The following is a 66657-nucleotide window of genomic DNA, read 5'->3' on the forward strand; positions in this document are numbered from 1 at the left end:
TGACTTGAACAAATTTGAATCTACACTACCTGAGGATGATTCCACAGGAGTTTCATCTTTCCTGGCCCAGTGGTTCTTGAGAAGAAGATTTTTAATGATTTTTCCTATATATTCCTATGTAAAACTACGATCGGCCATTTTGGCTCCGCCCTACCCCCGGGGGTCATGACTTGAACAAACTTGAATCTACACTACCTCAGGATGATACCACATAAGTTTCATTTTTCCTGGCCCAGTGGTTCTTGAGAAGAAGATTTATAAAGATTTTTCCTATATATTCCTATGTAAAACTTTGATCGGCCATTTTGGCCCCGCCCTACCCCCGGGGGTCATGACTTGAACAAACTTGAATCTACACTACCTGAAGATGATTCCACATGAGTTTCATCTTTCCTGGCCCAGTGGTTCTTGAGAAGAAGATTTTTAAAGATTTGTTCTATATATTCCTATGTAAAACTTTGATCGGCCATTTTGGCCCCGCCCTACCCCCGGGGGTCATGACTTGAACAAACTTGAATCTACACTACCTGAGGATGATTCCACATGAGTTTCATCTTTCCTGGCCCAGTGGTTCTTGAGGAGAAGATTTTTTAAAAATGCCAATAATTTTTCTCTAAATCATGATTATCTCCCCTTGGAAAAGGGCGTGGCCCTTCATTTGAACAAACTTGAATCCCCTTCACCCAAGGATACTTTGTGCCAAGTTTAATTGAAATTGGCCCAGTGGTTCTTGAGAAGAAGATGAAAATGTGAAAAGTTTACGACAACGACAACGCCGACAACGACGACGACGACGACAACGCCGACAACGACAACGACAGACAACGGACAAATTGTGATCAGAAAAGCTCACTTGAGCCTTTGGCTCAGGTGAGCTAAAAAAGGGAAATTCAAATAAAAAAAAAATCTTCAGAACTATGATTTTAAAAATTTCATCCTAACATTCAATGACAATAAAACAAGAACAAAAAAGACAATAAAATTTACACTTAATGCACAAAGCAATAACAAAGAAGAAATTTGGACAAGTAACGATAGAATCACTTCTATTTCATTATAACATCTAATACCGCCATAATCTACACAACAATCTGTTAAAGCCTCCTACAGTACTTAGTGGATATTTTGAATTCTGAATTCTGTTGTGGACATATTGCACACAATTCACACAATGCAGAATCAAGAGAAGGACAGATCAGTGCTTAAACTTCATTATTTTAGGTTGATTGCTGTCAGAATTTTCCTGTAGAAAGTGATGGGTTGCCACGGAGCTGCCTTAACTGCAATGTTGGCTACATGAAATAATCACAAAAATGAGCACTATGGCTGGTTCTGTACACAACTGGTTCCCTTGAGATCTCAAGGAGGAACCCAAACCATCTCCATTCCACAGCAAGTTTATGTGTTAGGGTAAATCACTTGAATTTCAAGTGCTGAAACTGAATAATATTATATACACCCACACAAAGAAAGTCATCAACTGTGCCAGTTTATCTTTTCTGTTATTTCATTCTTTAGGATTTCAAACATGTCAATGTCATAATTTTAAAATCCGTTCTAAAATGACAAATTTATAGGTAAACAAAACCTAACAGGTGTTACTAGATCTGATAAAATTCTCCGCTTTATTCTGCTGCTTCCTCTTTGACCTCTAGCTTTATCTGTTTGGTTTCCGTGTGCTCTGAAGCATGACCGTTATTTTCCACATATTCCTCTGCCGGACGTTTGGAGGTCAAGGTCACAGGAACTCCAGATATTGTAGTCACCTGTAAAAGAAGAAATCATATCATAACAACAAATCATATAGTTCCTTACCCTATCATAGATTCAAATGAAAAAAAATCATGCCACACATGCTGCACATTTTAACATTCATTAAGCAAGAAATACCATTATGAATGGTCAACAAACAATTGCATTTGTTAGAGTCTGAACCGCTTAATACAAAACAGACAATTTTTTTAATTGCAAGAATAGATTCAGGAGCTGCTTAATCCTATAGCCTCTGGATATCTTTCCATTTGCTTACATCTAAATTATTGGGATTGCATGAAGTAGACAAATATGAAAATACTATTTTTTTTAAAGATTTTTGATGGAGAGAAATAGAAACCATAAGGTTGAATAAATACTAACTAGGTGTATTCAAGACACTTATGGTGTACATCTTCTGCCAAAATCATAAGAACTGACACCTCTCATATAAAGAGTAAATAAAAAGTTTACCAGCAACTGTTGCTGTGGGACATGTGAACCAGTTGTGCTGACAAGCTGCACAGCTGACTGGGGAAACAGAGTGATTCCCCCTGCTTGTGACGTGACAGGCTGACTAAGGAGGGTGGCTGCCTGGGCCTGGGCTCCTGATGACATCACAGTGAGGGGCTGCCCAGGTTGCTGTACGATGCCCATGTTCATACCTTGTCCACTGGTGAGATTTCTAACAAGTGTCACTGGCTTCAGACCTCCTGCTGACACTACAGCTTGAATTTTTTCTGTAAAATTTGGCCATATCACTGATTAATCTAAGTTTAATTAAATTTAAGTGTGTGGGGAGCCCATATACAGGATGTTTATTTGCCATTTTTACCTTGTAACTGTGGATTGATTTCCTTTTTGATCTCCATGTGTGACCCATTAGTAAGGGAGGAAACTGCGGATGGTCCGTTTAGCACCACCTGTGTGGGGTTAGATACGATGACTTTTGGCTTGGTGATGACTGTGGGCAGCTGATGGATCGCTGAGGTGGCAGTAGGATTCAAGGAGGAAGTGGCCGTCACAGTGACGGGAGATAACACACGAGATCCTGTAAGACAGATAAATAGGACCTCTATATAATGCATCTCAAAAACTTGGTAGAATTCTTCTCCTTACCTTTAAAGTTAAAACCCTCTATAAGTTGAATGCTGGTAAGTTATTGATATTTAGACTAATTCTCCTTCAAACTAAAGTTTTCAATGTACAGAGACAATACAATCTTATTAAATTTTTTGATCACTAGTACCTTGTTCCCTCAATAAAATAATTTTTAAAAATAAGCATTAGTGATTACGAAAGCCAAATCCTTAAATCACTCAATATTTTACTGAGTCTTGCTTCTGAAAATCTGCGATAATTGATTAGCAGCAATGATCAAATAAAGTTGAATCAATAATAGTAAAGAATTTTCCGGATTTTAAAGAAGCTGGATAATGTACAACAAAGAATGCGAATGTCATAAGACTTCTGAGGCCTGTACCTGCTGGTGACCCCGGGGCTGACTGGCTGATTCTGTATAAGTCGGCCGCCTGCTGAGTTGTTAAAATCTGGGGGTGGGTCATCACTGTGGGCTGACTGTGTACATCACCCTCAAAACCCTCAGGAATTGGACTACTTTCTCTTGACAAGCTGTCAGGTGTAAATGTACCACCTGTGTGACTCGGGGAGGCTGGTGCTGATCTGTAATTTTATAACATGAATAGTCAATACATTATGTGAAAAGTCTTGGTTCACATACTACAACCAAAACCGGCAATTGTTCACATCATTGAGACCAGCAAAATACTTCCAGTCTAAACATATCATGAAAATGAATGTTTTTCTTCATGCTTAACATATCAGCAGTGAAGATTCTAACTGTCCTACCTTGTGGATAATCCTCCAAAAGGAGTTCTGAAGCAGGGCACTCCCCTCTGTCTGCGCTTCCTGAATGCCTGTGATGTTAACTTTGCCTCAGATGCTGGGTCTATCCTCCAAAACGAACCCTTGCCTGGCTCATCCTGAGAGCGGGGAACTTTCACAAAGTAGCGATTCAGTGAGAGATTGTGACGTATTGAATTCTACAAAAATTTCAAAATCGCAATTAGACAAGTCCTGAAATCACCTTTAGAAAACACTTTGAAGCCAAATTGAAGGTTTACTAAAGAAGTTTTATGTTTACCTGCCAGCCTTTATCTGCTGTTCTGTAGTATGGGTAATTCTTTGTGATGTACGCATAAATGCCACTTAGCGTTAACTGTTTGTCGTGAGCAGATGTAATAGCCTGAACAATTAACTGAGCATACGAGAAAGGCGGCTTAGAATCATCCTTTGGACTGTCCCCAATGCTCATGTCTGTACTCTGTGGGGTGGCTACTGGGCTCTCCTCCCTGGGATTGGCAGCAGCATTCATAGCAGCTATCTGGATATTTGGTAACAGTGAAGGACGGTGGCTTGTACCCCCTCGAGGACTAGTTGGACAAGAATTGGCAGCACTGCAAAGCAGAATTTGATCAATATTATGATTTCTAATGTTGACTATCACCATGGATACTTTAATAAACAATTTCATCTTCATATTCTTTTTTTTTTAATAAAAATGAAAATTCAAGCTTACAGATAAGTGTGTTGAATATTCTATTCAAGGGTCAATTTTGAATGAAAATATAGGAATTATTCTTTTAAATCTTTGATCAATAAATACTGCATCCAATTTATCATATTATTATATTGTCAATACACATTTTTTTACCTAATAGTTCCAGTGGGTGAAGGACACGGACTGTCAAATGTACGTTCCACTCTCTCTGGGATATTTATTTTGAGGAGCGGAGAAATCTTTTTCTTGGGTGGGGTTTCAATCAACAGTGGTGGGGGGATTGTGGTAGCCGGTGTCGTATCTTCTACCAGAGACTGGAACACAATCTTAATGCCTGTACTGGGGAACCTCAAGGTACATCTACAAAGAGGGGCAGCAAATTATTAATGATACCATATTTTATACACATTATATTTCTCAAGCTATAAATTCAATCTTTAGCATGTTTAGCTTTGGAATAAGAGAGTAAAAATGAATAAATTTCTTTTAGTTAAATTCTTTTGAACAAGGCCTAGACCAAGAAAGCTTTTGCCTAAAACAAACTTGTCAGTCTAGTTATAACCTTGCTGCTGAATAATGATTGACAATTGATGACATTCTAAAGCCTGTCATCATATTAATGAGTAGGCAGTGTGACTATCTCAGGCTTTAACCTTTGGTACAAATATCAACTTCCTCTGGCCACTTAACACTATCTATGTGCAGTAAAGAATCATTTTTCAACATGTTTAATACAGTGTATATTAGACAAATTAATACAAGCTCTTACCACTGATAATGTTGACCTTTCTTTCTAAAGTGATACTGATTGGCTCAAAGTCAATCAATCAGTTATTTTTTCCTAACAATCATTAGTATGAAAGTGACTGATAATGCCTGTTACACCTCTTCAGTTTGGTTTTGAAAGTACGAAGTCATTGACTTTCAATTTTTTCAAAACCTAATTTATTTGGTTTGTATGTCTAAAGCACCATACATTGTCTCTGTGTAAAGTCTGGGAGTTAATTCCAAGAGAAATTCTTGTTACTCTGTTTACAATATTGTTGCAGAGGACAGCCTCTGAGAAAACATTAAAGCAATACACTTAAAACATTAACATCTAAACAAAAAGTGAACTTGTATATTTATTGTTAAGTCAATGAATATAGTATAATCATAGAGCTTTCAATTCAATACCGTGTGAATTGACCAAGTGTCTTATAATTTATCTATCAAAGGTAAAAAAAAAATCATTTTGTAAACAAATAAGAGATGCAAAATGAATCATCCAATACTGAGAGATTTCAAAATCTTTTTAAAAAAGTAATAAAGCCATCTTTTTTAATTGGAGAAAAAGAAATTCATATGCTGTAACAACATCTCCCTCTTTAACCCTTCAAATCTTAACTAGATTTACCTGCTTTAGTGTTTTCTTCCATAAATTAGATAATAAATAGACATGACAGTGCCAATTACTCATTGCTCTCAATAATTTTATAAAATAACTATTATGTGATCACAACAAGGGACTTGCCACTTATTTTGTGTTTACATATCTACATGTAAACAAAAAAAAAATGCCAAAGGAAAAATTAAAATAGGCCTATCAATTTTATAGACTTGAATCACAAGTTCAATCCTGTGATCCATTTCTTTTCTCCTTGTTCCAAATCACCGCATTTTTCGTGCCCTAAATTCTGAATATCAAAACATAAACAAAGATGAGCAGCCATTTTGTTTACATTGTACATTGCGGAGGCCATGAATTTTCAGACAAGCACATGGTTACTAACTATTCAATCGAAAGCATTTAAATCAATGGCACAGAACCCAAAACATAAAGAGCGAAGCACATAATAACCCATACAACATGACGACTGAAAGTAAACACCTAAAACTGGTAAAACAGAGAAAATTTAGCAATAAACTAATAAGGGGCCTCCTAAGGGAAAATCCGTAACTCTTTACATAGTCAACACACTCACGTCCTTGGCAGCTGTAAAGGTGGTGCCCCTTTCCTTTGAAACACGCCGTCAGTAAATATACCATTTTTTCCTCCACACTTCAGAAAAAAGTTTGGTTCGTCATACATTATCTCTAAGTGAACCCTGGAAATAAAACTCGAGTGGCCCATGTTTACATCTACGTCTCCTTTACTGCTGTTCCGACCGACCGAGATACGCGATTTTCGCATCAAATATTCAAAGTCTCTGCTTTCTAATCTAGCAATTGCAACACCCTTTGGTTCTGGGCTCCATTTTCTTCTCGCAGGACTCACAGGAGCTGATTGGTTTTTGAGGGCCAACAATGCCAAGGCATCGTTGTCCGAGGGCTGTTGCAGTGCAGACATCACGAGGCGGCGTTGGGCACATCAAAATGGCAGCACACGAAAGAAAACAATATACCACGTTCTGCGCTGTTTACATACAAAACATTCCCAGCATGCCTCGCTTACCACATTCGCAAAAGACCCTACAACATTCTTTAGAACTTTCAAGAAATAATATTAGGCCATGAGGCCCTAGCCTTCGTGAAAACATTGGAAAACTGTAAAAAGAAATCTTATGCAAACTACAGAACTATTCAATTTTTTCATTATCTCTGTGATGAAATTTCTTTTTTTTTTATAAGAAAACTTATAAATGATAAATGTCTTGAAAAAGATGTTTTTAAATAAAAAAAAATATTTATAATTAATTATTTCTTCATTTAGTTGAAATATCTGGGCAGCATCGATTTTCAAAGTGGGAATTTAGACGAAGCATCGTTTTCGAAAGGGGGGCAGAGAGATAAAAAAAAAATCAATTTACCCAAAAAGATTGAAATAATGTCCAAACTCGAAAACCCTATTTTGTATCTGTGTCTGGGGTGGGTTTATATAGGTTCCAAATTCTTTCGATACCAAATTATATTCTTCTACTACTACGCGCATTACCCTTATATTAATTTTACCACTATACACCCAAAAGTGATGGGGGTTAGCTCATTCAATAAACACATGACATAATTTTTTCACGTTACTTAAAGTAAATATATATACCTAGAAACATTTTTATTATTCTTTATTTTAACAATTATTTGCATGAAATCTATGAAAAGCGCATTCATTCAAAAGATATTTTTTCTAATAGATATGAATTTATATTAATAACAATTTATAAATAGAAATAAGTAAGAATAACATTATTAATAATGTATTCAATTTTCTCCAAATGCCTGGATACCTTTAATTTTTCTTTTATTGTGAGATATAATATATTTGCTGTTTACGAAAGCCGGGCTCATTTCCGTAGGCTAAAAAAATAAATTTTTCGCTTTATAACGCGTAATTTACGCGATATAAAAAAAATACTATATGCATTGCTTCAATGCATACAGGGACGTAGTATCCGGGGGGGCCAGGGGGGGCCTACTTTTTTCCCCAACATTACCTTTACTATAGTAAATGATCATTGATAGGATGGTTGGCCCCCCCACTTATAACCATAGTATAGTGATAGCAAGGATTGTAAGGAAAAAATTGGAAGTGATAGTAAGTTGGGTTTGAAAAAGTTGCCCCCCCCCTCCCCCCACGAAATAGGATTTTAGGGCTGTATCAATATATCGATATATCGATACGTATCGATATTTAAGAATAATATCGTATCGAAAAATAACTTCCAATACGTATTGGACAGACAGTTTTTCTTCTAATTCTGTTAAAAAGATGGGAATTTTAATCACCAAAGATTATGATTTACCTTTTTTAATTAATACTGTTCAATAATTATATAATTTGACAGGAAATAACACAGTTTTTATAATTATTACAAAGTACAAAGAGATTTTTATTTGAACATGTACTGTCATTAAACTTTTACTCTCATTAAAAGTTTTATTTTGAAGTGTTATTTGTAGTGACAATGACACAAGAACTTTAAAATGGGTAATAAAACACTCAATTGTTATGAAATTCATGCATTAAAATGATTTAGAAGCATTTTCTGATTGACTTGTTTTAGAATCCAATATATCGCATATCGCTTTAAAAAATATTGTATCGTATCGTATCGAAATTTTTGGCCCAATACACAGCCCTATAGGATTTTCGAGTTTGGGCAACTCTAAAGTTTCTTTTTCTTTTTCTTTTTTTTTTTTTTTTTTTTTTTTTTTTTTTTTTTTTTTTTTTTGCTTGTCAACTTTTTTCAGGTAAGTAAAAAAAAATTTTCTCAGGTTGGCCCCCCCACTTTCAAAAACGATGCTACGTGCCTGGCATATAGTATTTTTTTTCAGGAACCTTAATTGATCTTCACTGACAGATAAGAACATGAATGCTGACAGGAACTTTCATGAATTCATTAATAAAATAAAATATTTCCTCGGAAGAAGTCCTGTGGAAACGATGCGAGAATAGGATAGTTTAGTCATCAGAATTTAATAAAATGAATTTTACTTTCTGGTACATGTTTTTCGGTTGTTAAATTCAAGGAATTCTTTAGACTGATTATTTTATTACGGAAAATCTCCATTTGACACTTTCTCAAACTAAAGTACGATGGTCTGATACGCCAAAGTCCGATGGTGCGAAGGAACAATCAACATTTATGACGTCACAATAGTCCGACGTCATGACGTTGTCCTGCATTCAAAATCCATTGATTTAGTAAGCTATTTGTCTCGCATACAATTTTACTGACTTTGCTTATTGTTTTCGCCCACCAGAGCTTTCAGGGTTAGTCCTTGTACACCATTCGACTGACAAGGGTTAGTTCTTGAACACCAATGTGTTTCTTCGAACTCTACAGAGAGATTTTATGGTTAGTCCTCGCACACTATTGGACTGATTCGGGTTAGTCCTGCACCCATCCAAGATATCTAGCTCATATAGTTATTAGGGCTGTGTATTGGGCCAAAAATTTCGATACGATACGATACAATATTTTTTAAAGCGATATGCGATATATTGGATTCTAAAACAAGTCAATCAGAAAATGCTTCTAAATCATTTTAATGCATGAATTTCATAACAATTGAGTGTTTTATTACCCATTTTAAAGTTCTTGTGTCATTGTCACTACAAATAACACTTCAAAATAAAACTTTTAATGAGAGTAAAAGTTTAATGACAGTACATGTTCAAATAAAAATCTCTTTGTACTTTGTAATAATTATAAAAACTGTGTTATTTCCTGTCAAATTATATAATTATTGAACAGTATTAATTAAAAAAGGTAAATCATAATCTTTGGTGATTAAAATTCCCATCTTTTTAACAGAATTAGAAGAAAAACTGTCTGTCCAATACGTATTGGAAGTTATTTTTCGATACGATATTATTCTTAAATATCGATACGTATCGATATATCGATATATTGATACAGCCCTAATAGTTATTATACATTTTTCGACTGATAAGTGTTAGTCTCGCACCTATAACCAAAAGATTAGGGTTAGTCTTTGCATTTAATTTTAATTTGTATATATTTAAAACAATCGGGCCTTGGCATGACATTTTTGCGCAGTAGTACTATGACGTTATAAACGTTAATTGTTTTCAGCACCATTGGACTTTAGCGCAGACCATCGGACTTAAGAGTCCCATCGCACTTTGGAGGCCTACATATATATATATATCTATACCAGGGGCGTAGTATACATTTTTAACCTTACTTACACTATAGGAAATGTTAATTGAAATATATTTCGAAAATGTAGTATAAGAATTGGTACTAAAAGTAGTTGACACCGAGAAGAAGTTTAACTAACCCCCCCCCACCCCCCCCCCCCCCCCACCCCCCCCCCCCCCAAAAAAACTTAAATTTTTTTTTTTTTTTTTTTTTTTTTTTTTTTTTTTGCTTGTCAACTTTTTCAGGTAAGTAAAAAAAAAATTTTCTCTGCCTGGCCCCCCCACTTTCAAAAACGATGCTACGCCACTGCATACATTTTTAAATACTAGTATATATCATCAGAGGCCCGGACCCCCTCCCCCGACTCCCTTTAGATCCGCGCATGAAGGCACAGAAAAAAATATATCGAATAGAATAGGCCATAAGAATCATTATGATCAAATCTGGGCCCGATGGGCATACCGGTAATTCACATAAACATAAAATTAACGTATGCGGGCACGTAGCAATAAAGGGGGTTGGGTAGCCCCCATTCTTTTTACCCAACAATACTTTTAAGTAGTTACTGAAAATGTTCATTGAAAGACTGGTTGGTCCCCTCACTTTTCACCACAGTAAAGGGATATAAGGAAAAATGTAGTATTGTGTGCAAAAAAAAAGGGGGGGGGGTACTGAAAGAGGCTGGCATTGAAAAAAGTTGGCTTCTAAATTCCCACACCCGAAATTTGGGCACTTTTTTCGCTTGTCAATTTTTTCAGGTAATTAAAAGACATTTTTCTTTGGCTGTCCCCTTTCAAAAACGATGCTACGCGCTTTTAAAAGTTTTATATGTAGATATAAGCGGGTTAAATGATTTAAGATATAAATCAAATTTAATACAACATGATGTACAAACAGGTGCATTATTAAACAAGATTAGTTTGTGAAACAGCAATTAACAAAGTTCGAAAAAGCTTTTTTAGCATATAGGTCACAGTCAAGGTCACAAGGTTATTGACTTTGGTGTCATTTGAAAGAACTTAAATTAGTGGAGCATGCATACCAAATATGAAGTTTATATCTCCTATATATATGGTTCCAAAGTTATGGCGAAAATTCGAAAAAGCTATTTTTAGCATTTTAATTTTAGGTCACAGTCAAGGTCACAAGGTCATTGACCTTGGTGTCATTTGAAAGAACTTAATTAGTGGAATATGCAAAGCATGCCAAATATGACGGCTCTCTCTCTCATGGTTCAAAAGTCATGGACTGGCTAAGGTTAAAGTTGACAACAGGCGGACAGACAAACAGATAAACAAATAGGACAAAAACAATAGGCCTATACGCCCCGGATCGATCCGGTGCATACAAAAATAGTTATTTCCCAGGAGCTATATATTTTATGCCTTTTGTACGCGGTTTTCGGATTAAACCTATTAACACCTACAGAGGGCGCTTTTCTTGTCGCCATGTTTGTATCCAATGACAACATTCCAAATTTCAAAGGGTTGATCTGTTTGTGCTGGAAGAGAACGTGTGTCTCAACTAAGAGGTGAATAATGGGAGATTCACCAATTAACGTTCCTCGCTTGGAACTTGATTCTGTTATTGGTTTTAATGGTAAGTAAAAGTGGATACTTTTTCTCTGTTGAAAAAATTAACAGCTAGAAATACTCTGCAAGAAACATTCGTGAACTGCATTTTCTTCATAACAACGCCGGTCTGTCGCGAATCTCCTATAAATATATGAATTCATTGTTACTTAATCGCTCTTGCACTTCAAGTTTGCTTAATATACACGCCTTTTCTTGCAAAAACAAAATGTAATTCGCCTCGATGCTATACACAATAGTGATATGAAGTGTTTATAACATTGTTTAAAGTTAGGGTTTACATCTGATCCATATAACACACTCTGCTTTATTCATAGGGGCAGTTGCAAGTGGACTTAAAGTTCATCCAGGCCGAGAACATCTTATTTACCCTTTGGGATGCACTGTGGTGATTGAAAATATTTCCACACAGAAGCAAGATTTCCTATGGGGACACACAGACAATGTATCATGTGTCACTGTGTCTCCCAGTGGGAAATACCTGGCCTCAGGACAGGTCACACATATGGGATTCAAGGTAGATTTCACAGGAAATACGCTGTCATATGTTTTCCAGTAACATGGGAAAAATATTCTTGACAATATTGGTCATCCCATGTTGGCACTCAAAATTAAATGTGTATACATGTTACAGCTTATAAATTTACTGTGTCAAGAGAAGAATATGTGAAATTTTTACATTGAAATTCTTATACCTCATTTGGGTGATATGCTTTCCTAACATAAACAATGAATTAAGTTTAAATATCTACCATACCATACAACGAAAAATAAAACCGATATATGTAGCATTTGTTTAATTTTTTCATTTTGTTTTGTTTGACTATAGGCCGATGTAATTATCTGGGACTTTGAGAGCAGACAGTTGTACGCCCGGCTTACACTACATAAAGTCAAGGTTGAAGACATTTCATTCTCTCCAAATGAATTGTACCTTGTTTCCCTAGGAGGACAAGACGACAGCTGGTAAAAATCCTATCCAGTTTGTGAAAATCTTACACTTTTGCTATTTGCTTGACAAAGACATCTAAACACCATTTCCAATTTCAGTGTGGTAGTATGGGATATTGCCAAAAAGGAGGCCATCTGTGGACATCAAGCACAAGTAGAGAGTGCTGGAATCACATACTGTGTAGCCTTCTCCAACAAATCAGATGATATCTTTGTCACTGGAGGAGAGTAAGTATTTGGAAAAAAGCATTAAGAATTTAGTGATTATAACTACATATTACTTGCTCTCTCTCTCTATTTTTTTTATCACTAGGTATATAATGTTCTCACGCCTCACCTGCACTAAAGTCGCTTAATTCCAAAAGTCATTACTTTTACATATAAAAATAGGTATACAGTGTATTTCACGTGTGTGTTCATCTTTTAGTGGTACACTGCGTGTCTGGGAATTAGACAGAGGCAACAGAAAAATCCGCCCAACAGATGTCACGATGGGCCAGCTCAAGCGAGTGGTCAAATGTATACAGGTACTTCACAAAGAAACTTTTCATCGTTTACTAAAAGATAAAAAAGGATAAACTGTCAGCTGGAAAGCTCTACCACACAACAGAGCATTTTTTACTGTGATTCATTTTAAATTACTTTTTCAGATGGCTGACAACTTCCAGGAACCCTTCTTTTTCTGTGGAACAACAACTGGAGACATTATTGGGGTTAATATGAATACTAAATTTTTCCAATTTCTGGGACCAGAAAAAGAGAAGTTCAAGAGTGGTGTGACAACACTGTCCCTCATTAAGTCTGGCCAGCTGCTGGTTGGGTCTGGAGATGGAGAGGTGGCCCTAGTTCAGTTCTTCAACAAAGTAGAGAAAGACAGCAAAAATAAGAAAGGGAAAATCTGCTTTGAAAAGAAAAGGTAAAACTTGGTGATCTTCACATGATAAAACAACAATTTTTAGTAAAAAGATTTGTTGAGTTTTTTATTTTCTTATTAAAAAAGATTTTTTACTGACATTTACAGGTAAATGTATTTACCGGGTAAATAATTAAAAAAAAATTAATGATGGCCAACATTTCAATTTTCACAGGTCATGGAGAGACAGCAAAACCAAGAAGCAGTTTGCTGTTACATCCATAGGTCTTAGAGGAGATGGACATCAATTCTATGTCGGAACTGCCAATTCTCAAATCTACCGCTTCAATTTTGCTGAATTCAACTGTGATAAAGGCAAAGATAATGCCAACCAAGGGGCTGAACTCATAAAAACCTGCCATTCACATGAAATAACAGATGTTGTCTTCCCCTAGTAAGTAATGCTTATCAGCTGAAATGAGCTTTCAAGACTGATTTGACACTTTCTCAAAGTAAAAAAAATAAAGTTTCAATTTGTCCAGCTGAAGAGTTTTTTTTTATTTTTATTACAGTGGGACAGGGGAGCTAATTGTCACCTCTCAGTATGAAGAAATCAGAATTTGGCAGCTGAAGCTGAAGAAAGAGATACGCAGACAAGTTGTAAAGAACATGACCTGCAATGCTGTGGACCTAACTAGGGATGGAAAAACCATCATTTCAGGTAATTAAGCTAGCAATCATTTTATTATTATTTAGTGATATAGGAATAACCATTATACATGTAATACTTGTATCACCAGAAGTGATAAATGTTCCAGCAGTGATTCAGAGTGTTGTTTTTTTTTGTTCTCTATAGCTTGGGATGATGGAAAAATCAGAGGCTATGGATTCTCATCTAAGGACAAAAGCACTTCCCTTGTTGAGAAGTTTTTGATTGAGGAGGCTCACAGTAAAGGAGTGACAGCCCTGGCATGTACATCTGATGGCCTGGGAATCGTTAGTGGAGGTGGAGAAGGCCAGGTCAGAATCTGGAAAATCTCCAAAAGCTGGGATCCAAAAGGAAAAGACATTGTCTCACTGGTAGAAACCATGATGGAGCATAAGGGACGTGTATCAGACATCAAAATTACGAGAAACGATAAGGAATGTGCATCTGCCAGCACTGATGGAACATGCATTATTTGGGATTTAGAGTAAGTGCATGTTTATTTACTAAATTTGTCCAATTCTGTTCATTATCTAAATTTACACTCATAATATTTACATTTATCTTATACAGGCGTAGAAAGAGGAGCCAGATTGTGTTTTCTAACACGCTATTCCAGGCCGTGTGTTACGGAGCTAAGGAATGCCAGATCATCACTGGGGGAACAGACAGGAAGATAGGATACTGGGAATGCTGTGATGGCAAGGGAATCCGTGAGCTGGAGGGATCCAAGAGTGGCTCTATCAATGCCATGGATGTCTCTCCTGATCAGAACTACTTCGTCACTGGAGGAGATGACAAACTACTAAAGGTAAGTACACCACTCACTCTTACCACAAGAGTTTTATCGTAAAATTAAAAGTATATTGTCAAGTGACAGAAGATTTTGTTTTCAGTACTTTGGTTAGGCAGCATTATATTTGTGAGTACATTTGCAGGTTTGGACTTATGAGGATGGTGAGGTGATATTTGTTGGAATCGGCCACAGTGCCCCCATTAAGAAGGCCAAGATCTGTCCTAACCAGAGGTACATCGTCAGTGTCAGTGCTGATGGTGCTATCCTTGTTTGGAAATTTCCCCAGGAACCCCACATCAAGTGATCACGCCACCGTGACAATTTTAGACTGACATTTACTACAATACGAGGTGGAATAGTGAGATTGAAGCGTAAAATGTTTATTAGGTGATGACTGGATTTTACAAAATTTGACAAAATATATTTACTATGCCTTAGTGAAATAAACCAAAGGCAGAAAATACATTATTGTGTACAAAACTACAAATGTGCTAAGTATTTATTTGAATATTGTTCTCATTTTGTTTTTAAGTATGTTTATGTAGCAGTATGTTCCACATACATTTATGAGACTGACTTAACATTTCATAACTTGTACAATTTTCACTGTGGAGAAAAATACACTTTTTGCTTACAACTGCATTTCTGGATGACAATGGCTTGATTTTTAAGATATATAAATTTCATTGTAAGCAAATTATATAACTTGTTCTTTTCATATGAAATAAAAAGCTTACACTCTTAATTAATTTCAGAATTTTTGAAAGAAATTAAGAATGGTGGATACAAAATTACTTTAAAATTGATATTGTACAATCATTGTTCATGGGGAACCAATCTCATGGATTTTGTGGGTCAGGACTACATGTAGACTGAAGTCTATTTCTCCAACATTCAAGATCTGTTAAAGAAGGTCTAAACACTAAAGAAAAAAATGTTTTCTAGTCTTTTAGAAAATTTTACCAGAAAGAGACATTAAAGAATTCTCATGTAATACAATAAAGGGCACATCACTATGCATAAAACTATCAAACTACCTTTAGAACTCTTCAGTGAGTATTGTTTAGAGTTTCCTTACAAAAAAAACAAATACCTGTAGTAATTTGTAAATAAGAACTATAGGTACTGTGAGCAAAGAGCTCACTGAATGATACCCCCCACCTCCCATGAGTAAAATGGCAAAGTTGCATGTCTTGCTGTGGTCGAGAAACCCAAACTAGAACTGTCCAATAGGGACAAATACCCCCGCTGGGTTTTTCAGAGTAGGTGCCAATTCAGAAATATTTTATGGATCTAGTAAGGGGTGTTTACTATTGTCTAATAAAGTGCCCCACCACAGCATGATATGCCCATCAAATATTGTTCGATAATCATAAATTGGTTAGGGTGCAAGAAAATCAAGTAACCTTGATTAACAGATTGACACAGATTTCAATGATCTAATTTCCATTTCTTATCATGTTTAAAATATTGTACATACATCTCTAAGAGACTTACAGTGTAGGGATTAATTAAAACAAATAATACATCATATAATTCTAAACTGGCTGTGTTAGAGCTTAACAAATGCCCATCTGCAGCTTTAAATTGTTTATTGCATATTTTATGAAATAATGGAAATGCTACAGTCTAATAAAAAAAAATCAAAAATTAATTATTCTTTAGACTTTAAAATTCTAAGTGAGACATGACTGCAATTTGTTGCAAATATATAAAAATTGAAATGTAATTTTTTTTCAATGAACACATGTATAATTAATTTTAATTATATTATACAATACTAATTCAGTTTTAATCATACACTAAAACATCAATCTGTTTTAATTACATTACACCAATTGAAAGATCTTTATCTGAACTACAGCCATCAAGAACTCTTAATTAACACAAGCAACTATAAGGCCATTTCTTTTTGCCCAACTCCCAAGAGATGAATTAAGATAATACTGCATGATGCTCTTGCCAGTTAACTCCCGACAATGAACTCATTAATTTCTCTCTAATTTGACATGCACATTTCTGCTATCAAAAATTCTCCTTGACCAGTGCTTGATAATTATGCCCATGGGACAAACTGAATTCCTCTCAAATCATTAACATTTGTTACAGAATTTGCTGTAAAGTATATGATAAAAAATAAGTTTTTACTTAATTTAGCATTTTTTAATAAGGGTACAACTATATTTTTACATTTTTTAGGATTATGAAATTTAAAATTTTAAAGACTTAGTTTTTTTTAAAAAATCACTTAAATTAAAGGTCACAGTGACCTTGAAATAGGTCAGGACACACCGTCTACCCAAGATGCATAAATTGTCCAAGTTTGATGATTGTAAGTCTAATAGTTTTCTAGTTATGAGCCAAACAAAATCACAAAATAAAAAAGAAAAAACGCCTGTAAAATGCAGAAAAATCATCCAATCATGATGAAAATCCCAGGTGCACACCTTCATATGGTGAATAATAAGTGTATAAATTTTCAGACAAATCCATCCAACAGTTTCTGAGAAACGGTCCGGACAAAATCTTGTCTACAGACAGACGGACAGACGGACAGACGGACATGGTGATTCCAATATACCCCCCTAAACTTCGTTTGCGGGGGTATAAATATGTGTCGGATCAAGTGGTATAAGAGGAGTTGCGGATAAGAGATGGGTACCCCAAAGCGTAACAGACAGACGGACGGACAGACAGACAGATGGACGGACATATCTATTACAGTATACCCTCCCACTTTTCAAGAGGGGGTATAAATATATATAGTGTATGCAGAACCATTTTTCACAAGAATGTGGAAAAAAAAGATTGCATGCATCATATTAAATTGTGCAATCCATATTAATCGACATTATAAACATATTTATGAATGAAATATAACGAACATCTAATTTTACATTGACATTATTCATTTATTCAGTCAACAACATAGTTTTATCACAGAGTACAATATTCTTAGTACTTACTGGTCACATTAAAATTTCTACATGTTCTGTAAATACCTAACAATGATCTGCCATCATAGAAAGTATTGCACAATGATCAATTCATTATGGCTGATGATAGCCACGAAGTCTTGTAAAATCACAAACTGTTGTTCATCCCCAAGCCTGGGTTTTGCAGTAATGTAAAACGAGTTTCCCATCACTTCCAAAACACTACAAAGAAAACCTATGTTAATAACAGTCTCATTTAAAAATGCATCACACTGCTTAAAGTTACAATGTACATGTACCTTTATCTCAAACCGTAATACTGCTGATCGTACACTGTATTTTTTTTTGCATTTAGTGTCAAGATCAATACATATATATGCAATAAATATAGGATTTCCTTAGATTTGTGGTTGAATATGATTTTTCTCCAACTAGTTAAGCATTTTTGTTTTATCCCACAGCCTTGGCGAGGGGATAAAAACAGACAACTCTATGGATAAAAATCATATCATTGAGAATTTCCTTGAATTTGCCACGAAAAAGTGACAGCAGGGTAGATAACAAATAGTTTTATTAGGTGGAAAGTATTGAATTCTTAAGTAAGCTGAAGATCGAGCTGGCAAAGGTGCTTATTAGAATTCAAACATGAATTCTAGATTTACTATTTACCACATAAATATTACTGGTATATGCCCAATGAAATATACAATACAGTAAAATGTACTTACATCAAATACTGTGCCAATTTCAGTATCAGGAGTTGGAGCAAAGGATTGATTCACATACAGGAACTGACAATTAAAATACATCACGGTGTAATATATATCTCTATGTATAAAACAAAACAATTCTTTTTTCAACAAATTTCATGATTTTCTTATGACAGTTATTTTCATCTTATCTTGAGAACTATCAGAAATATAAGAACTGAATTGAATAATTGAATCATTAAACAATAAACATACCACAGAGTCCTGGGAAGTTAACTTGAGGTACTTTTTGATGAATTCTCCAACCCATCCAATGCGTTTATTTCTATCAACGGCCCACTTCTTTTTCTTCATAATGGGGGCATCTCCAGCCGGCTTCAGGAGAACATCAACTTCAAAACAAATATCCAGGATAATTTATATCATATTCATAGAATTTTGCTGTGTACATTCCAAAGTAGAAACATAGGTAATCAGAGATTACAGAGCTCACCTCAACGAATGTTGTCTTTAAGTAAGGCAAAGTCACACAATTAACCAACAAAAAGTGTACATCCCAAAATGAAAATATTTATGCAATTTTGATCTGATACTTTGGAATAGACCTATATAAAAACTTCAAACTAGTTTTTTTTTTTCATGAAAATGTAATTAAAATCCAGCATCTGAAGCAAATTTGAGAGTTCTCATCCCTTGATGCATCATTTGTGCAAGTTTGGTTTATACAATGTTATATAAGCCTTATAGTTTTTTGGTAATAGACCTGCACCAATAACTTTTACCTGGTCCATTATCTGAAAAATGTATGTCGAATTCAGCATCCGAAGCAAGTCCATTAGTGTGCATCCTAAGATGTATTGTCCATGCAAGTTTGCTCATTATAGGGCTCATAGTTACTTGGAAATGAAATCTGCATCAAAAACTAACCTTTTCACTCATCCACAAAATGTAGGTCAGATTCAGCATCCGAAGCAAGCCTGGTAGTATGCATCCTAAGATGTATCATCCATGCAAGTTTGGTCATTATAGGGCTCATAGTAACTTAGAAATAAAACCTGTATCAAAAACTTTAACCTGTTCACTCAACCGGAAAATGTAGGTCAGATTCAGCTTCCGAAGCAAGCCTGGTAATGTGCATTCTTAGATGTATCATCCATGCAAGTTTGGTCAACATAGGGCTTATATTTACTTGGAAATGAGACCTCCACCAAAAACATTAGCCTGTTCACTCAACCGGAAAATGTAGGTCAGATTCAGCATCCGAAGCAAGCCTGGTAGTGTAATCCTTAGATGTATCATCCATGCAAGTTTGGTCAACATAGGGCTTATACTTATAGTTCCTTGGAAATGAGACCTACACCAAAAACTGCACCAAAAATGTTCACCTGCTCCAAAAACATTATCCTGGTCATTCCTTTGCTGAAATTGCAGCATCTGAAACTTTGACTGTTACAATGAAACACACTAGAAGCATCTCCCATGCATGTCTAATCAATATAGGACACAGAAGTACTTAAAAAGAAAACTGCTCCAAAAAACTTAACCTGGGACGCCGACGCCGACACCGACACCGACGCCGACGCCGACACCGAGGGTATTACATAAGCTCCCCCAACTTCGTTGAGGTGAGCTAAAAAACTTGAGGTACTGTGATCAATGAACTCACTAAATGATACCCCCACCTCCCATATAAATATTATGGCAGTGTCCATGTTTTGCAGTGGGAAACCCAAAATATGTGTTGGATCAAAAAATAAAATAAGAGGTGCACAAGGGCAATATGTAATAAAGATTCTGTGAAAGTATCATCAAATTCCATTCAGAGGTATGAGAGGAGTTGCGGATAAGAGATGCATGGGTACCCAAAAGCATAACAGATGGACAGACAGACGTACATTCCGATTACAATATACCCTTCCGCTTTTCAAGCAGGGGTATAATGATCAGCATTTGATACCTTTCTGTCACTGCATATATAACCTAAACAAGCTCTATAAGAAGTCAGTGCACATTGTATTAAACTGATGCCTATTTGTCACAAATTTACTTTTTGTTGAATATGTACAAGCAGTGCGTATCAGCTATTTAGAGTCAATCACATAAAATTTTGCTAATTAAAATGAGATCTCGGAATAACTCTTTTGTGAGAAGCAAAATTTCCTTTTGATTCCTTATATAAGTGACTATCAAAATTTTATTGTTAGTTTTATTATATCCCCCGCTTGAAAAATGGGAGGGTATGCTGTAATCGGCATGTCCGTCCATCCATCTGTCCGTCCGTCTGTTACGCTTTGGGGTACCCATCTCTTATCCGCAACTCCTCTTATACCACTAAGTGAAATTTAATGAAACTTTCACAGAATCTTTATTACATATTGCCATTGTTCACCTCCTATTTTACTTTTTGATCCGACACATATTTTGGGTTTCCCGGCCACAGCAAAACATGGACTTTGCCTGCATTATATAGCCATATGGGAGGCGGGGGGAATCAATTAGTGAGTTCATTGCTCACAGTACCTCTAGTTTAACCAATGTTGACTAGCCAAACAGTCCTTTAGAGCCTAAGAATGTTTACATGTACAAGTTTTTAAAATCGCATTCCAAAATCCTGGTCCATGTTGGGGTTTTGCTATATAAATCACATTTGAAGTCATGGCACTGGGAGTTAAAATATGAAAATATAAGCTGCGTTACCAGTCCAGGACAACGCAAGGCTGTGGATCCATTTTGTAAACAAAGTATCGGGTATATGAGTAACTACCCAAGACGAATAATTTGCTTGACTAATGTAAATAAATAAATAAAATTCTATAAATATGCTAGTCGTTTATGCGCCCCCCCCCTTTCCAATAAAAATACACTGACATTGACAGTACTACAAAATCAAATTTTTATAAATGTATCAAGTATACTTTTTGCAGCAGCATGACTAGGACTTGTAGGTAAGCTCTTTTCCTCGGCTTCTGTTTGTTTGCTGTCTTTACTTTCATTTCCGTCGTCAGACATGTTTGTTTACTTCCTGTCAAAGAAAATTAAAAGTAAAAACCGGTAAGATAAAAATATATAAACCCGGAAAAAATGCTCTTTGAAAAGATGGGAAAAAAAAATATTTGTATATAGAATTTCTAATTTAAAAAAAAAATGAACTTGACAATTATTTTGCCTCTGTGTGAAATCTGTTTAAAATAATTGTCAGTTTGTTTATGTAAAGATTTGTTGTAGTTCATGAATACAATTGACTCAAGTGTCGAACAAAAAAATAATTATACCTTCCTTTCTGAATATTTTCAGTTATGAATAAAAGAATTGTCAATATTCGGCTCTGATGCCCCTGTGATATTGTCGGACTAGAAAGTCATGCTTCAATCCATATGCTGCCTTATGCATTTTGTTAACATAATTTCTGTAAAACAACCTTCACCTTTCAGTATCAATGATATCAATGAATTGTTATCATCCAACATATTGAAATTGGTCGCTTGGTTAATGTTTGTTTTACATCTCTTCAGACATTTTCACACAACTTGGGACATTACTAATTGTCATGCTGTGAAGGCTACAAAATAAAACTTTTATATACCAAACACTTATAAAAGACTTATCATGCTTATGGCTTCTGTGCAGTGAGGGATTTTTAGCCTGTATCTACTGTCACAATTAATTCAGTCTCTGTGTCCCCGAGTTGTAATCATCACTTTTTAATTACATTACATAGTATTGTGACAGTTATGTCCCCATTCATATAACCACCTTCAAAGCTAAGCTCTAAATCTTGGAGTAAAGTTTATTTGAGAATCTTTAACATTGAACAGATACCAAACAACAATACAAAGATTACATATTATCTTAGAATTAACATATAAAAAAAATTACCCATTATTCAGATTATATCAATGACCATAATTCGTGAAAATGTTGTCTCGCTAATACAGAGTCAATGACTATCTCGTGAAAATAAGGTGTCGCGAAAATTAAGTGATCTACAGTATTATCTTAGAATTAACAATGTTAATATTATTAAAAAAATTACCCATTACACATCATAGACTGTTGTTTGATTAATGTTACACATACACATTAAAAGAAAATACAAAAGAACAGTGTATACAATCCAATTTGCCCATGATTGTTTTATTTAAAAAGAAGTGTATACGTACCTGTATATACTTGTAAATAAATGGAATCATTTAACCACCGAGTATACAGTAACCGTATCACTCTAAATGACATACAAGTATACAGAACACACTGTAGTATTCATAATATCTGAATGCTGCATGTGATACAATTTTTTTTTTACATCACATTGCTAGATGCAGTCTTTAGTTACTTACTTTCTAGATATTTTTTTCTTTTTAAACGATACCAAGTTGCTTTAATAAATAGGACATGTATTATATATAAGGAGCCATAAAAATTCAAAACATCCTCCAAACATAGAAAAAGCATTATGCAAGCATAATTAATACAATGTCAATTTGGAACAAAAAAATTTAAATTATGTTATATTGATACAAATGGTGTATATTGTCAGATGTGTTTATCACAGAGTTCACTGATGACCGGAGCCCTTAATTCTAACCAACATCATGATGCCATCATGGCCTCAGCTTGCTGCCGATCTCTCTGGGATTTTTCTGAAAAATAATATCTCACTGGTATATTAACATATAGTAATTAGTCCTTACCAATCAATTACTTACAAATTTATCACTTAACCTGTACATAAATCTTTTGCGATGTTTTAACACTCAAAATTTATTTCAATACATGCATACATCAATTAAGATATCTATATCATTTTAGTAACAGAGAATCAGATAACAGTTACCATTTCTCATGATAAAAACATCTGGTGCATTGAAAAACTGTGAAATGCGACACTAGTAGTTTACCTTTGCGTTTTTTCTCCTCTATTTCAGGAAGTTCATCTGTAGGTACTTCAGGTAACTCCACCTGTAGAAAAATTTGTGACTGATGAAAATTTTCTTCAACATTTCACAAAAGATCATGATATAAACGGTACAGACAACTATAAACAGCTGAATTTTTACCTTGACAATTTCATCTAGCTCTGCGAGAACATCCTCTTCATCTTGTGTTGTTAAACCACCTGATAATAAGTCATCTATCTCCTAAATTGAGAAAAATACAGTTTTAATACAATTCTCTGTTCTTTTTCTTCCATGATAACAAATATTAAATTCAAAATTCTTTGAAAATTGCTATATGTTTTCTGAGATCCCTTGACGTACACGCTGATAATCAATAGATTCTCTTGTATCATCCATGATCTTTTCCACGTCTTCAAGTGACAGAATCTGGAATTGTATGATAAATTTAACAATGCTTTAGACATTTTATCTTGTAACTTTGGAACTCTTGTATAAATCTTGAGTTGCAATCAGAATTTGATGATAATTACAGCAGAGTACCGCAATCACTCACCTCATGCAACTTTTTCAAAGAATCATTGCCAACTTTCAGCCCCTGGACAACCTGGCTTTCAATTTGAGCAAATTCTATATCATGGACCTGAAACAAAAGAGAAAATTCTATACATTTTGTAATATCATGAACCTCAAACAAAGGAGAAAATTCTATACATTTTGTAATATCATGGACCTAAAACAAAGGAGTAAATTCTATACATTTTGTAATATCATGAACCTCAAACAAAGGAGTAAATTCTATACATTTTGTAATATCATGAACCTCACACAAAGGAGTAAATTCTATACATTTTGTAATATCATGAACCTCACACAAAGGAGTAAATTCTATACATTTTGTAATATCATGAACCTGAAACAAAGGAGTAAATTCTATACATTTTGTAATATCATGAACCTCACACAAAGGAGTAAATTCTATACATTTTGTAATATCATGAACCTGAAACAAAGGAGTAAATTCTATACATTTTGTAATATCATGATCCTGAAACAAAGGAGTAAATTCTATACATTTTGTAATATCATGAACCTCACACAAAGGAGTAAATTCTATACATTTTGTAATATCATGAACCTGAAACAAAGGAGTAAATTCTATACATTTTGTAATATCATGAACCTCACACAAAGGAGTAAATTCTATACATTTTGTAATATCATGAACCTGAAACAAAGGAGTAAATTCTATACATTTTGTAATATCATGATCCTGAAACAAAGGAGTAAATTCTATACATTTTGTAATATCATGAACCTCACACAAAGGAGTAAATTCTATACATTTTGTAATATCATGAACCTGAAACAAAGGAGTAAATTCTATACATTTTGTAATATCATGAACCTCACACAAAGGAGTAAATTCTATATATTTTGTAATATCATGAACCTCACACAAAGGAGAAAATTATTTTATCAAGAACCTAAAACAAAGGAGCAAACACTTCAATTCTTTATCTCTACAATGTAAGTTTTCCCTGCACTGATAATTTTTAAAAGGTATTCTAGATTTTAAATTGTAGTACCACAAGATATCCTTACACAAAAAACAGCATGCATCACTGGGGTTTTGACCAGACACAAATTTATGAAAATTCTTGCATTTTTTAAAGAAAAATTACAATAAAAGAGTTTTAGCTGGCATAAATTTGACTTGGAAGAACTTGTACAGTATTGATAGGCATCATAAAATGGCAAAAAGGACCTCAACTTATTAGAACTTTTAAATTTATATACAAGGAATAAGATGTTAAAGTTAAACTATGTTGCATATGTCCTTAAGATAGAGATATTTCTCATTCAAAATTTTTTATGTACATACCATTCGTTCTATGTTTTCTAGCTGTCCATCTGTCTTTTCAATTAATGACTCCTGAAACTTCTTTTTCCTTAGCATGAGTTTGGCCTTGCTGTCAAAATAACAGAATCAAACAGTGTGAAATTATATCAGCTAGATGCAAGAAGCTTTCTTTAAAAAATTTTTTTTTTCCCAGATGTTATTTTCATTTAATAAGTAAACATTGAAAAGACTGTAATGAGTTTAATATAAGTGCTGCTATAAACAAACCTTGGAAATATCAATTCATTGAGTATCTTATTGTGTACTGATGTATGTATTACTTATGAAACACACTGTTGCATATAAAAAAAAACGAAATACGTTATATGCAGTTTCAGCACTGCTCATGCACACATAATTATTTGTTAACTTAGTTATATGCAAAATAATTAAAATCTTAAAATTACTCTTTTTTGCCATCTTTAAGCAATGATTTGGCAACTTCTCTATCTTTCTCAATCTGGACCCCTATTTTCTTCTGATACTGTTTTAGTTTGTCTCGTTGCTGTTTGAGTTGCTAAAAAAAAATTCATGTATTTATTACATTGATATCATTATCTATACTATTGATTCCAATGGTTGTAAGAGTCTGCAGGGTTTTTTTAATTTATTGTGGCGGTCAGACAGATTCGATCACCAGTGGCTAGACAGCTCAGTCGGTAGAACACCTGACTGGAGATTCAGGGGGCCCAGGTTCGAATCCTGGCCGGTCTAGTCCGATTCATTTTCCTCCTCTTCCTGTGTATCAATTTTGGTGCCGTGACCATGCAGGATTGGTGTCTTTGGGGACCATAGACCTTTAAGGAGGGAGGAATGTGGCAGTAAGACGGATTCAATCGCCGGTGGCCAGATAGCTCAGTCAGTAGAACATCTGACTGGAGATTCAGTGGGCCCAGGTTCGAATCCCGGTCTAGTCGGATATCAATTCACTTTTCTCCTCTCCCATTACAAATTAATTATTTCTTGTGTCTGTTTGTTAGTTTGCCTTTATCTGACTTCTCTCTCTCTCTCTCTCATACAAGGTTACTGTCAACACCCTTTTCAAGAAAGCCCCCACCGTATGGGCGGTCTAGGTGGGCCCCACCCATTATGCGCTCAAGGTACATCTTATCTAGTATGAATTTTATGGATTTAGTTTTAGATACCACACAACTTATATAGTTAGATTACCAATACTACGGTTACGGTATTTTACAAAGAAAAAGAAAAATGGTGACAGTATTAATTAATACTGCTGATTAAAAACAGAGTAAATTCGAAATTTCAGGTATTACTTCTTTTGTAACCTACCAGAATGGCTTTGTCTTGTTCTGTAACCTTTGATTCTGTTGGTTTAGACTTTTTCTCTTTAGAAAATAAGCCTCCCATCTTTAAAATTAAATCAAAATATTTTATTTTAGTCCATCACTTTTTTTTTTACCGTAAAGTGTTTGTATCCCGATCCCGACTGAAAATAACGACGTGGAGGAAATGGAGTAACTTTACAAGCAAGTCATCAAGTTACGTCAGTAATAAATCATTGGACTTTTTATTGTTAAACAGAGAGGATATGCATTAATCTGAGAATAGCTGCCAGTGAGAAATTGTATGATCTTCAGATAATTTAATTAAATGTTGGTTTTTTTCGAGAAATACAGTACGGATATAAATAATGACTTCTTTTCTACATTTTGCATTGTGATATAGGAACCAACTGCTTTGAAATACTGATTATCAGAAGTTTGGATGGATGCATCAATTACATTAAAAAACGACAGAAAATATTCAGTGGATAATAAAAATATCCACTTTAATTAAAAAACCAAAAGTATGTTCACCCAATACCCAAAAAAGCCTCATACATGCATTCTGTAGTTGGGAAGGCATTGTGATATGTCATATACATGTATATGCCATGGTGTCCAAGTTTCAACTGCAGAGATAATGTAATTAAAGCAACTTTTATTTGTGTGTGAGAAGTTTTTGTTAGTTTTCTTGAGAGCCTTGTCATCGCAAATGTTTCTCGGTCCTTAACGTATCTATGTATATTAACAATAGATCTGAAAAGGCTTGATCACGAAAATTATTTGTTGCAAACTAGTTAACCCCTGGTATGTTAATTAATCTTGAAATAAAGTTGTCATAAATTAAAGTTAGTTTACAGTATGTGCCTATATATCAGAATTTGTTGTTGAAAATTAGCTCGTTTTGGATGTAGTTTGTCACCTGTTTTATTGTATCCTATCTTATCACAAAATATATAAATATATACCTTGACTTTTAAACTTGGTTTAATTGATAGGCCTTTTTACCCAAACTTCTTTCTGAAAGTTAAATGAATCCTCCTGCTTCAACCAGTGTAAGCTAGGACACATTGGCAAATTTTGTTTTCCCTTTATTTCTTAATTATAATGGCTTCAATTATCAAGAAAGGAAAAAAAATCCCCTGATCACTAAAAGATATGTAAATAAATGTATAACTGTTTCTTATGAATAGAATTGCTAGATTTCAAAAAACAAATATTATTATTACAGAACAGAGGGATGTTGGGGTGTGAGGCTGTGAATCTAGCAATCTTTAGTGCAGCTATCAGTATTTGTTCCTCCTCTTCTCCTAACTTGTACAGAACACTGAAGAAGAATGGATTTCACAGGTATGTGTGATCATCACTTTCTGTGGTATGTCTTTAGGTAAAATGATGGAGATATTGTCAAGTCTGATATATTTTTACAGGGATTTGTTCACCAAGCTTCTGATTCCGTCCTCCCTGACAGGACCAGGGTGTGAGTGTCTGATAGAGGAAGAGCTCCCCCCGGGGATGTATGTAGATCCTTATGAACTAAAGAATCTCAGGGAAAAGGGAGGACCCCAGGTAATGGTGACTGTAAACAAGGGGAGTTAACTCTAATTATTAAATATAATGGGAATGCTACTTGTGACTTAAGTTAAGAAATTAACCACACAGATTTTTAGTTTCACAAAACTGTCTTTAGAATGAGTTCTTACTCACATGTAACATTGAAAATACTTGATTCAAAATTTTTTAACTGTGATGGAGTAAAAAAAAAATGTATGCATAACTTATAATTAAGCTCATAATGTGCAGGGTCCAAGATCATTTATTTTTATATGTGATTAAATTACATTTTCAGTAATTTGCTGTTGTTATTTATCAGTCAATATGTTTAATACGGCACTGTACATTCCAATTTTAATATATAAATTCCTAGTGGTAATTAAAGAATTCATTTGATTTGACTTAATTTATGGAAATGTTTTAGTTCATCAGTCCATCCATTGACATTGAAAAACCAAAAGAGTTGTCTACCAGTTTTTCTCTCCTAATTTACCCAGACAGACTTTCAAAGGAAGGCTCCGAGTTTGTAACAAATGTAACAATACCAGTTCATGTGCGATATCACCAGCCTTTACCCGAGGATAGCACAGCTCGAGTAGTAATACAGAACCCACACATCTATCTTCTCTGTGAACAAAAAGGTAAAACAGAAGATTTCTTCTATGATTTAAAAGTATTCTTTTTATAATTTTATATACTTGGAAATTAGGCATGGGCTGAAACTATCAATAAAATGTGTACTCTGATACACATTATAAACAGTGAAAATTCTTTACCTGAAGTATGTGTCATTACCGGTACATGTATTTCCTTTTATTTTTCAAACATGAATATACAATAAGAAATTTACATACCCCCCCCCCCCTAAACTGACTGCAAGAAAATAATAAAACCACATATTCCAAATGAAAAGAAGCTTAAAAGATTTCATCATTGTAGATTTGAAGGCCATTAAGAAAACAGGAAAACAATTGCCTTGTAGTAGTTTACATGAAAACTGCACCTGGACAGAGATATCCTACAAAACAGTGAGTAGTACATGTACATGTAAATAAATTTATTCCAAATTCTCCTTGTCCTACTTTACTGTATCAAGAATTATTGAATTTCAGTTACCCGCACAAAGAGTAGCAAATTAGATGTGCTACAGGTTGAACGTATTGAATTCAAAAGTCGGAAATAACAAATTTGTGAAACTCTTAGTACTGGAAATCACTTACATGTATTTTGGGGATCAAATTTCCATAGTTTAAGGGAAAAAACTTGGTTTGTGGTGATGTGATTCCAGGATTATAAAAAAAGTTCCAATGTAATATGTATAAAATTTTACATTTCATGGAGGTTATGAAGTCATCAGTCTCCTCATATTCATATTACATCACAAAATTTAAACATTGAAAAATTTATACCCAACAAAACTTGGTTATTTCACAGAAAAAAGGACCAAATACATTTGTAAAAGAACCAAAATTATTTTCTACTACATTTTGGAAAAGGTTAAATTTACTAGTAATTATTTAGGCAATTCTAGAAAATAATTAATAGATGTTGTATTACCTAAAAATTGAAATAAATCATTTTTATCTTACTTGTTTAGTGGAAAATAACTTTTTCTTTTGCAGGATGCCATTGGTATACAGTTTGATGTCCCTGTGGGGAGCCTCAATCAGCAGATGACTGTTGTTAGTGTGACTGTGGCAGTGACTTTGATTGGATGTTTATTTTTATCTTCAAAGTTTCTACAGAAATGAATAAAATATATCTACTGCATACAGACATTTTTGCCTTCTCTTTCAGTTTGTAGATGTTAAGACTGGTTTCAGATATTTATCAATAAAAAAACAGCTTCCTTCAGAAACAAATGCTTCTAGAATGTTTAGTAAAAGTGTAATGTGACATGGGTTCGATTCTAGTATTATGTAAAGTATCACTGTAATATCACGTAGGTTTTATAAGAATCTCTCTGTTGTGTGACCCTTGTTCAATAATAGATAGTGTTACTGTTATGTGACCTGCATTTAGTCTCACAGTAATGTGGAAGTGACAAACTCAACACTAGATTTGAGAGAAGTCCCCTTTAATGTGATCCGAATTGGATCAAAGATTGAGAGTAATCTCCCTTTAATATGATCTTATTTTTATCCTAGGTTTGAGAGTAGACACCCCCCCCTTTGATCCAAGTTCTACCTTAGGTTTAAGAGTAGAGTACATTTAATGTGACATTTGTTCTACCATTGCTTAAAAGTAGTCTTCCTTTAATGTGATTTGAGTTCTACCCTAAGTTTGAGAATACGTGCAGTTGCCCTTGAAAGTGATCCGAATTCTATTCTTTGTTTATGAGAAGTCTACCATTTCATGTGACATTAATTCTACCTAAGTTTGAGAGTAGTCTACCGTTAACATGACATACTAGTATTTTAAAAGTTCTATCCTTGTTTGAAATTTGTCTCTCTTTAATATTATCCGAGTTCTAGCTTTGTTTGAGAGTAGTCTCCCTTTGGTGTGATTTAATTTCTATCCCTATTAAAGAGTAGTCTTTGATTTCATGTGACATTAGTTTTAAACAAGCTTTGAGAGTAGTCTCCCTTAAATGTGTTCAAAGTTCTACCTTTGTTTGAGTGTAGTCTCCCTATAATGTGAACAGAGTTTTATCTTTGTTTGAGAGTAGTCTCCCTTTAATGTGAATTAAGTTTTATCTTTATTTAAGAGTAGTCTCCCTCAAATGTGAACATAGTTTTATCTTTATTTTAGAGTAGTCTCCCTTTAATGTGAACAGAGTTTTGTCTTTGTTTGAGAGTAGTCTCCCTTTAATGTGTTCAAAGTTCTACCTTTGTTTGAGAGTAGTCTCCCTTTAATGTGAACAGAGTTTTATCTTTGTTTGAGAGTAGTCTCCCTTTAATGTGCACAGAGATTTATCTTTGTTTGAGAGTAGTCTCCCTTTAATGTGCACAGAGTTTTACATTTATTTGAGAGTAGTCTCCCTTTAATCTGAACAGAGTTTTATCTTTGATTTAGAGTAGTCTCTCTTTAATGTGAAGTTTTATCTTTGTTTGAGAGTAGTCTCCCTTTAATGTGAACAGAGTTTTACATTTATTTGAGAGTAGTCTCCCTTTAATATGAACAGAGTTTTATATTTATTTGAGAGTAGTCTCCCTCAAATGTGAACATAGTTTTATCTTTATTTTAGAGTAGTCTCCCTTTAATATGAACAGAGTTTTGTCTTTGTTTGAGAGTAGTCTCCCTTTAATGTGTTCAAAGTTCTACCTTTGTTTGAGAGTAGTCTCCCTTTAATGTGAACAGAGTTTTATCTTTGTTTGAGACTAGTCTCCCTTTAATGTGAACAGAGTTTTATCTTTGTTTGAGAGTAGTCTCCCTTCAATGTGAACAGAGTTTTATCTTTGATTTAAAGTAGTCTCCCTAGAATGTGAAGTTTTATCTTTGTTTGAGAGTAGTCTCCCTTTAATGTGAACAGAGTTTTATCTTTGTTTGAGAGTAGTCTCCCTTTAATGTGCACAGAGTTTTATCTTTGTTTGAGACTAGTCTCCCTTCAATGTGAACAGAGTTTTATCTTTGATTTAGAGTAGTCTCCCTTGAATGTGAAATTTTATCTTTGTTTGAGAGTAGTCTCCCTTTAATGTGAACAGAGTTTTATCTTTGATTTAGAGTAGTCTCCCTTTAATGTGAAGTTTTATCTTTGTTTGAGAGAAGTCTCCCTTTAATGTGAACAGAGTTTTATCTTTGTTTGAGACTAGTCTCCCTTCAATGTGAACAGAGATTTATCTTTGTTTGAGAGTAGTCTCCCTTTAATGTGCACAGAGTTTTACATTTATTTGAGAGTAGTCTCCCTTTAATGTGAACAGAGTTTTATCTTTGTTTCAGAGTAGTCTCTCTTTAATGTGAAGTTTTATCTTTGTTTGAGACTAGTCTCCCTTTAATGTGAACAGAGTTTTACATTTATTTGAGAGTAGTCTCCCTTTAATGTGAACAGAGTTTTATATTTATTTGAGAGTAGTCTCCCTTTAATGTGAAGTTTTATCTTTGTTTGAGAGTAGTCTCCCTTTAATGTGAACAGAGTTTTATCTTTGTTTGAGAGTAGTCTCCCTTTAATGTGAACAGAGTTTTATCTTTATTTTAGAGTAGTCTCCCTTTAATGTGAACAGAGTTTTATCTTTGTTTGAGAGTAGTCTCCCTTGAATGTGAAGTTTTATCTTTGTTTGAGAGTAGTCTCCCTTTAATGTGAACAGAGTTTTATCTTTGATTTAGAGTAGTCTCCCTTTAATGTGAAGTTTTATCTTTGTTTGAGAGAAGTCTCCCTTTAATGTGAACAGAGTTTTATCTTTGTTTGAGACTAGTCTCCCTTCAATGTGAACAGACTTTCATCTTTGATTTAGAGTAGTCTCCCTTGAATGTGAAGTTTTATCTTTGTTTGAGAGTAGTCTCCCTTTAATGTGAACAGAGTTTTATCTTTGTTTGAGAGTAGTCTCCCTTTAATGTGCACAGAGTTTTACATTTATTTGAGAGTAGTCTCCCTTTAATGTGAACAGAGTTTTATCTTTGATTTAGAGTAGTCTCCCTTTAATGTGAAGTTTTATCTTTGTTTGAGAGAAGTCTCCCTTTAATGTGAACAGAGTTTTATCTTTGTTTGAGACTAGTCTCCCTTCAATGTGAACAGAGATTTATCTTTGATTTAGAGTAGTCTCCCTTGAATGTGAAGTTTTATCTTTATTTGAGAGTAGTCTCCCTTTAATGTGAACAGAGTTTTATCTTTGTTTGAGAGTAGTCTCCCTTTAATGTGCACAGAGTTTTACATTTATTTGACAGTAATCTCCCTTTAATGTGAACAGAGTTTTATCTTTGATTTAGAGTAGTCTCCCTTTAATGTGAACAGAGTTTTATCTTTGTTTGAGACTAGTCTCCCTTTAATGTGAACAGAGTTTTACATTTATTTGAGAGTAGTCTCCCTTTAATGTGAACAGAGTTTTATATTAGATTCAACTTTCGGCAGCTCCCTGCTATACATTCGCGCATGCGCATTGAGACTTTCGCTTTCACTTTGGATTGTGAAAAAGAAAACACTTCGCACGCAGGATTGTGTTGCTGCCGTAAGTTCCTTTTTAATCGAATTTTAATTTTATGTCTCAAGTGAGTCATAAATATAGCCTTTCTTGTTTTCTTATTAAGAATAGAATAGTATTATGCTATTTTACTCAATTTATCAGGTTCAGTACAATCAGTACATTTAGCTCATTGTACTTACAACAGTAAAAGGCTTATGATCAGCTGTTTTTAACAGGCTAATTACTAAATATTACCAGTATTCAATAATACTTATTAAATATCCATAAAAAATAAAAGTTAACACATGGTTAATTATCCAGAAGTGTTACTTTAACACATGTCACAATAATGTTACTGTAAAAGTTACCCCATATGATATTGTTGGTTATGTGCAATGATTAAAACACTGTAAAATGGTGCACCACAGAAGTCATGCTGATAAGAGGGAGAAAATTTCTCAATTAAATTTTAATTTAGCTACACATCTCATCTGTAGCACACTGGTCTTAAAAAATAGGTACGGATGACAGAGCTAAAGCACAAGTATGCTTGATTGTGGATTAAATTCTCTAAATTCTTTTCTCAATTGTACAAAAGCTAGATTTCATTTCTGTCAACTTCTCCCATATTTAATATCTGCACATACAGATAGCTGCAGCGTGTTAGTCTGCTGGACCAAATAATTTGCCTCTCAAAATGGCAGTGTATATAGTAACATTTTGAGATGGCAGTTTGAAAACACTGTGAAACTAGTGTTAATTGTAACGGGGACCGTTACAGATGTTCCCCAAACGCTCCCTAAATCCCTTTTTGTGTCTTGTTCCTGTAATACGTTTTTTTATTTGCTCAGTATCGAAGAATTTCATTCAAGATTATAAAAGTGACAAGGATATCTACGTTTCGCATGCGCGCGCGCGCATGCATATGCAAGATGATCATGGCATGTTGGTTAAAGAATTCCTGAGAATCAAAAGAAAATAATACAGATATAAATGTTACTATTTTTCAAGTATTTTAATCATTTTACGCATTGCGCATGCGCAAGTGTGTGCATGTCCATGCATTCAATTTTGAAAGTAGCATAATGTAGGAATCTTTTATACCTATTCATATTCTAAATTTCACTGCCATCATATTCATCATGTTCATATGGGAGGCAGGGTATCATTGTAAGTAAGCTCATTGTTCACTACCTCTAGTTTATCAATTTTTCTTGGTTGGTTATGAACATGATAAATTAAGAGTAATATTTGAATCATTTATAAAGAGATACCAGCAATATCAATATTTATGCCCTGTCATGAATATGGCCGGGGCATTTAGTGTTTGTCATGTCCGTCCTCCATCCTTCCGTCTTTCCGTCCTTCCGTCACACTTTACGTTTAGCTCTGTTTAAAGCTCAGTTTCAAAGAAACTATCCAACATATTTTCATCAAACTTAATCAGAATATGCTGATAGATATTGATGAGAGCTATGCAACTGCATCAACATCTTTTGACCTTGTCCTTTCCTTTGACCTTGACCTCACTTTTCTAAAATCAGTGTCAAACTTCATATGCTGAAATACACACTGATGTAAGCAACTCACCTGTATTAACATTTTTGATGTTGACCTTTCATTTAACTTGACCTCACTTTTATCAAAATTGTTTTTAATAAGTTAGTTTTAAAGAAACCATTTGATAATGTTTTTTTTAACTTCATACGCTGAAACATACTGATGAGAGCTTTTCAACTGCATCAACAGTTTTGACTTTGGCATTTCCTTTGACCTTGACCTCCCTTTAATGAAATTAGTGTTAAACATAATATGCTGATACATACTGATGTAAGCAATTTAACTGCATCACTATTCAAGATATTCTGATCAAATTTCATACACGAATACAAGTTTTCATGTTGCATTACTAATAGGAATTGATTGATTGAAAGCTGCCACTTGGTATTAATCAAACATTTTTGATTAGCAAGGGTGCCTTTTCCGAAATTATGAAATGTGTGGACCAAAGGTCAGGGGTTCATGTGTGGTAGTGGCATTACTGATAATTGCTGAATATTACTGATTAGTCGAAATGCATTTTTTTGTTCCCATACTCTGTCTATGGGTATTAAGTAACCAAAGGAAGCATGCTAAATGTATACTGTAAATCACTTTTTATTCGCAAGAACTTTATTTTCGCGCAATTTCGCGAGACAGTGTGCTCGCGAAATTTAAATTCTCGTGTATAAAAGTATTCCTTAAGATTATATAGAACAATAACCACAATTCGTGAAAATTTTGTCCTGCTAATCAAGAATCAATGACTATCTCGCAAAAATAAGGTGTCGCGAAAATTTAGTGATCTACAGTAGTTATGATAAGCAATGGTGATAAGCAAAATTGTGAATGCCATTTAGTTTAAAATATGAACCAAATTCAATCATTGGAAAAGTGTTGCATGATGCTCAGGTGACCTTTAAAGCCCATGGGCCTTTTGTTTAAATGTTTACAAACTTAATTTGTATCAATACTTATAAAGGTCTAAAGTACAAGCTGCATGCATTTACTTTGTTAATAATTTAATATCATATCATTATGTTCATACACGGGTCTAGGGAAGGGGGTCCCCCCCTGGAATTTTCAGAGCTATTAAATGTATATTATAATACTAAACCAAGTAAAAGTGACCCCCTTAGACACTCAGGACCCCTCCTTAAAAACTGGGATTTATGTGAAATTGGTATGAAAAGTCATAGGTATGAACAACTCCTCACCCCACCCACAAAATAGGCATTTCACTTATGGAAGAACAGTTTTATTTTTTTGCTTTTGACTTGGGTGGACACCCCCTGCAAAAAAATTCCTGGATCCCTTCCTTTTATCACAATTCGGTTTTTTATTTCAATATTAAATAAGAATGATATTAATACTATACTTATTAAGGGCTATATCATAGTGATACTTATAGTTTTGTTTTAAAATGTTTTTTTTAATCGTTTAAAGTACTAATAACAATATCCCTTTTTATTTAGCTTTGACAGAAAAGAGGTATATAAGGACTTCATGGAATTCACCAACATTGAGCCATTGAAGATCCTGAAGCATTCAAGTACAAGATGACAAAGCTTAGAAAAGTGTGTTGTCTTTTTCACCATTGGCCTGCCTTGCAGAGTTACTTCAGTTCCCATGACGATGTTGAGAAACCAGACAGATGAAGCGATGTACATCATATATTAAAGACAACAACAATGAACATGTATATGTGCATCAGCTTCCCAAGTTTCATTATTCATCCACTTAATGATTTTTCCAGGTAAAATTTTGAACGTCTAAATGTTTTTTATCCTGCAACTTCCCCCTGCATTGACCTAATAAAGGTAACCTAATAAATGAAAGCTTTATCCAGTCACTGCCCTAATAAAGCCTCGTGCATGTATTCCGACGTTCTAAATGCATTGGGACGTCACGTATACTGCAATGTTTACGCCATGGCGTCATAGTTTCAACTGGAGAGATGTGCCTAAATCTGTCAAAAATAGCTAGTTTTGGACGTTCAAATGGTAAAAATATGTTGCAGGATAAACAAAATACATGATAACTATCTTGAAATATAAGCGATATTTGGGCTCGGGTCAAAAACGTAAGAGGGCTCGGCAAGCCTAGCCCTCTATCACGTTTTCTTACCCTCGCCCAAATATCGCTTATATTTCAAGACAGTAACCATGTATTTTATATATATAAATATTGTTCATATAAATGTACATTTAAATTAGATTTTAAAAATGCCTATTGGAGAAGCTGATATTTAAACATTATTGTCTTCTAACAGGCTGATGAAGTTAAGATTTGGTACTGGAGGGACATCAAAGATGCTGGCCAAATTTCTTTTCAAGGATATGTTGGTATCCAACCTTGGCTTCTTAAATCCAGCAAATGGAGGAGATCTACCACGAACTGCCCTTACTGTGCTAGCACAGAGATTCACTTCCTTGGTGCCCATGGATCAGTGGGAACAAAGGGAAGAGGAATTCATGGATTACCAAACAACTCCTGCTCTGGACCTCCCAAGTTTTGTGGAAAACACAAGAAAAGATGTCTCCTGCATGGGATAGGATTCTGGACAAAAGAAATAACCTCACCAAGACACCAAGGTTTCCAGTGATGATTGATTGATCTTATGTTGTTTAACATCCCTCTCAAGAATGTTTCACTCACGTGGAGACGCCACCACTTGCCGGTGGAGAACTGCAAATTTTGTCCTATACTCGACATTAAGGGCTATTGAGCAAGGAGGGTTCTTTTTTTGTGCCAGCATCTACTGCGACACAGGACTTCGGTTAGTACGGTCTCATCCAAAGCACCGGTCTCCACATCCCATAGTGGGATTGTAACCCGTTACATAAGGATCAACTCCATAATTCGTGAGTCGAGAGCAGTTTCCAGTAATAGTCAAAGCAATGCTTTAATATTGTGCCTAACTCCAATGCTGGATGTGAATTAGTCTTCTCTATGGTGAAGAAAATACAGACAGAGACCCCTGCTAATTTGGACAATAAAACAATCAGTGCCCTACTTACCACTAAATTAAAAACAGTGTAATCTTGTTAAACCATGAAAGGACTTTCTCCAGTCTGACGTACAGCAAAAAGGCTTGTGTTTCATATAACAAGGATTTTAGTTCTTTTAAAAGTAGTGATTAACTCTTAGGCTGTTTGTGTCTTGACTGTTGACTGAAAATATTCTTAAACTGAATTTTAATAGTGCACACTGGCAGATCTAGAGGGGAGGGACTGGACTTCTCTCCTCCTTTTTTCCGAGAGAGAGAGGGGGGAGAGATGTTTTTCTGTAATAGGTATTTCTGCGTTAAATATGTTAAAATAAATAATCCCAATCTGTGCCTTTTCTGCTCACAAGAAAGAGTATTGCGTATTGCTTTGTTTATACAATGTAGATGCCCGTTGTACCTCCATTGACTTGGTTACGGGCTCCGACCACCCACACAATGTCGCTTGAAACTTAAAAGGATGTCACAAAGGATTTTCATTTACATGTATAAGTTCTTGAAAGAAAAATGATCTTCTTAATTACCATACTAGTAACATGCAAGGTTTCAACATCGGAAGATTCTGGCGAAACTTTGGCGATAACATTTTTGGACAATCTTCTAAAGTACTAGTAACTTACTTACAGGAATATGCAAGAAAAGGTTATGATAAGGAGTATGCTAAAGATAAATATTTTCTCCATATAGTATGAAATTATTTTAGTCAATGAAGATAAAAGTTATAAAACGCACCCATAATACGCGGAAGGGGGAGGCTTACTTTTCTGAGAGTAATCTTATGCTGAATGTACTTTAAAGGTCAAGATCTAGTAAATGAAAGATGCCTACAGATTTTATAAAATTTGAGAAATTAATTTCTTTAATGATGCTTTATAACTTTAGCTTGGTCAAATAAGGTGTTTCGGGGCATAATTTCTAAGAAAACAAGTTGAAAAATCATATTTTAAACTGTCATTTTCATAGAGAAATTATGCGTGTGGTGTGATTCTATGAAAAGGGGGGGGGGGAGGTAGGGAGAGCACAAACCTGGAAGACCCTTTCAAAATTTGCTGGATTCGCCTCTGGTTTATGTACCTGTATGTGATGTCATGATTTTTTTTTTAGTTTTATAATGATGTTTGCTTGAATTACAATAGTAATACACAATTAAAGTAGCTATATTTAAACAGTGCAGTATTGCTTTCATGTACGGTGTGCTACATATACTGTCTTTTTATTTTATTTTTTATTAAATTAAAGAAAGTACATATGTATACATTTGTTTGACTTATTAAGTTGCATTAGATATGTTAGAATGCTTTGAATGAAATCAGAAGATAAAAATGTTCAAACGAAGAATATGTATCATATATGATAAAGAATGATTAAGAAATCAATGGAAAAGACAAAAAGATTCAGTTTGGACAAAAGTGAAATGCATAGTTTGTGTAAAATGTACCACCCCAAATCCCCAGCTACGATTTTCAACAGCTATAATAAACAATGGGGGTTGGGGTCTCTTTTGCAATACAATAGAATACATCAAGTTTACAATCTGTTTTGGCTTTAAAGTTCTTTAATTATCATTTTAAATCTTCATAACATCAAGGTTTTGCGATATATATCGTATCTCCACACGGAGACATAGGCGCTCTCCATGTAATTCTGTAAATGACGTGTGATAAGTATATATAGGCCTATAGGTCTACCCCTCTATACTACTGTAGAAGCACAAATTTTCGTGGGCATAAAATTTCGTTGTTTTGTCATGAAAAATAATTTCGTGTGCATTTAATTTCATTGTTTTAGAACTAACCCTATTCAGTATACAGTGTATAGTCATATAAAATTTCGTGTTGGATTTAATTTCGTTGAATTTTGTTAACAACGAAATAAACGAAATTTAATCCTCCACGAATATTTGTGCTTTTACAGTATAAAATATAGATATTACATAGTATAGAGGGGTAGACCTATATATATATACTTATCATACGTCATTTACAGAATTACATGGGGAGCGCCTATGCACGGAGAATTACATCACGGAACCTTCACATGCACCGTGTAGATAGGGTTCTGAAGACTTATTGGTTTACATGTTTACTCTGCAGTGTCAACAAAAAGGGTGGGGTGGGGGATGTGGGGTTGTTGTTGTATGTGTACATCCTTTGTGTTTAATAAGCACAAGCGATAACCCCCCCTCCCCCCACCCCCTTAATCAGACTAGGTATTTTAACCAGTTAGACAAAAGGTTGGTATTTCAAGCACGTTTATATCTTTGTAATTCTAGCTTTCTTCAATGAATAATGCATTAAATATAGTAGCATTGAACATTCAAGTAAACAGCCGATTGCACGAATAATATGCGTACAAGCAGTTATTCTTACTTTCACTTTGAGTGTGACGTGACGTCATAATTACGGTCACATGGTGTGCAGGGAGCTGCCTTTAGACTCGTTCTTTTATATTTATTTGAGAGTAGTCTCCCTTTAATGGGAAGTTTTATCTTTGTTTGAGAGTAGTCTCCCTTTAATGTGAACAGAGTTTTATCTTTGTTTGAGAGTAGTCTCCCTTTAATGTGAACAGAGTTTTATCTTTATTTTAGAGTAGTCTCCCTTTAATGTGAACAGAGTTTTATCTTTGTTTGAGAGTAGTCTCCCTTGAATGTGAAGTTTTATCTTTGTTTGAGAGTAGTCTCCCTTTAATGTGAACAGAGTTTTATCTTTGATTTAGAGTAGTCTCCCTTTAATGTGAAGTTTTATCTTTGTTTGAGAGAAGTCTCCCTTTAATGTGAACAGAGTTTTATCTTTGTTTGAGACTAGTCTCCCTTCAATGTGAACAGACTTTCATCTTTGATTTAGAGTAGTCTCCCTTGAATGTGAAGTTTTATCTTTGTTTGAGAGTAGTCTCCCTTTAATGTGAACAGAGTTTTATCTTTGTTTGAGAGTAGTCTCCCTTTAATGTGCACAGAGTTTTACATTTATTTGAGAGTAGTCTCCCTTTAATGTGAACAGAGTTTTATCTTTGATTTAGAGTAGTCTCCCTTTAATGTGAAGTTTTATCTTTGTTTGAGAGAAGTCTCCCTTTAATGTGAACAGAGTTTTATCTTTGTTTGAGACTAGTCTCCCTTCAATGTGAACAGAGTTTTATCTTTGATTTAGAGTAGTCTCCCTTGAATGTGAAGTTTTATCTTTATTTGAGAGTAGTCTCCCTTTAATGTGAACAGAGTTTTATCTTTGTTTGAGAGTAGTCTCCCTTTAATGTGCACAGAGTTTTACATTTATTTGAGAGTAGTCTCCCTTTAATGTGAACAGAGTTTTATCTTTGATTTAGAGTAGTCTCCCTTTAATGTGAAGTTTTATCTTTGTTTGAGACTAGTCTCCCTTTAATGTGAACAGAGTTTTACATTTATTTGAGAGTAGTCTCCCTTTAATGTGAACAGAGTTTTATATTTATTTGAGAGTAGTCTCCCTTTAATGGGAAGTTTTATCTTTGTTTGAGAGTAGTCTCCCTTTAATGTGAACAGAGTTTTATCTTTGTTTGAGAGTAGTCTCCCTTTAATGTGAACAGAGTTTTATCTTTATTTTAGAGTAGTCTCCCTTTAATGTGAACAGAGTTTTATCTTTGTTTGAGAGTAGTCTCCCTTTAATGTGAACAGAGTTTATCTTTATTTTTGAGTAATCTCCCTTTGATGTGAACAGTTTTAGCTTTGTTTTAGAGTAGTCTCCCTTTGATGTGAACTTATCTTGAGAATAGTCTCCCTTTAACTTGATCTCCAAGTTCTACCCTAGATTTGAGAGTAGTCCAGACCTGCAGGAAACAATTTAATTTTAGGGAATGATCAAACATTTTCAGTTAGGGGAGGGGCCTTCCAAAAATTCAAAATTGAAACAAACTGGATTTCAAGTTGAACAGAAAAGCTTACACACTTGTAATGGACTAAAATAAGCCTGGATAGCTCAGTGGTAAAAGCACCTTTCTAGTAATGCAGGGGTCCCAGGTTAGATTTCCTGTTCCCATAAATTTTCTTCTTTAGTGATACATCCCTTGACCATCCCTGACTTGCAGATGAAAGTCCTAATAGGAGCAAAAGAACAAGTATTTCTAAGAGTGGTAATACATGTAATATAAAGAGGGATGAATGTAATGGTTTGGAGTATATAGACCAAGGTTGGACCTACTTTAGAGGTTAGAGCATCTGACTGGTATTACAGAGATCCCAGGTTAATTTCAGGTTGTCATAAATTTGTCCATTTTCTGTTATGTTGGTGCCCTGTACCTAGGACTTGATTGGATTGTTTGAACCAGGGTATCCATCTGGGTGGCTAGAGCACTGGACTAATGATAAGGGGGATCTAGGTTTGATTTCTTGCTGGTGACTCAAGATATGAGGGGACCTAGGTTCAATTCCTGTCCTGTCTGCAATTTTTTTTCTTCACTTTTTCAGTTTCATGTCTACTCTACCCTTTTTTGGCTTTGTTCAATTTAGAAATTTCAAAACATTACCTCAATATCATTAATTCTGTGTAAAAACGTACTGTGGGTTTCCCTATTATGGTTCCACGTTTGCCTACAAGTGGAAAGGCATGGGGAGAATGGTTCTATATAAATTATTGACACAATGAAATATTCATATCACTAGTTACACATGTGTTATGCAGAGAGAACAAATTTATTGTCTTAATCTTGAGTGTATGCTTATACTTGACTGTATGTATATGTCAACTGAATTAAAAAGCATGACTATAAAAAAAATCTGCAAACCAAGTGTACTATAATTTATTCTAGAGAAAATGTATAGAATGATACACATAAAAAATTATTTGTTCTACTCAGTAATCGTAAAACTATATTTTGAAGATTTTAACATTATGACAATAAATTAATCAACATGCTGCTTCTGAGAGAGAGAGTACAGTACCCCAAAGTGCTTATGTACACAGAGAACATGAAGAATGCTAACAAAATGGATTGCATGATTGAAATGGTTTTATATTCTCTCTTTAAGAGATTTTAGTCTCTGGACAAAGAATGTTTCCAGAACTTCGGCACACTGATAAAATGGAGTATCAGCAGGATTATACAGCCGACAATTGTCAAACACTTTTGTCACATCCTTTACAAAGTCACACAAGCGGAGATATTTCCTCTCCATGACATTCCTCTCCAGAGTCTGTAGATCTGTAAAGAAAGATAACTCAGGTCAGTCACAAACTTCTACATCAAATAAGTAAAGTAGAATCAAATAGTTCATACTTACCCATAGGATCTTTAATTACTGCATAATAGTCTGGAACTTCAAGACGGTCAACTGGCTCTAAAAACGGCCAGGCCATTTTGTGCGACTGCAATGTAATCCATGAATTATGATTATTAAATAACAAAATAAATTGAACAAGTATAACTCTAACAGTTGGGAAAAGACATAAAAAAAACAAGAAGAGGAGTGAAAATATTCACAGCTTTGTCATTCTATAAACTTTGTAGATGTTGTAATAATTAACAAACCTGCATGGATTTCACGAGCCTGCGGACATTTTCATAGTCCTTTTCCTGCAGAATTTTCTGGCTGATTGGATCGGCCTCCTCCTTCTTCTCACAGTTAGGACAGATGTAGATGTCCATGTGGTTAGCCTCCACCTGGGACACGCCCACACACCGACCGTGGAACCAGTCCTGACAGCGGTCACATCCAATGTAAAACCTGTCATCATAAAGCAAATAGTTACCAAACTGAACTGGTCACAGCCAATGTAAAACCTAACATCATAGAGAAAACATTTACCAAACTGAATCTACCAACAATCAGAATCAACCTTGTCTTATTTAAGGAATGGATCTAATAGCTATCCAATGAATGGTATAATCAAGCTTGAGGCAGGTTACAATCCATACTCAAAAAAAAAAATCTCCAAGTGGGCCCTTGAATCCCTCCTAATAATTTTCCATTTTATGATGTTGACAGCTCTGAGCTTTGATGACTTACTGAGTATCATCATAAGGCGTCCGACACAGACAGTACAGCTCCTCGGTAGCCGTATCTCGCTGTTTCTTACACTCGTCGCACACGTAAGTGTCTATTCTCTTTGCCATATCTTCTGATATATTTACACAGCTGCCATGGAACCAATTGGAACATAAATCACATCCAATGTAAAACCTGCAACACAAAACAAATTATGTTTAAACAAGAAACTTCAAAGAACTGTGGTCCATAACTTGCCGAGTCTTAGTTGTTGCGATGCATGAAAGACCTATCTTCTCATATTCAAAAGTTAAGACCAAGGTAATTTTGGGCAGACCAAGATATATTGACAGGGGTATGAAATCTTATGTCTCCTCTCCCTCAGGGAAGCGGGTGACAACAAAGCCATCTAATTAGATTGACAAAGTCTCTTCTATTCATGAAGTTTATCCACATCTAAATTTAAGCAATATGACATAAAGCAGCGTTTTTTAAAATGTGAGAGAGCAAAGCTTACTTGGTGTCATCGTATGGCTGTTTGCACACACAGTACAGTCTTGATTTGGGGTTGAGAGATTTGTTGGAACCTGTAGAAATGATCTTCTGTTTCTTGCGTTTCGATTTGACAATCTGCTCAGCTGGAATGACGGCTTTCTTGTTGCCACTAGCGATATGCTGCTGAACAGTCAGGACTGCCTGGTTTGTTTGACGGGAGCCAGAATCTACCCTCTTTTGAGACTGTCCCTGACGCTTCTTCAACTGTTCAGCGACCTCAAACTGAAATAAGACATCAGACTTTATAGACAGCTGGAGTACTTTTAACCTCTTTGATTTAAAGAAAATGACCAAATTCTCCATGATAATGATTTACTTTTTTTTTTATATGCAAAGAAATAAAAGAGTAGTTTTCCAAAGTCAAAAGCAGTCTTCTTGAAAACTTATTAGCTCAATGCTCAAAGGTACAGAAGTATGGCATGGACTAATAAAAATATGCTTTACTGGGGGTAGCAAGAGCCTGAAGTTCAAGTAAAAAAAATAGAAAGATGAGAATCATTTGGATACTCAGTAAATCATAATCTAATAAACTCTGATCAAATAGACTTTTCTTTTTTCTGACTATGTCTAATTCATTTGTGTTTGAACTAGTGAACTTTTCTTAGAAACTTAGAAGAAATATGAATGCTTTTTAAAAGATCAGGTATTTTTTTTTCAAAAACCTATATTGATATCTCAACTCCAAAAGCCCTTTTGGCTAGTGTCTAAAAAAGATTTCATGGAAGACTGCAATATAATTCTTACAACACTGAATGAAAGCAAACATTAAAAAAAAAAATTGACTCTGGAATCTACCCTTGTTTTATATAAAATTTTGAGTGCATCATTATGACTTTTTTAAGCATATTCAATGTATGTATAAATGGAAAAATGTACTGCATGTGTGACAAACTTTGCATACTTAAATCCTACGATTTCCAAGGATTTGTAATGATTTTTTAAAAGCTTAAATTACTTATATGTATGACTGATAAAGTTCTATTGTTATGCCAAACAGAGGGAGGTCAATATAATTCAACCTATGAAGGTCAATCAAGGTTTGCCAGACATGCAGCTTTGAAAATGTACATGCAAAATTGAAATGAAATAAAACACATGAGGACATCACAAGAACAATGGAGGCTACAGCGTCTCAACCAAAAACTTGAAACCCAAAATTATAAACATGCTCTAATGAGGAGCCTGATATCCAGTAGAGTTAGCACCTGGATTTCTTGCTGCAGATTTTTCTCCATTAATGAACGTTTCTTAAGAATTTCCCTCTTGAGAGCCTCCTTGTGTTTGTACAAAGTGCCGTGAAGTTTGGCTACCATTAATCGCTTCTGCTTCTCCTCTTCCAGCTCCTGCTTTTTCACTTTGCGGACTTCTTCCTTCTCTTTCTTTTCAATCTTCTCCACAATAGACTTCAGCACAGCACCACACACTGCTCTCCTGTAGAAAACAAGCATAACTTTGTTACAGATTCTAACAAGAGATTGATAAGCCACAAAACCTTACCTGAGTCACTTTTTTTCATACCATGAAATCATTCTTAACACCAAAACTTGAACAATATTAGTCACTCTACACCAAATGCATTCTGTATGATGCATTTTATGCATAATGCTCTCTTTTATTTTTTTTTCAAGATTACTCTACATACACAATTTTTTTCTGGCCTAAGGTTCATTGAACAGGAAAGTGACAGGATTTGATTACAAGTTTGAACAAGAAATACTAGTATGCTGTCAATGAAATTTTTCATTTTCTAGAGGACAGGAATTTGTGGATCTCTCCATACCCCCCCCCCCCCCCCAAAAAAAGTTAGACAAAAAATAATGATTTCACAGAATTATGTGTCGTTACTTTTTATGGATTTAATACAAAATGTACAACTATGCATCTTCAATGATCAAATTACCTCATTCTGTCTTCCCTTTGTTCCTGTGTCATCTGTTTGGTAGCTGGGTCCAGCTGCTGTACAGGTGCCGCCGTGGTCACCACTGGTGGGGGCTTCTCCACCACTGGCTGGGGAGGGGGGACGGGGCTCGCTGAGGGGTTCTGCATCATACGCTGCATTGCTAGCAACTTGGCTTGAATTTCTGGGGTCTGATTCTGCATCAGTGCTTGGCGAACAACTTCAAATAACAAAATTTAGAAATATTTTATAATGCCAATTTTAAATCTCTTTATCATTCCAGAAAAACCTATTTTAAAGACCCAATTTTTTTACCGTACGGTTACATTGAGGAGGGGGAGTGGTCGAAGTACCAGTGATGTTATTTACCTGGAGACCCCCAATACCTAAGGTGTCAAAAATTTATATAAACGTAGCAGTACACAGGAAGTCTGTGTTTGGTAATCAGGATCAACATTACGTGTTTTGTGTCTAGTTTTAAGTGAAACTACGCAAAATAATTATTTTAATTTGAATTTTATTTTTAAACTAACAGCATTCATCGTAATGTTTTCAAGGAAAAAAATATAAAGATGCATCGTTTTATAAAATGTTTTCATTAAATTAAAGAAAAAATCACCAGTAAAAACTACAAAGAAATAACATTTATTCTTTTTAATCTTCAAGAAACGAAATCACCATAATAAAAAAAAGTCTGAACATTGAAATGAAAAAAAAAAATTAATCCATTTATCCGTCGTGCTTGTGAACATTTACCACAATCGGACTTTATTTATTTATTTATTTTTAATTTTCTGGCCAACAATTTCCAAAATATTAAATATTTTCGATTGTTCGTGTGTTAACAAAATTTTATCGATAGAAAGATTTCTCAGAATCAATCACTATTATCTTCACCTTTTCATTACGAATATAGACAGGCGATAGAGGAAATTCGAGCATTAATTCTGACATAAAATTTCTGTACAAAGTAACAAAGAGCAGTGAAGATAGAAAAGAAATATTTTATGATGTCAATGTTTTGATAATATACATATTTTCAATAATTTTTTGGAAATAAAATTCAAACATATGGAGTTTTCTAACCCGCATGTTTACAAGGCGGATACATTAAAGAGTTTGGCATGCGACAAGGCAATTGTCTTCAAAACATGCAAACTCAGATTATCAGGTAGCACAGGTAGCTGATCTGTCAATCAAATCAGAAGCTATTGTTTTTTTTAATGACTGACAGGCGGTAAATTATTGATCTTGAATCAGGTAGATTTTGGGGGCGTTAACATAAAATTGGGTGTTTAAACATCCTAAAGAAGTGAACAAAATGTTTCAGATCATATACCTTGTTGCACAACCTGTGGAGTGACGGCATACTTTGTGGAGGATGTAGGAGTAGAGGGAGCCACTGTGGTACGTGGGGTTGATGTAACAGCCAGGGGTGGACTCTTCTGCAGCACCAGCTGCTGTTGAATCGTCTGAGGAGGCGACACCAGTCGAGGTGCAGTGGTAGTCATGCCTACAGCAGTCGACACTTTGACAGGCAACAATACAGTGGAGGGTGGGGCTATACTGATGGAAGATGTTGTCTGTTTTGGAAGGGTAGGTACTGATGATACCAAAATGGGACGAGTAACAGAAGCCAGTTTAAGGGGTGACAGAAGAGTGGCTGCCACATTAGTTCCTGGGACAGCAGCAGATGGGGTGGACAGACTAGCCACCAGTTTGGGGGTTTCCATTGCCTGCACTGTGGTGGTTGCCTGCACTGTGGAGGAAGCTGGCCTTACCAGTGTGGCTGTTCCATCCACTGAAGTGACATTTCCCAGGTTTGTCAAAGACTGAGCTAGTAGCTGTTTTGTCTGGATGGTTGAATTGCCGATCTGCAGGGCTCCTCCTGAGGACAGTGCCTGGGAGGGGACAATGATTCGGGTGGGGGTGGTTCCAGTCAAGGCTGATAACCCTGTACTGGTGCTAACTAACACGGATGAGGTAGGGCGGATAGCCAGCTGTGCCCGGGGCGGGACAAGCGTGGAGGCCAGACTAGCTTGTGGAGAAGAGGTAACACTTGTGGTAGCCACCTGTGTGGTGGTGCCAGACTGAGGCAAGGTCAGGAGCTGGAGTCTGCCATCAGGGAGTCGAATAATCTGTTGACCTGTTCATAAAAGTCATAGTTCATGTATAGAAGCTGTACATTGCAAGATTCATATCAACCTTAAATAACTGAAAAATGTTGTAATACAGATATATAGACTGTACCTACCCTGCATTAACCCTCTGACTTGTAGTTGACCTGAGGGGCCTTGAATTATCTGAAGGTTCTGGGTTCCTGGAGAACCGGTAGGACGAATTTGTACTGAAAATAGATTGAGAAAAAACAGTACACTAACAAACTATTTTTTTGTATTTTTCTTTCATGCAATAAAAAATTGAATTAGAAACTTACATTTCGGAACAGCAGAAGGGGGTGTTTGGACTGATGAAGGAACAATGACTCGAGCTGGAGTTGTTGGCAATGACTGACTTCCTATAACATTTACTGCAACAGAAATACAAGGATATAATATTATCAATAATTTAGACAAAATACATGTAAAAGTGATTACAAGTACAGTGGACCTTCAGATATCCGGACCCCAGATATCCGGATGCTTCAGTATCCGGACGACTTTTCATCGGAACGAAATTTGTAAATGTAATTTTGTCTTGTTTAACTGGTGATTCAGGTATCCGGATGCTTCACATATCCGGAACAAATTGACTGGGAACCAAAGCGTCCGGATAAATGAGGCTCCACTGTAGATGATTACTATGCCACTATGCACTTATCCTCCTCCTTACCTTTTGTGGGAGTGAGTTGTGGTTTTGAGATGGGGACAATCAATCTTGTCAGAGTTGATGGCTGGGCAGTAGTAACTACTATAGATCCTGGTTTGGGGGCCAGTGTTACCCCTGACGAGGTCTGTAAAGAGGTCCTCATGGGGAGCTGAACCTTGACTACAGGCCTTATTGGAGTTCCTCCATTGGTTGTTACTACTCCTGAAGGATTCACTAAAACAAGGTATGTTGTCAATTAAAGAAAACTCACACAGTCTAATAATCAGATTTCAACTATTTCAAATAAAGTAGATGTAAGTACAGAAAAAAAACTTACCTGTTATTGCAGACAAGGTCTTTGGCTGTACTGTTTTTAAAATACTGGTGGCCCCGGACAGGAGACTACTTCCGACAGTTCCGCCCAGGGTTTTGATGACCGTCCCTCCCGAGGCGCTGTTGAGGGTGGCTGATATGATTGAGGGGGTTGAAGTAGACACGGGGGCGATCTTTCCCTGGGCCTCCAGCAGCCTCTTCTGCTGTAGGGCCAGTCTCTGCTGCTTCAGTTGCTGCTCTAACTGAGCCTTTAGCTGGGCAGCGTTGACAGATGTCGTCTGCTGCACCTGAACCGTGTCCTGACTGGACTTCTCCTGAATGGCCGCCCTCTGTCTGGCTAATCTGAAATTCAGTATCATGTAAATATAGTAATGAACTAGAAACGATCTCGTTGCGAGCAACGAGAGGTCTTCCGTCCGATTCAGGAAAAAAACCTCGTGAAATCGAGCAAAAATGTGATTCAAAATTTTGGTCACAAGGAGGATTGAACTCAGGTCGCCTGCACTTTTTTTCTCTTTATCCCTAACGCGCATACCATTAAGCTATAATTTGGAGCACTGCTCTAAATATACTTTTGTATACTTTTGCAACAGTACATTTGTCTAAGAATTATAAAAGGCGGACCACTATTCATAATTTCGCGCTAAACGCCACGAGTAAATATTCGCGCCTTTCTTTGGACTAATCTATTAAATAGGTGTGATAGCTTCAATGAAATTAAATAAATAAAACGTTCTTATGGCCTTTATTTTATTTCGACGTTAAGAAAGTATATTTAACACATTGTACACATTACATATCGTATCTAGCCCAGTTACACTAAAGCAGTGAAACAGAAATTAAGTTTCAAGATTGACACTCAATTGCAACGTACTACTACGTGAAAGTCCAGGTAATTTTTCACATTTCATGTATCTTTATGTCAGAATGGTTCAATCAAACGCTCAGCTGCCTCCATAAAGTAAGAGACAGCCGCCATCTTGGGCCCGCTTCAGATTTTCAAATATTAATATCTAGAAGATTAATCAATACTAAAACAACTTATATAGTAAGCATCAATGGAAAGGTCTCTATTAATATTCCAAAAATAAATGAAAAATATTAAAGAACAAAAAAGTTAGAAAATTCGACTTTTTAAATTTTCATCTGGAAACAACAGGAAGTATTGACGACGAACGAAAGGTCGCGTCCTGGATAGTGAATATCACGATCTATAATCCCTGAAAGTTTCATGTTGATATCTTCTACCGTTCTTGAGATTAACCGTAGACAAAATGTCATTTTAAATTCAGAAAATGTCCCGTAACTTGGCACCAGAAGAGAATTTTCAAAAAATCTCTCGGAAAAAATAACTTCAGATAACAATACATAATTTCTCTAAATTTCATGAAAATCCACCCAGTAGTCTTTGAGAAATCGCGTGCACAAAATTTAGTGTACGGAAAAATAATAATAATAATAAGAAGAAACAATAGAATCACTATAAGGTCTTCTGTGAAGACGGAAGACCTTAATTAAAAAAAAATTAAAACAACTCTCTATTAGGCTAATTTAGATACTGATATTACAGGCATGAAAATAAGAAATTTACAATGAGATTTCGAGTTTCACAATCATGAACTTACTTTTCTCCGAACTGTTTAATTTCCCAGAGTTCTAGCTCCTCCTCTGGTGTCCAATGCTCCGTGACACTTGGCTCTGTTTGTTTGGGGGATTCTGCCCTCTTACGTTCCCTTAATCCACTTCTCTGGGGTGTGTACTTCTCTGAATTTATAATAAAATAGAAGTTTAGGTAAAAATTTGACAAATAACACAACCAAGCTACAGAAAGATTGTTCTTGATTGTTAAAAGAAACTGATTTGACATCGATCATATATAAACACATGTATGCATTAATAAGATGTGTTTCTCCAAAGGAAAATTAATGAAGTTAATGTAAAAATACGTTAAATGTTTACCTTTGGGCTGAGTAGGTACACCAAGTGGTACAACTATTTTTCTGACCAAAAACTCTGAACGTAAGTTGTGAGGACCGACATCCCTCCGTTTCAGCAGTTCCTTGGTTGTAATTTCTGTCTCCGTGGAGATTGTGTTGGTGCCCCCAGCTGGTGGCTTTACTGCCAGATCATCCCAGCGTAGACACGCCCATAAAATCCTCAACTGTACACCCACAGCTCCATAAGACTTACTGGTCTGAGTCCTATATCTCCAAGCAGTTTTAAACACAGGTCTTGGACAAGGGTATATCCAGTTCACATTGTTCATTTTACAGTTATAATTAAAAGCCTTTGTTTCACATTTGCCTCCTTTACGAGACATTTTCCTCAGTTCATGTTTTTCCAGTGCAAACAAAGTTTTCCTTCCACTGGGAGTCAGAAATTTATGACAGGAAGGTAATGTGGCTTTCTTCTTTGCTGGTAACCTTTGACCCATTTTCGCAAACTTTACCAGTTTAATAGGTTCTTTGGTTGTTCTGAGTGGAGGCATTTTACTTCGGAGTTCCTCGACACTCATCTTATCAATAGCCTGTCTCAATGCTTGCTGAGCCTGAGTTATTTGATTTGCCTTTAGTCCAGCCTTCTGAGATAAGATCTGAGCCACAGCACTAGTTGTGGTTGTTTTTGCTGCAGTGCTTGTACTGGGTGTACCCCCTACAGGTTTCAGGATAATGGATTTGGTCTCCGGTTCTGTCTTTACAATCTTGAGATCAGCCTCAGTGGTGTCCATTTTCTCCTCCTCCTGTTTGACCTCTGTCTTCTCCTCCTTGACCTTCTGAGGGGAAGGTTTACCGTCCCCCTCTACGTCCACGTCTTCTTCTTCCTCATCCTCCTCCATTTCAGCGTCAGACGCGTTCTCCTGTTGTGTGTTTCCTGTCAAGTTCATCATGGCCTCGTCCTCAGACTGACGCTTCATACACAGACAGGAGTAACACGAACCCTCTCCACTTCTACACAGGTAAGAATAGCAGGTATGGGAGGGAAGGTCTTCACTCTCCTCTGTTGTACTTGTTTCCATCAATGACTTACTTTCCTCCGTTTTAACAGTTTCTGTTTTTATAGATTGCTGATCTGGCTCTGCTTTAAGTTGAGATTTCAATTTCCAGTTTATCTGCTGCTGCAAAGCTTGTCTCTGTTTAATCTCTATTTCCTCTTGTTTTAAACGTTTTACCAACAAGGAATCTAGTTTTGCATAGGGTTTGGTGACTTTTGGATAGAAAGTTCGTTCATTCATGCCTTTTGTCACATTAATGAGATCAACATCTGCTTTTGGTGGTAAACCAGATTCTTTGGTACCACCTTTGGCAGAAAAGTCATTTATACCTTTACTTGTCTCCGTGACAGATGATGATTTTGTTTGCTTTACTGGACTTGAAGTTTCAACATCAATGGTGACATCCTGATCGTTATCTGTTTTCTTGCCTTTCTCCGTTTTCATCTCTGGAGTTTCTCCACTTTCCAACTTATCTTCCTTTACTCCACTTTCTCCACTATCCTTCTCCTCCTTTACAGTTTCTACAGGTTTCTCTTCAACCTCCATTTTTTCATCCTGTGGATTCACTACTGCTTCAGACTTTTCCTCCTTGACTGTCTGCACGACTTCCATTTTATCTTCCTCTTTAATGTCTGTCCCCTGTCCACCCTCTTCTTTCACTTTCTTTGCTGTGGATTCTTCCTTGCTTTCCCCCTGGTTTTCCTCCTGTTTTTCCTCTGCCTTTCGTTTTCGGGCCTGTAACTTGCGAGCCACATTCCTCAGACCCACACTGTCCTGGGGCACATAGTTACCTTGTCTGGTTTTAGATACCCAAAGCCAGCCTTGACCCCCTGTCACTCTGTATTCCTCACCCCTTTGTTTCCACACCTAGAAGATATAAACAAATTAAATACTAATGCTTGCTCCAAAAGTAATCATTACATCTGTTAACCTTCTCATTTGCACTGGTCATGCTTGAAGTGATTTTTCTTCTGGTTTCAAAACACACTGTAAACTTGATAGATATAATGAATTACTTTTAAAACAAAGCTAACTTGCTCATCCCTAATACATTGTAAAGACTGTATTAAAAACATGTCACTTCCTTACCAGATGTTTCAGAGACCAGAAGTCCATGGCTTACCTGATGTTTCAGACCCAGGGTGTACTTGATCCAGACTAGAGGTCCTCGGCTCTCCTCATCCTCCTCTTTCCTCTTCCTCAATTCCTTCTCTCGCTTCTTCATCTCCTCTCTATCTAAGGAGGTGATTTTCATCAGTTTGGAGTGACCTATTGTTAGAAAAGTAAATAAGTATTAAGAGTAATAAACATCTACATTTTTTACATTACTGTCAGATGTACACGTACTGTACATGTTTATGTGCCTGCAACATAACTGCATTAAAATCAATGTTTATGTTCATGTAAAATACCAAATATCTGTGGCTTTAGACACAAACCTAGAGCTTCTGTCCACACTGGGTTAAACAGGACAGGTTTCATACAAGCCTCCAGTATAGAGAGAGCGAGGCCAAAGTCTGCCGGTGATCTACACAGCTGGACAGCATTATTCCAGTTTGTACGGTGTAGTGGCCAGTGGGGATGCAGGAAGGCCGTGGGAATGTTGTTCTCTAACTGTGTAATGGTCATCATCAGGGTATTAATGACCAGGTTCTTCCTACCCACCAATGTTCCGTTCCACTTGAACTCGCTCAGCTGAGTGAGACTGAACTTGTGTGAGAGGTAGCGCCGTTTGTCTCGCTCCTCGTTATGTTGGTGCTTGTTCAGGGCCAGGGTGTTACTGGAGTACTGATTCTGATATGTCTTAAAATTGTTCTCCATACCTAAAAAAAATCACATTCACATCAATTTCACTATCAGCTCACATACTTAGGTAATCATCACTTCCTAATCAACACCAGGAATAAATCACTTATTAAAATCAGAATTACTGAATCATTATTCCCTGTATTTTACAATTTTGAATCATACAGGTATACATGTAAATACATTTATTTCTCTTCGTATATTATCAGGAAAGCAAAAAATATGATAAAATTTAACAAAAGCATGTACTTGTTTGATGAACCTTCGTACCTAATTTGAAGTAGACAGACTGATGCGTCATTAAGGCACTTTTGCTGCGAGTGACTCGGGTAATGTCCCCATCCTTGTTGATCACAAGGACATCGTCAGAGGACCTATTCTTTATCGTGGCCGTCGTTGAAGTAACTGAGTCCGTGAACTGTTTGGGGGTCAGAGAACCAGTTTTGGATCGGGTCACTATCCTTCTGGCATCTGTAAAACAGGACATGTTAAGTAAACATCTAACTTGACTGCAAGTGACTACATACAAGAATTTCATAAGTTGCAGATATATATACATAAAAGGATATCATAAGCAGACATAAACCAGGGCTCTCGATTCTCTATAATTGTGGCCAGTGGGGATTGCAGTGAAAAAGGTACCTTTTTTCCCAAATTTAAGAGTAAAAATTCCCAATTTATGATTGCTTCAAATTCATTACTGTAACAAAAAAGCATATCTTTGACACTGTTAAGAAAGACGTTCGTGTTATGAACTGGTAGTTTGTTTATATGCTGGAACCAGTTTAGTACGAAAACGAAAGTCGTCTGTAGTAAAGTAAGTAAGACTTGTTCATTCACAACAATCATGTCACAGAATGTGAAGATCTATGATGTCAGGGCTCGAAATTAATGGAAAATACTCTCTGAATGAGAATTAAAATAAAAAATTGCGAGTTAAAAGCGACCTGTGTTCGCCACCTTTTGTGAGAATAAAAGATCTTGTAACAAATTCAGATTACCAAGACTGAATGAAAAGCACTAGGCCTACAGGTATTTTATTCACTATTTTGCCATTAGATTCCCTTACAATAAAAAAAAAATAGGTACCATGCTCCTACAGTTTATAAATCCCCATAATCTTATCCATTTTGCAGCGCTACCTGTCTTATAATTTACTTCCAAAAACGATCGTTTTTTTTTTTTTACAATTTTCCACTCCTTTCTTTATGGTAAATACAATCAGATACAATGTAACGTTAGATATTCCATTAAATTATTTATTCTCTAAAACAACTTGAAAAAAGTTATGTAATTTTCCAAAAAATATATCCCCAGTGTATTTAATGATCTAATTTTAAATTTATAAAGATTTTTTTTTAATTAAACAACTGATTTACTCTGTATCTGTTCAGATTTCATCTGTAATAAAACGGCCTAAATGCTTCCAAGAGGTTAATTATTATTATTTTTTTAATAGATAATATGAATCACTATAAGGAGAAAAAATGCTAGGAAAAGTTCAAAATTACAATTTGATAGTAAAAATAAATCTGCTGATATTTACTGCAGTGGTCAAAAAGTTAAGTTTGATCCCTGCAGTACTGTTGTCAGTGTAGAAAAAATATTTCTACTAAGAGCAAGACAATGATGTAAGTTTAAATTATGACTGGTTAAAATTTCCCAATTTTTATGAAAACGTCGCTTTTTTCCCAATTTCAATGGCCCCGGCCCCAGTACCAAAAATGGGTGTGAGAGCCCTGTTAAAACATACCTGAGGATGAGACCACTGTTGTATTTTCTGTGGAATTCTGGGTTACTACTGTGTCAATGCCATCTGCGCTCTGGGAGGATGTTATAGGTTGTTTACTGACTGCCAGAGTCACCCGATTTCCATCTCGGTTTACAATCAGCACTGTTCTTGTCTGCGGGGATTTCTGAGAATCCTCCGTCACCTTCAGAACAGTGGGTTTAACATTCGGACACACAGATTGCACATTCATAATGGTAGACTTCACACCATCAGGAGTTTTGTCCACTTTCTTAATCTCAAAGGACTTAAGGTCAGAGTTCGGGCCTTGCCCATTTTTTTCAAGCAGGATGACATCATCATCGGTTTGGTTTGTTTGATCACCTGAGTCCGTTTCCATGGCTTCCTCAGAGTTTGTCACCTTTGTGCTGGCCACTGTTTTGACTGTTGTTGTGGTTACGGTCTCGACCAGCTGATGTAAATGGGCCTCGGTCTTCCCTGCCTCAGTCACTATAGTTTGTGATGTAGTCATTTCACTAGTGGTAGCTACCACTTCTGTTTCCTCGGACATCACTACTTCTTCAACCTGATATCAAATGTCATTATTCATGAAATGTTTGGAGCATAATTTGTGCTAATTTACTATGGGAGAGAAATATTTTTAAAAATAAAATACATAAAGAACAACATACCACAGAAGAGTTGACGTCGGCTGGTCTGGAGTTGGAGTTTTCGTTAATGTCCCCGTTCATCTCGGGACCGTCTAGGTCGATGGTCTCCCTCCGTATCCTCTCCTGTTCCTTCTGTCTGGCCTCCTCTTCCTCCCGGGCCTTCCTCTCTTCCTCCTCCTTAGCTTTCCTGGCAGCTCTCTCTGTCTGAATCTTCTGCAACTGACCTACATAGGATGTTAATTAAATCTTTAAATTCCATAATGCTGTCAAACGTATCTTTAATATAAGGAGGAAAAATATAACTTTTCTTGATGACTACAGTTAACCTCTTTAGGGATTTTTTTTTTTTATTTATTCCAATTAATTGCTGGAAGTGCTATTTTGGACAAACCTATTTCGATCTCTAGTGCTGATTTTCTCACTTCTTTAGAAACATTTTTTTATTTATTCCAATTAAAAGCTGGCAGTGATATTTCCTTTTGACAAACCTATTTCGATCTCTAATGCTGATTTCCTATTGCCTTTGTGACTGTTAGTCAACTCCTCTGTGATAGACATGTGTTTGAGTATATCCTCTTTGAACTCTAACAGAGTCAGGACTAAGTCTTTCTCAAAGTTGTTCTTGTCTAGTACTTCCATCAGTTCATCAAACTGAGGCTTCGTACTGTAGTACCACACAGAATCTTCACTCTCCCTGTAATAAAACAAAAATCCTACAGTGAGCAGGGAAATTTCCAAAATGTTGTTGATGGTGAAAATGTAAAGGAAAAAGGGGTACCAGGTAATCAAGCAATGCAAAAATGTTTTACTACAGCAAACACCACAAAGAAACAAATGACATGAAACTTCTCCTAAAAATTTGTGAATTATTCCAAATGATATAACCATGTATGAATTTGTTTGTTAGTACAAGATACTTCTGCTGACCAAAAAATTTACACTCAGCTTAAATCCATCTTAATGTAGGATAGAAAAACTGTCAACATGTGCATTATTTTCATGTAAAGATTTGCAATATATCAACCAAAAAAAGCTAACATAAATTTGAAATATTTTTACACAAAATCAGAAAAATCATTTTGTACTATTCATAAAATGCATGCTGACATTTTGAAATGCCTTTAAAAACTTTTCTTACATTTCATTTTGTGGTTCAGCATTTTATTTTGAAGAACTGTATATATCTCAATACCAAAAAAGTAACTTACACCACCACTCTCCTGCAGAGGAACCAGTATTTCCTTCGATGTCGATCAAACCCAATTGGTTCTTGTCTACACAGTAACCCACTTTTTTCTGCCTCTGACGCACAATCTGTCACACCTTTAACCTGTCATACAAGATTATTTTTTTTTATTTAAATTGAATCCAGTGGATATGTTTCTCTCTCTTCAATAAAATGGTAAAGAATTTCATAAGTACTTTAAAGAAAAAGTATGTAGCACACAAAAAAATTGGTACAGTGTAAATATTCCAATATATGAATGATATATTTTACTAGGAGTGAGTGACCTAGCTTGACATCATTACCTTGTGTGCCTTACAGATCGTGCACACCCAGTCTTCCTCTGGCACTTCTTCCATAGGAGGTTCTACACAGGCAAGGTGATACACAGCAGAACATGTCTCGCAACACAGCAAGTCACCGAGTCTAAGTGAAAAAGAGAGGCTTTTATTTATAACTATATGTGGATGGAATTAACACAAAGTAAGAAATTGGGGGGGGGGGGGGGGGAGATCAGTACATAAAGCATTACAAATAACAAATATATTAGTAAAAAAGTACACAATAAAAAGTGACACAACATACTGATCAAACATTAAGCTTACTTGTGACAAGCTCTGCAGTGATCATCATACTGAATATTGCCTTCATTCATTATTTCTTCCCTGACACTATTTGTTGAGAGAAATAAGTCTGTTAACACTTTCAAGACTTTTAATCTTTCTTGAAATGAAACAAATGGATATTCAGTACTTTTCTCTAACACATCCAGTGCTTCTTTGTTTTCTACTAAGCGGTCACTGTCTAAATAACTTCTCACCAACTCTGGCCATGTCATGGAGTCAATAAAATATAAGGATGCATTAATGCTGTCTTTCAGATCAGTAGGTCCAAAAGTGGTATTATTGCCATCTTCTTCCCGTAAAAGAGATTTTAGAAGAGTTATATGAGTTTCATTAAGTAAAGTTGAAACTTCATCACTATATAGAGCTGCACAGAAATCTTCAAAAGTGAATGGCGATAATCTTAATATAACTCTGAAATGTCGAATGACTTCGTACACACCCAAGCACATCATTAAATATTCTGAGGGTATAAGTAAATCATTTGAACTGCTTGGTAAGTCTAATTGAGGTATATCCTTGTCGTCTAATAACTCTGGTGTTTTCGGTCTACGAAAATAAAACAATTTCCTTTTGCTTGTGGAACTTTGTGTACTGTAACTATCATCACTGTAATCTGAATCAGACTCATCATACACACTGTCAGAATCGTCATCTAACGGCTCAATATCATCCGCGACATCGCTGCTTCTCTCCTCGGGATCCATGCTGGAGCGGGAGGCCTCATCTTCATCAAACAAGCTGTGTATAAAATTTCTCCCTTTATAGGATGCTTCTCTAGACCTCCCCCTTCCTCTAGTTGGGGTACCTGGTATGCTGACTGGTGTACTAGATCTAGAATTGGGGTCACTTGATGCATCGCTTCGTGCCTGGTAGGCTTTCGGTTTTCTTAAAAAATTGGTTCTGTTTGTCGACAAAGGGGTTTTTGGAGGCCGGCCCCTTGCTCGCCTACCTCTACCCGACATTTTGATCCAGTTCTTATGTTTCTAGGACCCCGAAGAACAGTTCTTATGCTGGTTTCATCTCTGTGTTATGAATGGACACGGTGTATGGCATATTTGAATCCATGTTGAAAATTTTGGGTAGCCGCCATTTTCACAAATCTGGTCACGTGACCATTGCAATGGCTGATGTAAATAAATTGGTACCTGGGTTCTTTCGATTTAGCTACCCTGGGACGTGATTTGTTACTCTGTTTGTGAAATTTTGTTATCGGTTAACAGAAAAATCTTGTATTTTCAAAATATACTGGATCTGAACTTCTTTTTCTTTGTTCTTTATGAACAAGCGCCCTCCTTTGCGTTCGATGCAAGGTAAGCTCACATTGGGCGATACAAATTTCGGAAAACGTCAATATATTAAAGTAGCAGTTAATTATGTCGTATAACTTGTTTTTAATAAGTATATTTGTAATTTTTGGATGGTACTGAATATGTAAATGATATTTAAATTCGCCGTGACACAGTTATTTTGATGAATAGTGATGTTTGTCTCAAAATAAATGAACCAATAAAATCGCTTGTTACATCGTTGCAAAGAGACGCTGTCGATTAGGGATCATTTCAAAACTCCTAATTTCTGAAAAATGAAAATCATAGTACTAAAAGTACTGATAAGTGTTTTCAACTAATTTTTTTTAACCAGACATTGGATAATAAATTTTGAACATTTATTGTGACAGAAGACGGAGGACTGTGTTAAAAAATTGAATATTGTCGGGTTTAAATGTAGCTGCAGATCTGTTGCGTTATGGTTTTATATATTTGTCTGACCATAACGCTACAGATCCCGCAATGCAATAAAGGTGCAATTTACGACACAGTATTTTTTGCGCACTTTTGGGGAAAATTTCTCATCGTGCCGACCGTATAACGAAACTGAGGAGCAACCATTCTGATAACAAGAAGTGTTTGTAAAACACTAGTCTGCCCCCCCCCCCCCGTATGATAGCTAATGGGGTTGAAGTTTCCCAATATATTGCAAAGGTCAAGGTCAAAACTGTTCGTATCCAAATGAAGGTCTTTTCACATAGAATTAAACACCTGTAAAATATGAAAACCCCATTGCTAACATTTCAAAACTGATGGACAAGGTCTCTAAATCAGAAGGGGAAAAATATTTATATCCATTGGAAGACCTTGTCACAATAAATGCACATGCGAAGTTTGAAAGCCCTAGCGCCAATTTTTCAAAAATAATGGCCAAGGTAAAAGCATGGTAATTTTTTTTTTTTTTTTTTTGTAAAAGTGCATGGGTTGAAAAGTTCAAATAGGTCAAATTTGGTTACACCCAAGGAAAGATCTATAGTCACAAACATACACCTATAAAATATAAATGCTAAAGCCCATCGTCTCAACCCAATGTTCGGAGTCCGCATTCTCCTACCAAAATGAAAGAGGATCGTACGTTTTGGCCGTAGTTTGTGACGATGGCTATAACCCCACCTACTCAGGTTCAAGTTTTTCAGAAAGACAGACGAAAAACTGCATACCCCGAATCTCCGATTACGGGGGCATAAAAACAAGGATGAAGTTTGTTAGCTCACCTCAAGAAAGTCGGCGTTGGCTAATCTCAGCAAGATTAGACGTTGGCGTCCCGGGATAAAGATGCTGAAGGGACAGATTTCATTTTATCTGCAGATATGCCCTATTTTTATCAGAGATTCATGGAAGACGCTTCTAGTATGATTCAGGTATCAGTCAAGGTTGAAGTTGTTGCAATTTGAACTAGAATGACTGGGTTAAAGTTTTTGGAACATGTTAAAGTTTTTGGAACAGATCTTATTTTCTAATAACTACAAAACCTATCTGAACCAAACTTGCCTTAGATGCGGGGTTTGACCCAAATTTTTCGGATGAATTACCAGGTTAAAGTTTTTTTGGAGCAGGTTTATATAAGCCTTGTAACTGTATAAGAATGCATACTACTGGAATAGCTTCGGTTGCTGGAACTGGCTTAATTTTTGGAAGTTCCTTTTGTGCAAATTTTGCATGTCCTTAAGTGCAGTTACCAGTTACATTGTTACAAGCCATGAATCTAATTCTTTTGGTTGAGGTAGAATACGTACTAAAAACCCCTTGACTTAACTTAATTGCAAAGATGAGACTGCTTCAGCGTGGTTCTGTATGCTAGAAGGGATCGAGGTAGGGAACAAATTAAGAAGTAATTAAACAATTTAAATTGTTTTGTTGATCCTGTTGTTTTCTACAATATTTGCCTTACATGCACTTATATATTCCCTAAATCGAGGCCAGTGAAAGGGAAAATGGACCGAGTTTGGTAAATAATTATATTATAATTTGAAAAAAAAACCCGAAATGTCTTCACTTCTTAAGGCTTTGGAGGATTCTGTGGGCATGTCTTCGTTGGGTTGATCTCGCAAAAAAGCCATCAGCTGGGGGCACCAACACAATTTCCAAAAGATACTGAATTCACAATCAAGAAACTGCTGAAACGATTTAAGAGGTCTCGGTCATCACAACTTACGTTCTGAGTTTTTGGATCTGAGTTTTAGTTGTTCCTTTGACCAAAGGTAAAATAAACCATGTCAATGTTATGTTCATATTGATGGTTACTTACAGCGATTATTTTGGGGTTTTTACGATTTTCCTATTGTACATGCACATGGTGAATTAGTGCACTAAATGTAATTTGTGAAAAAAATGTCCAATAAGCCTTGGGGTTAAATATCGGGGGGGGGGGGGGTCCTGTCCACAGGTACCCGTGGGTTAAAACACAGACCTCTGGTCAGTGGAAATATTAGAAGTGCGGGACGGATCACGCCACCATCAGCTAATCAACAGTCAAAACACTATTTAAAAATGGAAGGAAAATGCCAATCAAGTTAGAGTCTAAATTTTAATACAAGGAAAAATTCCAAAAAAGTTTTAAAACTTATCTAGGCTATATATTTTGATGCCCATTCAGAGAAATACACAAATCGTAAGAGGGGATCTAAGGATCAAAAGAGAACAATTAAAACACCCAAACAGAGCGGCGTGTTACATTGCACACAGGAATTTAACAAAAAATATTATTGATGTACACAAAAAAATTTTAACTAGATTTTTTTAATGCAAACACTGGAATGGAAGGGTTTCATTTTTTTTTTAAATCTAACTAAAATTTAAAAAGCTTGTGATTATTTCATTTTTGATTGATTTCTATATTTTACTAAAATAATCCAAGAGCTAACCCTGCAGATGCAATCTAAGACGATTATGTCATATTCATTATGATAATTTCTTTCATTTTTGTTGGATATTTCTTTATGTTTATTTTTATGTATTTCTTTATGTTGCGCTTTTTAGACTCGAAACGTATTTGGAGCGATATAACATTACTCGCTAAACCGGAAGTGCCATGTGAGCCGTCACTTTCATTTACTTTCCATATTTGAGTGATAAACATTGCATCTAATTATACACAAAATGTATACGGTCAAACCATACTATGATACCGATGTAACAATATCAGTGCCAAGTAATATGTACAGACTGCAGAATATACACCAAGCAGAGAAGGGTGTGTGGGTAATGGTAAGGATCCATCAGATTTAGACCCGGCACAATCTCTTCATAGACATTACACCTGTACAATAACCTGAATCACAGGCACCTGGTTTCAGGATCATGTATGTTTTGTTTTCTTTGTCTGCCTGATTAAACCCATGGAACTTTTTTTAATGTCGATGAAAGTGAAATATGCAGTTTTTAATTGTCAAAAATATATTTCTAAAAAGACAAGATGTGAATTTTGTGTTTTTTAAATGTCATTTTGTATTCACTCATGACAGGGACCTATATACTAACGGGATAGGCAACTCCTTCATCACCATGTTTATTTACCCAAAACATTACGCACAACACGTACTACAGGTTTCAAATTACGTTTATTCCAAGTAAAATGCCTGTTTTCTGATTAATGTCATTTTTTTCCTTTTATGTATAGAACAGAACAGAACAGAACATTTTATTTCTAACTCCATAAGAAAGTATAGATTGTTACAATTATAAGGAAAAGATAAGCCAATGAATAGCAAAACAATTATACAATTAGTAATTGACATAAATCATTTCAACAATAATCCTGTCTAAAAGGAAACATCAAATATGCATGTATGTGTAAAAGATAATATACTATAACATGTTATCATTTATAAATTTGCCCACAAAATTAAGAGTTTCCTTATCTTCTGTATTGAGTAACCAATAAAGTTTTTGTTCATCATCTAAAGCTGTAAATAGTGGAAATTTATTATTGATTAACTGAAATATTTCTTTTCTTTGATGTTCAAATTTTTTACATGTTATAAAAAAATGAGTTTCATCATCTATGTTGTTTGAATTACATCTATTACATAATTGATCTTCTCGAGGAATATTGGTAAATCTTCCCACTTCAATTTGTAATCTGTGACAGGAAATTCTTAATTTACATAGAGATTTTCTGTGATGAAAATTTTTAACAACTGATAAATAATTCTCATAACCCCAATTTTGTTTGTGTTTCACATATGTGGATAATTTGCCATCCGCATAACTTTTATGACTTGTATACCATTTCTACACATAATAATCTAATAAAATTTTATGACAAAATGACTTAAATTTATATTTCCCATAACAAATAACTTCATCTTTAATATTCAGTAATTTTCTTAATTTCTGTATAAATGCAAACCATGAGTTCTTTCCATTCCCAAAAAGCTTTTTACTACATTCATATGCATCTGTAAGTAAAGGAAATTCTATGACAAATTTTCAAATCTATACCAACTTTTAATCAACAACCTGACAATATCATAATGCAGGGGGAACCTTAATTCAGAAAGAATACTGCAAAATTTGTGCTTTTTTACAATGAACGCCGAGAATATATTTACAGAATTTAAGGTGTATTCTTTCACAGGGTAGATTTTTGAAGCAGTCTTCAACTGCTAAATTTTGGCAGTTTAGGAATCTTTTAGTATTTATACAAAAGAATTGGTTTAATGGTAGAGTCAAATACATGTATTCTGGTTTTAATCCCAGGGTTTAAATCAATAAAATCCTTTCTTAACTTATAATATGCTTTTAATGCTTTTTTATAAAGCAAATTTGCTACATGAAAGCTTCCAGATACATAGGTGGACTAGATTTGTAGCTAGGCACACATTCTATCATATTATTTTGAAACATTAGTTTTTGTGTAATATTATGACCAGCCTTATTAAAGATCATGACTTTTGTTTTTTGAATGTTTACCTTTAAACACCAATCAGAGCAATAATTTTCAAGTTTAGTGAGTCTTGCTTGTATACCTTTAGCTGATGAGGATAAAATAACAATGTCATCTGCATACATTAAACAGTTAACAGTTTGTGTCTGAAGCGATACCTCATCAATATATGAATCTAAATATGCTGGAAAACCATTGATAAATATTTTAAATAGGGAGGGGCTCAAATTATCCCCTTGACGGACACCTATAGCTATTTGAAATGGGTCTGAGAAGAATTTTCACACATGCTTGACTATTCTTATATATATTACTAATGATATTATAAAATTTAGATCTAACATTCATGTAAAGTAATTTTAGCTTAATAGCTTTAATCCTGTATGTGTAACACTTAGCTTTATAGTCAACAAAACATTAGAGTCACTTCTTTTGTGCTACAGTATTTATCAATTAGACATTTTAGAACAAATAGATGATCAGATGTTCTTGCATGTTTGGTAAAACCCATCTGAGATTGTTGAATTAAATTATGTTCTTGAAGAATAGGAATGGACTTTTAATAAATTTTTAGGCATATATTGTAATATGATTTAAATATAAAGAAAATCAACATCTAAATTGGTGATTTCTCAGAAATATGGCCGATTGGGGAAATGCTGATTTTGAAAGATATGTAATCACTGCTAATATAAGGAATATAATTAGTGCTAAAATCAAATCTTGAATAATTTTTTGATAGATTAGGTTTTGATATAAAATATTTGATAGCATTAGATATATAATTAATTAAAGTTGACTTATGAAATCCCGCGACTTACTAGATATCACGAGTCTTGCAATAGTTGCCTATCCCGTTAGTATATAGGTCCTTGCTCATGAAAATAAAAATTGAACAATAGCAGGAACTGGCATTTTTAATAGCTAGATTATATTTCTTATAAAAAGACTTAAGGTTTGACACTCGCCATCTTGATTCCAAGGAGTTGGTTCACACTTGATTTTATTCAATGATTGGATAAATCTCTGACTTGAGCATAATTAAAAAATGTTTATATGTGAATAATCTAACGGTAAATATATCTTATCTATTAACAAATTCAAAGAGTAAATCAATCTATAATTCAAGTTTATAAACCTAATACAGAGTTTGTGTGAGATGCGATAAACTAGCTTTTTCTCAGGACAGGCCTTTACCATTGTTAAAAAAAAACAAAATGGACCAGATCACCACTATCACAATTTTGAATACACAAATAAGGTTACATCAAGGAAGAAACAACAGCTGCCATTTAATTGACAGAGCCCACAGTCATGCTATCTCAAATCCCCAGACTGAATGTTTTTACATGTATAACAATTACCTAAGCATCAATCTCTTCTTTATACTGAACTTATGATGTACATTTAAATTTGATTATATCAAAGAAAAAGTTCAAGATCAAGTTTTTAGCTCACCTGAGCCGAAGGCTCAAGTGAGCTTTTCTGATCAAAATTTGTCCGTTGTCTGTCATCGTTGTAGTCGTTGTTGTTGTTGTCGTCGTAAACTTTTCACATTTTCATCTTCTCCTCAAGAACCACTGGGCCAATTTCAACCAAACTTGCCACAAAGTATCCTTGAATAAAGGGGATTCAAGTTTGTTCAAATGAAGGGCCATGGCCTTTTCCAAGGGGAGATAATTATGAATTAGAGAAAAATTAATGGCATTTTTAAAAAATCTTCTCCTCAAGAACCACAATTAAAGATGAACTCATTTTAATATTCCTCATGTAGTAAAACACATTTTGTTCAAAACATGCCCCTTTGGGGTAAGGGTGGGGCCAAAAGAATAAAGTTTTATAAATATATAGTGAAAAATCTTTAAAAGGATCTTCAATCAAGAACCACAGGGCCAAAAGATGAATTTTAACGTGGAATCAAAGGTTTTGTAATTAATTTTTGTGTGAAATGCTATTAAAATATATGGCCGATCAAAGTTTTACATAGGAAATATATAGGAAAAATCTTTAAAAATCTTCTTCTCAAGAGCCACAGGGCCAGGAAAAATGAAACTAATGTGGAATCAAATCATGTAGTGTACATTCAATTTATAAATAACACTGGGGTTAGGGTGGGGCCAATATGGCTGATCAAAGTTTTACATAGGAAAAT

At 35.2% G+C, this 66657-nt stretch overlaps 7 protein-coding genes and 1 long non-coding RNA gene across 11 annotated transcripts in view; 4 read left to right on the top strand and 4 right to left on the bottom strand.

Moving 5' to 3' along the window:
• Window positions 1-861: 861 nt before the first annotated feature.
• LOC134248544 (forkhead box protein K2-like) lies at window positions 862-6688 on the bottom strand. The gene is made up of 8 exons (XM_062730944.1): window positions 6298-6688; window positions 4487-4693; window positions 3917-4229; window positions 3622-3815; window positions 3236-3435; window positions 2588-2803; window positions 2227-2492; window positions 862-1766 (listed from the first exon to the last, which is right to left on the bottom strand). The coding sequence occupies exons 1-8, from the start codon at window positions 6660-6662 to the stop codon at window positions 1626-1628; spliced, it is 1902 nt and encodes a 633-aa protein (XP_062586928.1). The 5' UTR covers window positions 6663-6688; the 3' UTR covers window positions 862-1625.
• Window positions 6689-11364: 4676 nt separating this feature from the next.
• LOC134248545 (cilia- and flagella-associated protein 52-like) lies at window positions 11365-15565 on the top strand. Its single transcript, XM_062730945.1, has 11 exons — window positions 11365-11517; window positions 11828-12027; window positions 12340-12476; window positions 12561-12689; window positions 12889-12988; window positions 13112-13377; window positions 13550-13768; window positions 13887-14035; window positions 14171-14507; window positions 14594-14831; window positions 14959-15565. The coding sequence occupies exons 1-11, from the start codon at window positions 11457-11459 to the stop codon at window positions 15118-15120; spliced, it is 1998 nt and encodes a 665-aa protein (XP_062586929.1). The 5' UTR covers window positions 11365-11456; the 3' UTR covers window positions 15121-15565.
• A 2142-nt stretch (window positions 15566-17707) lies between these two features.
• On the bottom strand, window positions 17708-21491 carry LOC134248565 (ubiquitin-like protein ATG12). Its single transcript, XM_062730982.1, has 4 exons — window positions 21378-21491; window positions 18718-18854; window positions 18481-18543; window positions 17708-17974 (listed from the first exon to the last, which is right to left on the bottom strand). The coding sequence occupies exons 1-4, from the start codon at window positions 21469-21471 to the stop codon at window positions 17915-17917; spliced, it is 354 nt and encodes a 117-aa protein (XP_062586966.1). The 5' UTR covers window positions 21472-21491; the 3' UTR covers window positions 17708-17914.
• An 871-nt stretch (window positions 21492-22362) lies between these two features.
• LOC134248562 (charged multivesicular body protein 6-like) lies at window positions 22363-26720 on the bottom strand. Its single transcript, XM_062730980.1, has 8 exons — window positions 26551-26720; window positions 25668-25777; window positions 25243-25330; window positions 23914-24000; window positions 23721-23786; window positions 23520-23600; window positions 23361-23421; window positions 22363-23102 (listed from the first exon to the last, which is right to left on the bottom strand). The coding sequence occupies exons 1-8, from the start codon at window positions 26626-26628 to the stop codon at window positions 23053-23055; spliced, it is 621 nt and encodes a 206-aa protein (XP_062586964.1). The 5' UTR covers window positions 26629-26720; the 3' UTR covers window positions 22363-23052.
• On the top strand, window positions 26717-29867 carry LOC134248561 (phosphatidylinositol-glycan biosynthesis class X protein-like). 3 transcript variants are annotated; one of them, XM_062730977.1, is made up of 6 exons: window positions 26717-26845; window positions 27775-27893; window positions 27974-28112; window positions 28522-28738; window positions 29037-29125; window positions 29720-29867. In XM_062730977.1, exons 2-6 carry the CDS (start codon window positions 27784-27786, stop codon window positions 29846-29848), a joined length of 684 nt encoding a protein of 227 aa, XP_062586961.1. In that variant the 5' UTR covers window positions 26717-26845; window positions 27775-27783; the 3' UTR covers window positions 29849-29867. The 3 variants fall into 3 exon arrangements, with proteins under 3 accessions (XP_062586961.1, XP_062586963.1, XP_062586962.1); XM_062730979.1 differs by having other exon boundaries at window positions 26748-26835; XM_062730978.1 differs by having other exon boundaries at window positions 26775-26873.
• A 3281-nt stretch (window positions 29868-33148) lies between these two features.
• On the top strand, window positions 33149-38688 carry LOC134248527 (uncharacterized). The gene is made up of 3 exons (XR_009988068.1): window positions 33149-33199; window positions 36169-36449; window positions 36966-38688. It is a non-coding gene; the product is annotated as an uncharacterized LOC134248527 (long non-coding RNA).
• A 3757-nt stretch (window positions 38689-42445) lies between these two features.
• LOC134248566 (nucleosome-remodeling factor subunit BPTF-like) lies at window positions 42446-59348 on the bottom strand. 2 transcript variants are annotated; one of them, XM_062730984.1, is made up of 23 exons: window positions 58269-59348; window positions 57969-58089; window positions 57647-57768; window positions 56927-57132; window positions 56460-56662; window positions 55792-56353; window positions 54309-54509; window positions 53672-54055; window positions 53356-53501; window positions 51200-53099; window positions 50866-51004; window positions 49245-49582; window positions 48932-49141; window positions 48537-48629; window positions 48354-48446; window positions 47439-48245; window positions 46103-46319; window positions 45513-45633; window positions 44165-44424; window positions 43669-43842; window positions 43191-43386; window positions 42943-43027; window positions 42446-42863 (listed from the first exon to the last, which is right to left on the bottom strand). In XM_062730984.1, exons 1-23 carry the CDS (start codon window positions 59249-59251, stop codon window positions 42673-42675), a joined length of 7752 nt encoding a protein of 2583 aa, XP_062586968.1. In that variant the 5' UTR covers window positions 59252-59348; the 3' UTR covers window positions 42446-42672. The 2 variants fall into 2 exon arrangements, with proteins under 2 accessions (XP_062586968.1, XP_062586967.1); XM_062730983.1 differs by having other exon boundaries at window positions 45408-45633.
• Window positions 59349-62631: 3283 nt separating this feature from the next.
• Window positions 62632-66657, top strand: part of LOC134248567 (aminoacyl tRNA synthase complex-interacting multifunctional protein 2-like) — a 5879-nt gene continuing 1853 nt past the window's right edge. The window contains exon 1 of the mRNA XM_062730986.1: window positions 62632-62824. Coding sequence (XP_062586970.1) covers window positions 62717-62824 — 108 coding nt within the window. The 5' untranslated portion in view covers window positions 62632-62716. The remainder of the gene's footprint in view (window positions 62825-66657) is intronic.

This window comes from Saccostrea cucullata, unplaced genomic scaffold (genome assembly GCF_032062105.1).
Source record: "Saccostrea cucullata isolate Sc308-1 unplaced genomic scaffold, CSIRO_AGI_Scuc_v1 ctg55, whole genome shotgun sequence".
NCBI classification, from domain to species: Eukaryota; Metazoa; Mollusca; class Bivalvia; order Ostreida; family Ostreidae; genus Saccostrea; species Saccostrea cuccullata.

Coding starts and splice junctions, on each gene's coding strand:
- LOC134248545 (XM_062730945.1), top strand. CDS start 11,457: ATGGGAGATTCACCAATTAACGTTCCTCGCTTGGAACTTGATTCTGTT. Junction 12,028..12,339: donor TCACACATATGGGATTCAAG/GTAGATTTCACA, acceptor GTTTGACTATAG/GCCGATGTAATTATCTGGGA. Junction 13,769..13,886: donor ACAGATGTTGTCTTCCCCTA/GTAAGTAATGCT, acceptor TTTTTATTACAG/TGGGACAGGGGAGCTAATTG.
- LOC134248565 (XM_062730982.1), bottom strand. CDS start 21,471: ATGTCTGACGACGGAAATGAAAGTAAAGACAGCAAACAAACAGAAGCC. Junction 18,544..18,717: donor TAACTTCCCAGGACTCTGTG/GTATGTTTATTG, acceptor TTTAATTGTCAG/TTCCTGTATGTGAATCAATC. Junction 17,975..18,480: donor AAATTGGCACAGTATTTGAT/GTAAGTACATTT, acceptor TTTTCTTTGTAG/TGTTTTGGAAGTGATGGGAA.
- LOC134248561 (XM_062730977.1), top strand. CDS start 27,784: ATGTTGGGGTGTGAGGCTGTGAATCTAGCAATCTTTAGTGCAGCTATC. Junction 28,113..28,521: donor GGGAAAAGGGAGGACCCCAG/GTAATGGTGACT, acceptor GAAATGTTTTAG/TTCATCAGTCCATCCATTGA. Junction 28,739..29,036: donor TCTTCTCTGTGAACAAAAAG/GTAAAACAGAAG, acceptor TCATCATTGTAG/ATTTGAAGGCCATTAAGAAA.
- LOC134248566 (XM_062730983.1), bottom strand. CDS start 59,251: ATGTCGGGTAGAGGTAGGCGAGCAAGGGGCCGGCCTCCAAAAACCCCT. Junction 57,769..57,968: donor CGATCTGTAAGGCACACAAG/GTAATGATGTCA, acceptor CTTGTATGACAG/GTTAAAGGTGTGACAGATTG. Junction 49,583..50,865: donor ATTAAACAGTTCGGAGAAAA/GTAAGTTCATGA, acceptor ACTGAATTTCAG/ATTAGCCAGACAGAGGGCGG.
- LOC134248544 (XM_062730944.1), bottom strand. CDS start 6,662: ATGTCTGCACTGCAACAGCCCTCGGACAACGATGCCTTGGCATTGTTG. Junction 4,694..6,297: donor CCTTTACAGCTGCCAAGGAC/GTGAGTGTGTTG, acceptor CCCTCTTTGTAG/ATGTACCTTGAGGTTCCCCA. Junction 1,767..2,226: donor TCCCACAGCAACAGTTGCTG/GTAAACTTTTTA, acceptor CTTCTTTTACAG/GTGACTACAATATCTGGAGT.
- LOC134248562 (XM_062730980.1), bottom strand. CDS start 26,628: ATGGGAGGCTTATTTTCTAAAGAGAAAAAGTCTAAACCAACAGAATCA. Junction 25,331..25,667: donor CTTAAAGATGGCAAAAAAGA/GTAATTTTAAGA, acceptor TTATTTTGACAG/CAAGGCCAAACTCATGCTAA. Junction 24,001..25,242: donor TAGAAAACATAGAACGAATG/GTATGTACATAA, acceptor CTTTTGTTTCAG/GTCCATGATATAGAATTTGC.